General features: G+C 35.4%; 4 protein-coding genes and 1 long non-coding RNA gene across 19 annotated transcripts; 1 reads left to right on the top strand and 4 right to left on the bottom strand.

The window, feature by feature from the left end:
• Positions 1-2,152: 2,152 nt before the first annotated feature.
• On the bottom strand, positions 2,153-9,603 carry LOC112285148 (uncharacterized). 9 transcript variants are annotated; one of them, XR_016505259.1, is made up of 14 exons: positions 9,142-9,304; positions 8,628-8,842; positions 8,306-8,349; positions 7,782-8,073; positions 7,515-7,613; positions 7,071-7,174; positions 6,133-6,908; positions 5,747-5,869; positions 5,251-5,339; positions 4,782-4,982; positions 4,283-4,400; positions 3,972-4,121; positions 3,644-3,727; positions 2,855-3,416 (listed from the first exon to the last, which is right to left on the bottom strand). XR_016505259.1 is itself a non-coding variant. In XM_090253789.1 (13 exons), the coding sequence occupies exons 4-13, from the start codon at positions 7,947-7,949 to the stop codon at positions 3,339-3,341; spliced, it is 2,151 nt and encodes a 716-aa protein (XP_090109915.1). In that variant the 5' UTR covers positions 7,950-8,073; positions 8,306-8,349; positions 8,628-8,842; positions 9,142-9,508; the 3' UTR covers positions 2,855-3,338. The 9 variants fall into 9 exon arrangements, 7 of the variants coding, with proteins under 7 accessions (XP_090109976.1, XP_090109915.1, XP_090109932.1 ...); XR_016505250.1 differs by lacking the exon at positions 8,306-8,349 and having other exon boundaries at positions 9,142-9,283; XM_090253789.1 differs by having other exon boundaries at positions 3,972-4,400; positions 9,142-9,508.
• Positions 9,604-30,800: 21,197 nt separating this feature from the next.
• LOC112282934 (putative UDP-N-acetylglucosamine--peptide N-acetylglucosaminyltransferase SPINDLY) lies at positions 30,801-39,155 on the bottom strand. Of its 5 annotated transcripts, none has more exons than XM_024521156.3 (20): positions 39,081-39,155; positions 38,572-38,636; positions 37,376-37,683; positions 36,984-37,198; positions 36,608-36,769; positions 36,061-36,236; positions 35,794-35,869; positions 35,478-35,606; positions 35,079-35,198; positions 34,900-34,968; positions 34,604-34,685; positions 34,185-34,279; positions 34,006-34,070; positions 33,585-33,783; positions 33,223-33,417; positions 32,962-33,056; positions 32,712-32,847; positions 32,009-32,226; positions 31,685-31,812; positions 30,801-31,522 (listed from the first exon to the last, which is right to left on the bottom strand). In XM_024521156.3, the coding sequence occupies exons 3-20, from the start codon at positions 37,647-37,649 to the stop codon at positions 31,104-31,106; spliced, it is 2,853 nt and encodes a 950-aa protein (XP_024376924.1). In that variant the 5' UTR covers positions 37,650-37,683; positions 38,572-38,636; positions 39,081-39,155; the 3' UTR covers positions 30,801-31,103. The 5 variants fall into 5 exon arrangements, 4 of the variants coding, with proteins under 4 accessions (XP_024376924.1, XP_024376914.1, XP_024376906.1 ...); XM_024521146.3 differs by having other exon boundaries at positions 39,048-39,109; XM_024521138.3 differs by lacking the exon at positions 39,081-39,155 and adding an exon at positions 39,042-39,060.
• A 781-nt stretch (positions 39,156-39,936) lies between these two features.
• On the bottom strand, positions 39,937-42,129 carry LOC112282952 (xyloglucan endotransglucosylase/hydrolase protein 9). Its single transcript, XM_024521183.3, has 4 exons — positions 41,900-42,129; positions 41,233-41,759; positions 40,776-40,978; positions 39,937-40,671 (listed from the first exon to the last, which is right to left on the bottom strand). The coding sequence occupies exons 2-4, from the start codon at positions 41,716-41,718 to the stop codon at positions 40,257-40,259; spliced, it is 1,104 nt and encodes a 367-aa protein (XP_024376951.1). The 5' UTR covers positions 41,719-41,759; positions 41,900-42,129; the 3' UTR covers positions 39,937-40,256.
• A 2,465-nt stretch (positions 42,130-44,594) lies between these two features.
• On the top strand, positions 44,595-47,040 carry LOC112285195 (uncharacterized). 2 transcript variants are annotated; one of them, XR_012218406.2, is made up of 2 exons: positions 44,595-46,633; positions 46,765-47,040. It is a non-coding gene; the product is annotated as an uncharacterized LOC112285195 (long non-coding RNA). The 2 variants fall into 2 exon arrangements; XR_016504924.1 differs by having other exon boundaries at positions 46,734-47,040.
• A 116-nt stretch (positions 47,041-47,156) lies between these two features.
• On the bottom strand, positions 47,157-53,025 carry LOC112285180 (ATP-dependent zinc metalloprotease FTSH 8, mitochondrial). 2 transcript variants are annotated; one of them, XM_024525812.3, is made up of 9 exons: positions 52,414-53,025; positions 51,660-51,978; positions 51,269-51,346; positions 50,930-51,066; positions 50,538-50,637; positions 49,891-50,306; positions 48,835-49,602; positions 48,425-48,652; positions 47,157-48,227 (listed from the first exon to the last, which is right to left on the bottom strand). In XM_024525812.3, the coding sequence occupies exons 1-9, from the start codon at positions 52,462-52,464 to the stop codon at positions 47,706-47,708; spliced, it is 2,619 nt and encodes an 872-aa protein (XP_024381580.1). In that variant the 5' UTR covers positions 52,465-53,025; the 3' UTR covers positions 47,157-47,705. The 2 variants fall into 2 exon arrangements, with proteins under 2 accessions (XP_024381580.1, XP_024381588.1); XM_024525820.3 differs by having other exon boundaries at positions 51,660-51,975.
• Positions 53,026-71,610: the final 18,585 nt, after the last annotated feature.

Genomic DNA, 71,610 nt, shown 5'->3' with positions numbered 1-71,610 from the left:
AATAGCCATTCTAGTTTCCTTTTTAATATACCTACTTGTTTATATTTTGACTTATTATATCGAGATAGCCTTTTTGTGTATATTTTCCCTCATCGAGTATTTGTCCTTGACAGAATCATATATTAGAACCCTCGGAATTCAAAACAAGGGTTCACCATCTACCCGGGGGGGGGGGGATGGAAAGAAAAAAAGGAAAAAAGAAACTCTAGAATGAGACCCAGCAACGAAGGAATTCAGTGAGTGATCTGGAAAGTCAATAGCAAAATGCCCCCTCAGCTGTCCACCACAAACACACACTCACTGGCACTTGCATTCCAGTTGTGGTTGAACCTTCCGGAGCCTATCCTTCTTATTGAATTCAATGAAGAAACACTGCATCATGGTTGTCAATTCTCTTCCCGGTACAGTGCGTGTGGGATCTGATTGTCTAGATGAAGAAGAATGGTGATGTCCAGCTGACGCATGGTAGACTGCAAAAGCAAGCAAGCTGTGGGGACACAAGCAGCAACTTGTCTGGTATTTCAGGAATCTAGCAGTAGGCTCCTGTCTGTGAGTAGACCAGATACAATAGAAAAATGGGGGCGCTGGAATGGATCTGTTGTTCTCTCTTGTGTGGGTACAACCACTGTGCGGGTTCCAGAACACTTGACAGCTACGTACTAGATAGATGTAAAGATTGATCGTACTGGTCAAACCTGCACGTTTTCGCTGCTGCTGGGTCCTCCTGTGAACCGGTGCACTGTTTTCTTAATTAGTTTCAGGTTTCTAGACAGATCATCATGGAACTTTTCTGGCCAGCTTCGACGCGGCTCCCCTTACTTTGTCATTATTTCACTCGGTTGTTGCAGGGTGTTAACACATGAGGGCCTCCATTCGTGGCTGGAACTCATTCCAGGTTTTTGTCTGTCGTTGATTCTGTGAAGGTGGGTTGTCAGTCACTAATTCTAGGCTTCCTGTGATGAAGCTTGTTTTGCACGCCTATCGCTTGCTCAGTACAGGTTAAGCTAGGAGTCAGACTCTGCTGGTGTTGCGATTCAGCTGTTTGGATTAAGCTCGGAGTTGAGTATAGGGTGTGATTTGAAGTATTGGGGTGAGCTGGAGAATCAGTCGTGCTTGTCGCTGTGACGTCGCGGCAATTTTGAACTGGACTTGCAGAATTGAGTAAGAGACGTGCATTTGGAAGACCTGCCGATCGCATTTCCGAAACTGCCGTTGCATTTGCAATGAAAACAGTTCTAATTTCTCCATTGGAAAAGTTTCCTTGAGCTGTGGTCATTTGAAGGCTGTTCACGTGTGGAGGATTCTGCTAGGGCAAACCTGCTACAAGTTGAAATTACACCACGAAGAACTCGCAGTGCAGGAAACCATACAGTCGGCGTTAGTTATGGAGATCATTGGAGTACGAAACTGGTTCATGGAAACAGCCCCACCTCAGATCATATCAGTTGGGAAATTATCCAGAGAAAGTAAGTATGAGACGATTCTCGAGGACAGCATTGTCCTAGCGTCGGAGTACTTGGGAAACGCTGCGAGTCTTGGAACATTAAGCGCCATGGCGCCAGCACCAGTAATCTCAGTGAAGAAGAAAGCATATGCGATCGGCTTAGACACTATCTGGGAGGAAACCATGCAATACGCCGAATACTTCGTGTTTGAGGCTGCCGATGTGATTCTAAGACCAGTGTTGGGAATACAACCCTGGGAGAGCATCTCCAAGCAATTTTTTGCATCTCCTCCAAGCAGCACCATCAGCTAGAACCTGTCCCTTAATACGAATTGTCAACAATTTGTGAACATTCCCAGTATAGCTTGAATCGATTTAACATCAGACGCAGTTAGCCCTAATTTTTGGACAGCTGAGAGAACATACTTGAATTCGAGTGTTGAACAAGAGCTTTCAGAACTGACAATGACAAGAAAATCATCAAAGTGCCGTGCATTCTGAGGTGAACGAGAATCAGATCATTTGAAGCATTTGTTGTTGGCATTTGTGAAGGGTACTTCATGTTTGGGGTTGCATTCAACATTCTGCGAGATGGGAGATTTATAGTTTGTTAGAACTGCTTCGCTAATTGAGCTGTAAATCGTCAGCTGTTGGGAGTACCTCTGGATAGAAATTTTTTGGATATTCTGGATCAAGCTTGAGAGGAGCAGCTTTCCCAAGCTCGTCCGTCGTCTCAAGAAATGTTCGATTGATCTCCTACAATATGCAGCACAGTGCCTTTTTGAATCCTGCAAGTGCTTTGGACCTTCTCATCTGCATCCAGTTCATCAAAACATTAGCATATAGTGATTGTAAAGAGGACTCTGTAACCCTGACTGTTGCATTTGAAAGCACTTGGTTGTCTCCTCTGGTTGACTCCAATGCTCATGGAGGTCAAATTTGAAAAGAGCCAGAATTTGTTGAAATCCGTTGATGCTAACAAGGTTCTAACAAGAGGATGGTTCTAAAAAACACGTATTCAGAAATCCTCAAAGAAAAAAACAATCTACATGTAAAAATATATATTGTTTCAACTCACTAAAAATTGTCATTGGCTGAAAATTTTGGGCATAGTTGTTTTTATCCACAAGTAATTCGGCTAATAAGTTTGCGAAACAAATTGGAACTGAAAGGTGGCTCCTGAAAGTAGACATCATTTTCAGTTGTGGATAAACAGTTAATGAATAGTGGGTGTTAATACTTTTTCGTTACTTTCTGGTAAAGTGTAATTTTTTTAATATTATTTCTGCCTCCATTGTGTTGACAAAGTTGTCTGTGTAACATCCACACAAAAAATTCAATCCAAGATGATTCACACACACACAATGGGTGTGTGTAGTTCTTAATTCATTCATATATTCCCTCTATTGCTTCTGTATGAATCATTCTGAAAAGACAAGATGTGTTAAATACTTTGTCACACTCCTTGTCAAAACAAGTTTCATTTTTTGTGAAACGTTCACAACTCTTATCAACTCTAGAATTCTTCTCCTCCCTCAATTTCAGTCCCGATTGAAGTGCTACGTTCACATCGGTTCTAGTCTTGTATAGTAATGTAGATTTGACATTTTCTCAATTCCAAATCTACAATTTTCCCATTAAGGACCATCCATAATACACGATTCTATTTTGTTATATACCCAATTAAAGTATGAAAGTTTTAAATGGACTCTCCTCATCTAAATGTGCGACAAAAATCAAATGGCTAAACACACTTTCTACCAATAGGGTAATTACCCTTCAAGCCAGCTCTTTTGGTACATTGTGTCTGAAGCATGAAGCTCTACAAGGAAGAATCAAGGTTTTAAAAAATCCTAAATCAATGGGAGGACCTCCAAAGCCCTAAGGGCTTCTGTCAGCCACGAGCTGAAACCTTAACGGACCTTGGTTGCCTGGAAATCGATCTCCTCTCCCAAGTGACACGTTTGGAGGACTGAAACAAGTGGCGGGGATTACTGTTAGCACCTAAATCCCATTAGTTTGTAGTGTTTTGAGCACCAGGTATGAAACGCTGGTGTAAGATTGCTACCCTTCACATTTATACATCACCATGTATTCGTACAAGCGATTCTAGTTTGCTACTCCCAGGACGAACACAACACACAAATCTGGGAAGCAAATAGTTTCGAAAAGCAGATTACACAGTCGTGTTCTCTTTACCTGGTCCCGGTACCGTTTCCGCAATTTGACAGCTGTATTCACACAGCTGTGCACTTTGAACTCCATGTCCATGTTATTAAAGATCTGCATCAAGAGTCGCATGACACAAAAATATCGCGAAAAGACAAGGAACCTCGATTTGTTACGACAAGAACAAGTATTGTATTAACTAAATGACTAAGACTGCTCCACTGGAGAGCCCGCCTCGACGCAGTTCAGCTTCCAATAAGAATAGTGTTACTAAAACATGACAGCTTACTATTACCTTACAGTGAATTGATGGAATGTATGTAAACGTAGACTGGCTGCAAGTTTCACAAGCACTAACCTTGATGGCATCATCCATAGATTGCAGCTTCTCCATGAGCATGCCACGATTTTGCTCCATAATAGCAGCGACACAAAAAACAGAAATATCTTGGTCACCATCAGGGCCCGACAGACCTATATTGGTGGAATTCAGGCGGTTTCGATTTATCTGCCACAACCTTCCAGGTCTCAGCCCACAGAAGGATCGTCTTTTTGCAATAGTTCTCCACCTCACTGAATCTAAACAAGGTGATCCAGATGAGGCCCTGTGAAGCCTTTCTGGACTTGGAGGGGTTAAAATGTCCGGAAAGGAGTCTCTACAAGATTCACCTTCTTGCAAAGGATAGATTTTTGTAGGAGAATTAAAATTAGGGAGGCGCAGCGCTTCTAAAGAATGATACTCAAATGCCCATGCTGTCGCTTGATGGAAATCAGCTGCCCACATCATCTATTATACACACACCAAATCAATGTAGATCTGTCAGTCCAAAGCCTTAATAAATCTGGACAAAACAAAGTACTGAATCCGTCGCTACGTGTCGCCAGAGATTTTGTAAAATTAATCATAGCTTAGGATTGTAATAGTACGACACACTAGCTTCTTCCAAAAAACAGACTTTATCGTCACGATAGAACAGAGCCAGTTAGGTGCTAAGAAACGACCCAGGACCCTTGGGTTGGTCGCCAAGGTACTGGGATAGCTAACATACATCCCCCACTGTTTCACGCCCAAATGTGGTTTCAGATATCGTAAAAGAATACCAACGTAACGAAGGTCCTGGATTAACAATCGTGAAATAAAGTGGCGAAGAAGGTGAGTAGTCCGAACCTCCCACATGTAGAGAGCTTCAGCAATTGAGAGCTCTCGGCGAAAGAGAACAAGTAACATGCGAAAGGCGAAGAGGAAATTGTCAGCTCCCACTAAAACAAGATGTTTTAGCATGTCTGCGTCCGTCACCTCTAAAATACTGGACATAGCTTCCAACTGCTTCATCACCCTTACTGGCCCCTCCATTTGAAAATTATCTCTCTGCAAGTTTACCCCAAGCACTAAGAACAAAGGTTTCTTTTACAATGAAACCAAGAGAAGCTATGATGAATCAACACAAAGTGTACCCACATTGAACACCTACTTAAGTAGCTAACGAATCACTTCTGTCTATTTTAAAGATCCAATCAATCACTATATTATCACTGCTTCACATCTATGACTACTTTCTCATGCACATCTTGTGTTCATCACCAAAATATACAGAAGATTCCCACCAAAGCTTAGAGAAGGCAGGTTAGTCTCGTACCATTCTTTTAAGGAGGCTTTCAAAGCACCAGAACGCATCGGCGTCAATGTCAAACAACACAATGAACGGTGACAGTAAATCACTCATGCCTACAATCAATCCCCAACCAGGTCCTGTCAGGTGAGGCCCTCAACAGTCCCATGGCTTCACTAAAAACCTATTACTAATAGTACTGCCCGCACTGCATATTAATTCCCAGGCAACTTGGTGAATCACAACAGCACATGTAAAAGCTACAAGAGCTGGAAGCTATATACGTCTCCTCGTTAGCAGTAGACTCGATGAAACGATGTTTCTAACGGACTTGAGGAGCAAGAAATGTAATCAGGATAAGCGTCTTACATTTTTTTGTCATGAAATAAGCAAGCTTAGCTTCACACTATCTAGCTCAGAAAATTTGTAGCTGGAGATTATATTAAAGTGCATCCTCAATAAGACTATTTGAATAGAGTTCTTCTAGAAAGGGTAAGACAGATGCCAAGAGTTCGAACAATACCTTGACAGTATCCAGTGTCAGGATCGACCCAGGCATAGACAGCCAAAATGTCTGACATGCGAGCTGAATTTTTGCCCTCATTGTAAAACTCTAAATGCCTATCTGTTCGTACCACGTCCACAACTGAAACAACAATGATGATAAACACATCAGCTAGGAAGCAGAAACGATGAAAATCCATCATTCACTACATTCCAGAAAAGATTTTTATTTCTTCTGGTTTCGGTCAGGTAACAAGTATAATGATTTTCTCCATTTCCAAGTGAACATACTTGTGGCTTGATGGAACAACAGAATAGATTACAAGAACAATCGTCGTTACTTTGAGAACTGGAGACATCTACTCACGCCGTAGGTGCCGAAAGTTTAAATAGGAAAGCACTTACCAATTCTGTGGAGAGTCCATAGCCAGTTGGTAACCTTCTCCGATCCTCCAGACAATCGAGGGCCTGGCACAGTGTCAAGATCTACGGACTTCAAGAAAGTTGAATTCCTTTCGTCCTGTTCCGATGACAAATCAGTCATCCCTCCTCTCTGCCCTTCTACTTCCATTCTCCTCAAGGTGGACTCCACATCACTAGCAATAGGAGTAGAAAATATGCTAGGGACAGGGACAGTGTTTTGAGATCTCTCTAGTTCGTCTTTGGCAATGTCACCGTTTTCTTGTCTAAAGCCTACGCTCTCAATTGATTTCTGATCGACTTCTGTTGGAGTTAGCATTTTGACAAGTCCTGCTCCAGGCCTCTGCTCAGAAGCAACCACTTCACCTGGTAAAGGCTCTTGGAGCCTGAGATCATCGGAAGTAAAAACTCCTTGCTGTTCCATTTGGACAGGTAAACCATCTCCAGTCCTCTCATCTCTGTAAGATTCTTGGACTATCGAGTTCAGATTTTCAGTCCCAGCCCCTGGTGCACAACTCTCATTAGAGGCTTCTAAATTAGACCTGCGATTTTTAACGGAAGTCTGATGCCGAGCTTTGGAGTGGTTTTTGAAATCGTCAACAGGGATTGACTCCACTAATGGAACATCTTCGTCGTCCCCATTGCCGTTGGATGTAACACGGACATCCATTAGCTTAGAACCAACTGTGTACGCCAGAGACCCTGTTCCAACGCTTGAGTGCATCGTTCGACATTGTTCAAGTAGTTCATTGTACCTCTCCCTGATAACGCAGAGCATTTCCAAGTGTGATGTTTAGCGACATTCATAGCCGTATTCGTCCACATGCACAATAACCAAATGCACAACCTTATCTGCTTGTTCTTTCAAGAATAAAAACATTTGAAACTCCAAAAAGTAGATCAGGAGATTCAGAATCATAAACCTGCGAGCCTGACGAACTCGCTCACGGTAAGCCAAAGTGGTTCCCAGTTCATAACAGCCAAGCAAGAACTCCCAAACTTCGGCTCTAATGGAATGATCCACACCCTAATGCACGTCACCAGCATGTCAGATTCAGCGTATTACCAGAGAGGACTCCAAAACTCCTTATTTTTAGGTCAACAACTTGAGTCGCGAGTACTTTGTTGCTATAATAAACAATGTTATCTTAAATAGAAGCCATTTCAAGTGTATCGCAATGCCAAACCCCGGCAGGAAGTTTCAGAAGCAGGAACTACTCCAGAAAGTATCCGTTTTGAAGTTAACTGGGGTGCTCTCGCAAGCAAATTTACTGAAACATGTTTCAAATCTTGTGAACATTATTTACCTAAGGGTTACCATCTCCCACGTCAGAGTTGGCAGGAATCAAAAACATAAAAAGACTTACCCCTTTCCTAATTATCTTCAGGAGCTTATGGAATCCAACTGGCCTGCCTTCGAGGTCAAATGCCGCCCTCCACTTCTCTGGCCTCAACTTTTGAGTTGGCTGTGCAATAAGCCATCATCCGATCAGACATGCTCGCGGCCGAGGCAACACATTTAGCGGTATCAAAGCGGTGCATTAGCTCAAGAGTCGACAGCAACATTTACTAAATTTAATATTGGTGATATATCAATCCTGCCACGCACAAAGGATGCAGGGGAAGGCAAGCACCTTAGGACGGCGGCTTGGCGGGATAAAAAGCATTGATTTAGGAATACTAGGAGAGGGACGTTCATTCTCCTGCTTTTCAAGGCTAAAATCACCCTTTTTAAGCTTCTTACTTGTGGTCACAGCCTCGCAACAGCTGAATCCACCTTTGTTATCCCAATCTAAAGACATCACACCGTCCTCTAGCACACCTCCTTCAAAGCTTAATCACAAGCCCACTGTTTTGTGCGCGAGCTAGCTTCCCATAAACTAACAATTATTGACTTTCCATTTCTTCACTGATGCCATCCGGACTCTGCAATGAGTACAAATATATTTCTTTGAAATGTTCAAAATTTAGCTTATTCTTTCAGAGGTGATGGGATTAAGTTATGCTTTCCGTCAATGGGCCCGAACGGTTAAGAATAAAAAAATCTGAACACTGCCAATCTAAATACCGTCAATTCCATTGCATCCTCCAACCATATCTCGCAACTTTTTACAAGCAAGTTCACCTGACCAACTCAAATACACTAAATAGAATTCACCTTTACAACAAGCTGGTGGGTTAAGCAACACAGGCCATCTCTCCCTGTATGATTGAAGAGGAACTATTTCAGTCATGAAATCAAATCGGCTGTCAAAGTATCAAATTTGACACAACAGAGAGAAGGGATAGAAGAAGAGGAATGATCCATCCTACTTGTACAGCACACTACGAATTTGGTCTCTAACATTGCAAAGCATTGAAGAAGGACGACCTCGAAGCTTCGGTTCTGCCAATTGGTAGGCCTCACACCTTAGGATCAGAAAAAACCAGGTTTTAGGGGAATCACAGACATCCTCTACATTCCTGAGCTCTACAAATACCATTTCGCAGTGCCGGAACTCTCTCCAAATTTTCGAATTCATTCACGCCCTCAGGTGTGCATGCAAGTCCTGCAACCAAGGCGCTCCCAAAGCAACCAACCCTAATTTCCTCCCTCCCTCTCTTCTTCTACACATCCTTCCCTTCGCACGTGGGCTCCGTCACCATCTCTGATTGCCAATGCCACGCATCCGGAAGAGCACGAGGTTCAACGCTGCTGCAGGCGAAACAGGACACCAAAAGTATGGTGAGCATTGGCGGGGTAGTGTGGCCAGAAAGCAACATCAGCAAAATGGTAGGGTACCCCCCCCTCCCTCCCCCCCCGCCAGGACACAGATGCAAAAAAACGCACAGGAAAGGTACAACAACACTATTCTACATCACATCGAATCAGCATCAATTTACCCTCCAGCAGACGGAAATCAGCAATGACAAAGGCCAACCCCCATGAATGCCCTGCCATCACTGTTGCAATCTCTACGCCACAAGGAACCATCAGCTTTATGATTCACTCACATCGGCGTCACCCCCCGAGCCAGCCCGGGTCTTCCCGTCTCCTTCTACTCCTCCTCCCCTCCCTTCCCTTCCCTCAAGTCATAGATTCACAATCCCCCAATATCTCATACCACCATCACATTATACTTCTTCACACAGTGCTGGCAGCAAAAACATCCAGAAATCCCTCGTTGAAACTCGTGCAGTTCTGCCATGGCTGCAGAGGTCATTGCAACAAGTACCCTGCACAAGATTCCCTCCTCTTTGTAAGTTGGTGACTGTCGAAGCTTAAGCTAACCGACCCACTTCCTCTAGTGCTTTTTTCCCATGCCCAACATCTGCTTCAGAAGCAACTCTCAAAAACCACTTTCAATCTTTTTCACTACCCATCGCAATCCTGTTCCACCATTTCCTCTCCCACCCTCCACATCTTTAGTCTTCGAGCCCTCCTCCCTTGGCTTTCCCTCAGTCAGTCAAGTGCAGTGTTGGAAAAGCAACTAAAAAGCGCAAGAAATTCAGGGTCAAGGACATGAAATCCAATTGCATTCTCTGTGTTGACATTCAGACAAGAATATTAGCTATTAATGAGCATGTCCCATAATAGCTGGCCTGGCTTGAGGTGGGTGGACCTTTCCATAGCCCTGAAATGCATGAAAACATTTGCTATTCTTAAAGCCCAAGCAGAACAACACCATCCTCTCCCTCCCTTGTATCTATCTGTCCCCCCCCCTTTCCATGTCTCATTTTTGCAATTGCATTTTGTTTCATGTGATGTGGGTTTATTCTTACTAAATATGTCGAAAACCAAAATTTAAAAAATAGACTAATATGTATATTTAAAGAATGTCCACTGCATACATATTGGATAAATAGTACAAACTCTTACGTAAAAAGTTATGATACTTGATATTACATTCTTGTGGCTGATTATTGTAGTTGCATTTTTTAACTAACAGCACTTATTGAATAAATCTGCATAACTTTATCAACTATAAATAATTCAGAACTTAATATTATAAAAATAATAAATGGTGGGTCAAATTTCAAATTGCTTATGTCAATTGTTGTACTTATGTAAATAAGTGATTTTATGCTTTGTCAAAGGAACAAAGTGCATATTTTGACAGTTATCATGCTGGATTGTAAATTCATGCATATATGATTATGACTAATATGTATAACCTGCAAAAATTATATAAAAAAACCTCACTACAAATTCGACACTAATCGTAAGATTATTCAATGATTTAATTATGTCATTGGCAAGAAGTAAAGTCTAATTATTTAATTTTATAGCCTTTTCATATTCATGAGTTATTTCTATGCCAAAGTGATACAATCCATAAAATATATGAGTTCAAGTTTTTTTTTTCTTTTTTTTCTTATACAACATCACATGTGATAGAAATTACTTAAATATGTGTATTTTTTGTTGTACTTATTTGTGAAAAGTAATAACCTTTTTTAATTTTTAGTATGGCTAAATATACTTTAAAGTCTAAAATGTTTTAATTTTTTTTTTATGCAACAAGCACATCTTTTCAAGCTAAACACCTTAAAATACCAAAAAATAAGTTAGTAATTTCGAAAAGATCAACTTTAACCATAAGATTTGGTTGGTGATTTTTTAATCTTTTTATAATTACATTTTGGGTTACTCAAGTATTTTGGAAAAAAAAAGAAAAAAAAGAAAAAAAAAAAAGAAAAAAAAGAAAAAAAAGAAGGTAGTTTGAACAACACAACCTAAATAAGAGGTGAAGGTTTAAAATGTGCAAAGCCATAATCAAATTAGATAAGAAATTGAATTTGTCTCTTATACTATGAAATCATTGCAGAAAAGTTCAATGTTGATATTATATGTGCATTCCGTATATAACATGGTGCTTGGTGACTGTTAACAAGATATTAAAGATGCCAAGTTAATAGTAACAAAAATAGAGTTTTACTTAAACGAATTTATAGAATTCTATTATGTTAATATTATTCATACTAATTAAAATATTTTAAATGCTGTGTCCAATAATTTTCTGGATAAAAATATTAGTATGCACTTTGAAATTTTATTTCTTGTAAAAATAATAATAAGTTGAGTAGTTGCCTAATTGACGCCCTAAGGTGGTAATTGGCACTCAAATTGTAATTATTGACAGGCTAGGACTATTTTTCTAAGGTCCCAATATACTTAAAAGTCTTTGACAAAAATAACATTGTACAAGTTATTGTTAGCATACTTTTCATAAGCATATTTTTATTAATTGATAAAAATAACTATATATACTAAAATTTTATAATAGTTTTATAAAAAAATAATAATGATGTTTTATTTAATCAAATTAGATATGTCATCTTCCAAATTAGTCACATACAAGAGTTTGGAATGTTTTGATCTTTCAACATTATTTGAAACTTATCAACATTGATTGTGCATAATTTTCTTTAGTTTGTATATATATATATATATATATATATACATACATACATATATAGGCACATATATGGTGGATCTCTATTTGTGACCTATATTTTTTAAAGATATATACACAATTATATTATTTTTCCATCTAAAAATACTTTGAATGTATTGAGAGAGAATGCCAAAAAACAATTCTTTGATCTTCTTCTATAAATGAACTGTTTGCATTTATACAAAATTATTTCTTATAATTTATCAGTAAATCATACTTCTACATAATTTTCACTAGATGTTATTATTACTATTTTCCTACCTTCAAAACCATTTTTTTGTTTTTTATAATCTTTAGTTCAAAATAACATACTTTCAAAAATAATCTTGATTTTGTTTGTTTCAATCAAAATGATTTAAAATTCATATTGTTAGATGACAACAAAATTCATCTAACAATATGAAATTTTAATACAAAATCAAGAAGGATTTCTTCTAAACCTACTAATTAGTAATAATAATTTAGTGCATATATATATATATATATATATATAAAGAGTTGTTAAAGCTATACTTCTATGTTGTTAATACAACACCCTTCTTAGATTCTCATGGTTAATGTGGTCTATTCTTAGACAACATCACTCTACCTCATATATTATACTCATGAATATAGCTCAATGCGCCATAGTTTGATCATCATATTCCAAAATGCTATGAATTTGACCTTCTAGGAGTGGCCACAACCTACATCATCATTGCAATATAGAATTGTCATTGTCATTACCTTGTTGCAAAATCCTTCTTGATTTTGTTGCCTTCTCTTTCTTTAACAATACTGATGTTATTTTTTTTATATCCATAATTCTCTATTTGGTTTATGTATTCAATTCTCTATTAAGATTCTTCTTCTAATTTAGGTATTCAACTTCATATGTAGTTGATGGTGATGGCATCTTGGTCCAAGCAAAATATCCTTGTATAATACAAAGTAACGTCATAGTATTTATTGTAGATGATTTTAAGCATCATTGGATACATGTGTAATTGAGTAATTACAATTGGGCATGTGGTCTTTTTGATATAAGGTTTACAAGAATAGTTTAATTTTTTTATCCATGTAATAGGATTTATAGTACAAGTATTTATTTCAAGTATAAATTAGAGACATTATAAGACCACTCATACCATATTTTGCAAAGATTTGGATAATATTTGAGGCATGTAAGTCACAAATTTAAAAAATAAAACAAAATAGCAAGTTATTATTTATTGATTTAGTTTATACTAAAAAAGTTTAGTAAATTAAGTCCTTGTAATGCATTGTTGCATCAATACCTAAATTACAAAACTATGTCGAAATTCTATTTACTATTGTTCAATGGTCTCTTATTAATTATCTTGTAAAGCATTATAAACTTATCTAATATCAAAATAATCTAATCTCTCTTTAAAAAGATGTTTGATATTCTTCAGAGCTTAGACTAAAACTTCTTTGTATTATATATCTCAATCTTGTATGAAACTTGAGCACCTCAATTTTTATTCTAAAAGATGACAAATTTCTTTAAGAAAAATTGCCAAATATTGCCTATAATTTTTGGCAATCATAGCTTGTATACCAATAGTGAAAGTAAATCTAATTAAAAGAAATTCTTAGAATTAATTCATATTGATTAATAATGTTAAAAAAATGATTCATTATCTTTTAATCATTAAATTAAATAAAATCAAAAGAATTTATTTTATATCATGTGGATAAAAAAAAAAACTCAAATATCTTTTTATTATTTTTAAAAATTATATGACCATCTTAAAATACACATATTAGCAACTCTACCTTCTCTTGTAAAGTCTTGCTAAGATTCATATATATTGCTCTATATCATATAAGTTGGTTTTCTTTTCTAAGTACTTAAATCAAATATGGTAATGTAAAATATGTCTTAATGTTATGTCCAACTTAGTCACATGCCTTATATCACCTTTGTTGCCTCCTCCAAAACCTCAAATAAAGAAGAATTTTTTTATATAAAAGATTGCAATTAATTATAATTCAATGAATCATGAGATCATTTCCTAGAACATTAGTTATTATGCTTATTTAGAATATAATATTACTAGGTATCACAGACATATATATATTTATCACAATAATTACTTATATGATTAGGTAGAACTAAGTAAATATAGATTAATTTTATAAAGTCTTCTAGAAAAGCTTTCTAGAAGCTTCATAGATGCATTTTTGATTTTAGATGTGTTTGTAGGTTAGAAACTTGGCCAACAAATTAACCACGTATTGGTAGCTTATAGAATAAGTTACCTCCTTGTAATAGCTTTTGGAACAAGCTAATTATGTTGCGCATACATAGGTAACTTGCCTTACAAGTTAAGACATATTGCTAGTAAAGTCAATACATATTGGGGATCCTATAGAATATCGCCATATAGCTCCTAGTTAGAAAGTATATATAGAGGCAAGAGTGAAGCCTTCTTCACTCTTATCAATGCCTTTCTAGTCTTTAGTCTTGTTTTAAGACTTTTTAGTCTTCTTATTTTTGGTAATAGCCATTCTAATTCAATATTATATCATTGTTGAATGACTTTCTAGTTCTTTTTAATGGTACAAGAGTGTATTAAGGATTTTCTTCCCTCAAGATTCATATCCTTGATGGTTTGAGAAGAGTGCTAACTTATTGTTTTTGTCTTATTTTAGAAGTGAGTAGATTATTCCACTTCTATTGTTGTATTTTGAATGTGGTAGACTATCCATCTTTAAAGAAAAAATCTTATTTTTAAACATTGATTTTTTCCTTAAAAGAGGATAAATTATCTCTCTTCATAGAAATTTTGATTTAAGATTAGAATTTGTAGATTATCCTCCTCTAGTTTAACTTTTTGAATTTTTTTTTAATTATCTATAGAAGAAAAGATTATGGATGCTACTCTCAATGGAAGTGAGAATAGACTTACAACTATTGTATATCTTTATGAACTTATCAATATTCTAAGAGTAGAGATTTCATATATTTCTAACGTAAATCATGGAGGTATTATTCCTATACCTATGGAAGGAGTTCAAAGTTTATATCAAAAAGTTGTTTAGTTGAAGGAAGCAAGTAGATCAACTTCACAACCAAATCTAAAAAGTTTTATTTCTACAAATATGACAAAAACTAGGATTAGTATGCCCAAAAAGTTTGATGGAACAAGATTAAAATTTTGAGGATTTTTGCAACAAGTCAAGCCCTATCTAAAGTTGTATTCCTTCCAATACCTTGATGGATTTACTCAAGTTGGATTTATAGGCACACTTCTATCTGGAAGTACTTTCTTTTGGTTTACACCTTTAATGAAAAAAGATTTGTGACTTCTTTATGATTTGAATTCATTTCTAAAAGTATTTATGGCCTTATTTGGAGAAAGTGATCGAGAAAGAATAGCAGAGACCAAGCTCTTATCTTTATGACAAGGATCATAGTCAGCCACCATATATGTTACTAAATTCTAAAACCTCACTTGCGACATGGACTAGAATGATAAAGCCTTCATTAATCAATTTTGATATGGATTGAAGGACAACGTCAAAGATTTGTTATTGAAAATGCCAAAAGCAAAATCTTTGGAACAAATTATTGCTCAAGCCATTACATGCAATAATAGATTATTTGAAAGACGTCAAGAATAAAGTCTCAGTTGGAGAGAAATAAATCAAGTAATGATAGCAGCTTATAAGTTTTTTGAAACTTATTCATCAAGGCTAGAACTAATGCAAATTGATAAGGTATATTTTAAATTTCTTATAAGGTAAAAAAAAACTTGATGTTGTCAAGAAGATCTCTACTTATATTATAGAGAAGCTAGGCACATTGTTCAACATTATCCAAAGAAACAATATAATTACAAAATAAAAAGCATGATTGCCAAAGATGACAATGTATCAAAAAATAAGTTGCTCCAACTATAATAGGGATCGTGCGGCTAGAATCATGTACAACATCTAATAAATGTCATATTTTTTCTTTACATCTCTCACCTTTTTTTACAATAGAAGTCTATTTAGGACAAAAAAATTATAAAGTCTTAGCTTTGTTGGATTCAGGAACCTCCGCCTGTTTTATAGATAAAGATTTTGTCAAAAAACAATATATATTCTTAATTAAGAAAATCAAACTTGTGCATGTAGAAATAATAGATGGATATTCATTGTCTTCTCGGAATGCTATACAAGAAATTATTCTTGTAGAAGTAGCAATTAGTAGTCACAATAATTTAATAATATTTAATGTGATTAAATCTCCTTTTAATCCAATTATTTTAGGATTATCGTGGTTACAAAGATATAATCCTTAGATAGATTAGATTTCTCACAATCTTAATTCTTTCCATAATTTAGCAGAAGGTCTTGCTAGGTAAGTAAAAATTCATAAGTGTAATATATTCAAAGCCTTATTGATAGGTGCGAGAGCTTTCATGCATGCTACAAATGAAGGGCCATCTTTTGCTATATATACCATGCCCGTTGCTGATGGTGAGAAGATATCAAGTGATGTTTATAGCCAATATCAAGATTTTCAAGTCATTTTTGAAAAGAAGAATGTAAGTATTCTTCCAAAGTATCATCTTTATGATTGTTCTATTGATCTTTAAGAAGAAATTCAACTACCATTTGGACCAATCTATAGCCTATCAAAAAATGAGTTTGCTTCATTTAAAGAATACATTTATGAAAACTTGGCTAAGAACTTTATATGCCATTTTAAATCTCTAGCTGGGACTTCTATCTTATTTGTGAAGAAAAAGCTGGATCTCTGTGGATGTGTGTGGACTATTGAGGACTTAATAAGATCACCATTAGAATAGGTATCTTCTACTTTTCATTTCAAGACTTTTTAATCAACTAAATTAAGTAAAGATCTATATAAAAATAGATCTATGAGGAGCATATAACTTGGTCCATATCAAAGCAAGAGATGAACAAAAGATTGCTTTTCGAACAAGGTGTGGATATTTTGAATATAATGCCATGCCTTTTAGACTCACGAATACACGAATTGCTTTTCAACATCTAATTAATGATATCTTTTGTGAGTTTCTTTATGATTTTATTATCTATTGTTTAGACGACATTTTAATCTATTGTAAGAATATAGAAGAGTATGAAGTTCATGTTCGTTGTGTATTACAAAAACTAAAAGGTATAAGATTATATACAAAGATGGAAAGGTGTGTATTCCACACTACTCAAGTTGACTTTTTGGATACATCATTTCCAATGAAGGCCTTATGATGGATGCAAAGAAGGTCCAAACTATTATAGATTAGAAGATTCTAAGAATAGTAAAAAAATATGCAACATTTTTTGGGCCTTGCCAATTATCACCAAATCTTTATCAAGAACATTTTTCAAGTTGCAGGTCCACTTACACATTTGACTTGTAAAGACAAATTTAAGTGGAATAAAGAAGCTGAAGCATCATTTATTGCTTTGAAGAAAGAATTTACTTTGCACCAACTTTATATCATGTTGTCTTTTTTAAGGCATTGTCATGATATAAAATGGCTAACAAGTACAAGAATGAAGAAAATATCATATTTTTGAAGATCTTATTTTAAATACATTGTAACAAATTATCTTGAAAAAATAGATAATAGTCAAAGAGTATAAAAATTAAAGGTGTTAATGTTGCCTTTTTGCAAAATAGGCTTCTACTCACTTTGTAAGACCACAAATAGAGAAAAATAAAATAGATTAGAAAAATAAATAATATAGGCACCTTTAAAAAGAAGTTAAGAGTAGTTTGTGGTAAAAACTACCTTAGAAATCCAAGAGTTGATACCCGGAGAGGACTGATTACCAACTAGGATAAAAATCAGAATCCAAGGTACAAAACCAAGCCTCGATAATAATTTTGGGGTTCTTTTGGAGATTGAAGAGTAAGATCTCGGATTTGATTTAATGGAGTTTCTTTGAGCATTAATTTGGAGTGATTTGAGTATGTATTGACTTTGTAAGAGCTTTACAAAGTCAGGGTTTGTTTTAGATGACTCTAGATTTGTAAAATAAAATAGGTGATACTTTTTGGAGGATTTTGTAAGTTTGGCAATAGATCTATATGTGAATTTTTTTGGATTTGTGGATGTACTTGTGCTTGATGTGTGTTGTGAATTTAGATTTGATCAAATTGTTAGATTAAAAAGTACGAAGGTTTTTGTGGGTTGTGGTCTCAAAATTTAGGATTTTGAAGACCGGTGAGGTTTTCTTAAATATCTGTCAATCGACTAGTTAGATTGAGGCAAAAAAATTTCATAGAAGTAGTTAGCTTGATTTCTAACAAATGTATAAAGTTTAAAAGGAAAGTAATGATTTGATCAGGAGTAATTGGCTCTAAGAGATTGGCATCAAGGTTGGAGAAGGAGGCTGGCCAACACCCGAGCACATTTTTGAGAATATCTTCTATTTAGTAATTCCAATCTTTTCCAATTTTTTTTTATACTTGTTGTCAACTTAATTGTTAAGAGGTGTGCAAAAATTGAATTAAAATCAATGGTTCATTCATTAGTTATTGAGGTTTAAACTGTTGAAGGAATTACTTAGAATTGATTAGGGTTCGGTTTAGGATTAGGATTAGGATTTTGGATTGATTTAAGATTTGGTTAGGATTAGGATTTTTTTAGGATTAGAATTTGATTTAGATTAGGATTTGATTAGGATTTGAGTAGGATTTGTTTAGGATTTGGTTAGAGCTTATTTAGGATTTGTCTAAGATTTGATTAAGATTTTATCAAGATTTATTTAGGATTTGTCTAGAATTTGGTAAGAACTTATTTAAGATTTGGCTAGGATTTGTTTAGGATTTTTCTAGGATTTGATTAGAACTTATTTAAGATTTGGCTAGGATTTGACTAGGATTTTCTTAGGATTTGTTTAGGATTTGATTAAGATTTTATTAAGATTTGATTAGAATTTGACTATAATTTATTTAGGATTTGATTAGGATATATTTAGGATTTATCTAAGATTTAGTTAGGACTTATTTAGGATTTGATTAGGATTTTTTTAAGATTTGATTAAGATTTGATTAAGATTTGTTTAGGATTTGATTAGGATTTGATTAGGATTTGATTAAGATTTGACTAGGATTTATCTAAGTTTTTGTTAGGGCTTATTTAGGGATTAACTAAGCAATTTTTTATTTATCTTCTAAAGCCAAGTGCTCAATACATTCTCAAGCCGAATGCCATGTAATATGATAGCATTCTTTATAGAAATAGATGTATCAAAATTTGCTTTAGGTGTAGTACTATCACAAATAGGAACAAATGATAAATTCCATGCAATAGCTTTTCATTCTAAGAAATTTTCAGCAGCCAAGATTAACTATGAGATCTATGACAAAGAACTTCTTGCAATTGTGGATTCATTTTAAGAATGGTTTCATTATCTAGAAGGTGTTTTAAATCCAGTCACAATATACACCCGATTTACTAGTAGTTGTGTCTTGAGCTATATCTTAAGCAATTTGACAAGGTTTTGGCTCAAAATTTCAAGAAATTTGTATATTCATGTTAATAAACTTTGTACATAAGTTTGATGATATTTGAGTATTGGATTCTTGAGATACTAAGAAAATAGTGCTTAGGTGCTTATAAATTGGGATTTAGAGCATTTGCTAGGATTTCTTAGATACCAAAAGATTGGAAGTGAATTTATAGTTGGTTTCTTTTGTGATAAAATTTAAGGGTAAATACTACCTATCTTATAAATATGAGACAAGAATGTTTACATCAAGATTTATGAATTTCTAAAGTTTAGAAAGAGAAAATCCTTTGTCTGAAAAATATGTTTTGAAGGGATTTTGCTATATTTTGAATTTTATGAAAAATAAAGGAGTTTTGGAAGCTAAGACAAGATACATATAAAAGTTTAAGCTAAACTCTCTACAGCTAAATATCCAATGTATTCCTAGATAACAAATCATACAATACGACAATGTTTACATGTTCAAGCATGTCACAATTTTCCAACAGTGAGACATTTTGGATGCAACAAGACTTTAGAGCTAATATCTAGAGATTTTTGATAGGTGCAAATGTAGAAGGTAGTAAAAGACTTTGTCCAGTCATGTAATATTTGTTCAAGATCAAAAATTCCTTATCATTGATTCTAAGGACTTCTACAATTATTACCTATTTATAAATAATGATGGTCTTCTATTTTTATGGATTTTATTATAGGTCTTCCAAGTTCAAGTTCATATGATTCTATATTTATAATTATAGATTACTTCACCAAAATGGCATATTTTGTACCATGTACAAAATCTATTTTAGATGAAAAAATAGCTAAGTTTTGCATTAACAATATCTAATGCTATTATAGATTGCAAAATATGGACTATTGTAGACTAGGACCTTTTCCTATTTGTGAACAAGTTAATCCTATTGCTTATCGATTACATCTACCAAAGTTTATGAAGATCCACCTTGTATTTCACGTATCTCTTCTTGAGCCATATAAGATAGTGAATATTTTGGAAAGAAGAAAAATGCCACCTCCTCCTATAAAAGTAGATAATAATCAAGAATTTGAGGTGAAAAAAAACTTAGATTTAAGGTGGTATTGAAATATATTAGAATATCTTGTTCATTGGTGCAGATATGATATTAGTGAACGCACATGGGAGCTAGCAAAGAATCTTGCAAATGCAACAAAGAAGGTTGAGGCCTTTCATGGACGACATCCATCAAAACTAAGTTGAAGAATTATAAGATCTATGAAAGATGATGATTTCTCTTTGTAGAACTCGTCCCTAGAAGAGGAGGATAATGTCACAGACATATACATTTATTCCAATAGTTACTTATAAGATTAGGTAGAAGTAGATAAATATAGATTAATTTCATAAAGTCTTTTAGAATAGCTTCTTAAAAGCTTTATAGACGCGATTTTGACTTTAGATGTGTTTATAGGTTAAAAACTTGGTCAACAAGTTAACTATGTGTAGTAGCTTGTGGAATAAGTTAATTCCGTATAATATCCAAAGATAGATTTGTTATACTTAACCTTCAAAATAAAAATCATATACTTAATAAAATTAAAAAAATACACTTTATGAAACAAAGACAAGCAAAGAAAACCACCACCACCAAACTTCTATCTATTTCAATATACATACATTACGTCTTTTATATTGACTAAAACATCTACCTCTAAAAGCTATATCCAAACCTCATACATTGCCTCCCTTATCTCTACTTCTATTTAATCTTGCCATCTCTCAACAAAAATGACATCTACTATTCTATCCATACTTATTGGACTTATGCTTACATTAAAATATGCAATTTTTTCATCTATTCCTAACCAACATTTTATCTTTGAATCCATCTTCTTTTTCTTTTTACGCTTTATAAACCTATAAAATTGATATTTGCAATCCATCCCTTTTATCAACTACACTCATATCTATTTAATGCCATCTTCAACATTAATATGCTCAAATTCATCTCATAATCCAACTACAAATTGTATTCATTCAAAACATGTATTGTTTTTTTTTCTTATCTTTTCTTTTGTTTTAAGTCCAATCTTTCACCAATTAGTGTACACACACACATTCACACACTATTAGCACTTCTTTCTTATTTTCTATTTCAACTACAAATACTTCATTTACAATCAGTCTCATGCATCACCTTGAAGCCTACTTCTACAACTATAGCTGTTGCAATCCATGCCTACTTTGCTACTTCAATCACTTTCATTTCTTTCTTAGACCATAACTTCTTAGCATTTTTCAATTCCACATCTCTCTATATCCTTTCAATGTTTAGACTATTCATTATATTGCTTTTTTTTCTTTCTCAACTCTTCTCTATTCAATACCTAAAAGATGACAACATTAGACTTGTATTCCAAATCCATAACTAAATAGATTAAAATACATCAGATCCAATATTGCAACTTCAACCACCAACCATCCACCATTCTAGATCTTTCCTATTGATTGAATGCAAAAACTTGTACCAGATGTTTATAAACCGCATTCTTTTTAACAATTCATTACATGATAAAATCCCTATTCTTTTAATCATACAAACCTCTTGAGACCCTAATAAATGTAAAAAAAATTATATATTTAAAATATATATATATAAATTAAAAAATTATCTAAACATTATAAATTAATTATCTTAGAGAGATTGTAAAAAAAAAAAAATCCTTATTTTTTTAAATTTTTCCAAAATCCAAAATTTTAAAATTATCTTTTTTGAGATAATAGTAGAATAGAAGATGACAATAAATTTACTTATAATTATTTTTAAAAAAATAGATTAAATTCTTATTTTTTACCTTATAAATGATTAATATGTCAATCTAATTTATTAATATATTGATTTATTTATATATATAAGGAGAGAGAGAGAGAGAGAGAAAAAAAAAAAAAAAAATTGCACTATAGAAAGTCTCTCTAGCTCTTTAAAACAAATTATACTATCTTCTTTACACTCTAAGATTGTTTTGCTTACTTGAGCTTCTTCACATATTTTGTTAAGTTGTAAATATGATCTTTAAGGGACACAACCTCCATTTTGAATTATGATCCATTTTTACAATGTACAATGTATAATGGAAGTTAAATAAAGATCTTTGTTACACATTCCATCTTCTAGTCCAAAGCAACATCTTGTTGTTGACCCATCCTCATCAACTTATTGATAGCATTTGAGCCTTTCTTATAAGGAATTAAAGTGATCTATAATTGTTGTTGTTGTTATTGTTGTCATTTTTTTTCTTTTTAAATACTAACTCATAATTGATCATCCTATATAGCAAGACTACCTTGTGTAAACCATCACTTTGTTTGGATATTATTTCTTTGGTGATGGAAGCAAAGTAAAGTCCAATGGTTTTTTCTTCTCGCAGCACAAGCATTTAGGATTTCATTTGTTGAGCATCACATATGTAAGGCACTATGTGTAGGCACCCATTACTAGTGTGTTTTTTTTAATTTTTGTCTCATATATTTTATAAAGTTTGAGGAAGTATATGTTTATTTACTTATCTAAATCTCAATTGACTTTCAAACTTCCAACAAAGTAATAAACAAATAAAAGAAATGTCTAATTAAATGTAGGAGGATAATTCTACCTTAGATTGGAGGATCTCAAACTAAAAGGAATATCTATAGAAGATATTGTATTGCACGTGCCTTGGAATCTACACAATGTTGAGCTTACATTGCTTGTTGAAGGAGACGAGTGTCACGGCCATAATCATGTAAGCTAATAATTACATATAGAAATAGGTAGAAGTAAGTAAAAGTAGATAAAAGTAAGTTAATTCTATAATATTTAATATAGAAGCTTCCTAGAAACTTCCTAGACGCTGCTTTGACTTCATAGGTGTCTTTAATTGACTTTTTGGATTAGAAACGTGGTCAACAAGTTGGCCATGTGCCACACATGTTGTTAGCTTGAAGATCAAGCTAATTATGTGGCCCACACGTAGAAAAACTTGCCTTGTAAGTCAAGGCATGTGTCCTACAAAGTCAATACATATTGGAGGTCCTATAGAACGTCGCCACGTAGCCCCTAGTTAGATAGTATATATAGAGACAAGAGTGAAGGCTTCTTCATTCTTGTCAACTCCTTTCTTGCTTCTAGTCCAGGTTCAAGAGTCTTTAGTTTCTTGTCTTGTGGCAATAGCCATTCTAGTTTCCTTTTAATATACCTACTTGTTTATATTTTGACTTATTATATCGAGATAGCCTTTTGGTGTATATTTTCCCTCATCGAGTCTTTGTCCTTGACAGATTGACAAGAGTACACTTACAATATCAGAGCTTTGTTTTTTCTTGAGTAAGAGTGGATTACCCCTTTCTCTTGACAAGACATAAGCGTATTAGAAGTTTGCGGATTACCCACTTCTAAACTGATATTGTTCTTAGTATCTTCTTTGTTATCAAGTCTTTCTTTTCTTTTGTCTTGAGTAATATCAAACAAATTTTTCTTCTTAGTGTCATTATGGCAGAGCTTGTTGAAATGAAGAGTGCAATGGCACAAATGCAAGAGCAAATGAGGGAGTTAATGCTTGCGATGCATCAACTCAATTCACCAACACAGGAAAGAACAAGAATAGCAGAAAGTGGGGATATAGAGATGATCGGAGCTGCTTCAATATCTACAACAAATCACATTCCTTCTCCAATTGTACAACACCCTATAAGCACTAGAGAACCAAGAATTACCTTACCTGAGAAATTTGATGGTACGAGATCAAAGTTTCGAGGGTTCATCAATCAAGTACAATTGGCAATTGAACTTCAACCGCAAAGCTATCCAACTCCAGGATCACAAGTCAGGTTTATTGGCACTCTACTTTCTGGTTCTGCATTATCGTGGTTTTCGTCTTTTCTTGAACAACGAAATCCAATATTGGATAATTTGGAAGCTTTTTTGGTGGAGTTTTGATCTATGTATGGTAAACACGATGCAACTCGTGTAACAACAAATAAGATCCGAATTCTGCGACAAGGAAATCGCTCAGTAACAATATATGCTTCACAATTTTGACAACTTGCAATTGACATCAAGTGGGATGATGCTGCACTCATCAGTCAATTTCTTTATGGATTGCAATACGAAGTAAAGAAATTGATGCTCAACTTACCTGATCCTCAAACTTTGAGTCAAGCAATCGATTTTGCGGTAAAATGTGATAATCGACTTTTCGAATTTCGATCCGAGAATCATTCACGGGAACCTCAACTTTATTACTCAATGGCAACATCAACATCTTTGTCAAACGTACATTCAGAAGTAGAAGACATGCAAATTGACGCGGTACGTTTTAAACCCCTAACTGAGCAAGAAAAGATTCGTCGTCGTCAAGAAGGATTATGTTTATATTGCGGAGAACCTAAGCACACTGCTCAACATTGTCCAAAGAAACGACGCAACTATAAAATGAGGGGTACGACGGTCAAAGAAGACAACATGTTGGAAAACGGATTCGTCCAGCTACAATAGGGACCGTGCAGCTGGAACCTTGTACAATTCCTAATGAAGGTCCTATCCTCTCCTCAAAACCCTCTCTTAGTTTTATAATAGACTTATATTTAGGACCTTAGAATTACAAAGCCTCTACTTTATTAGATTCGGGAGCCTCAGCATGTTTTTTAGATGAACAATTTGTTAAAAGTCGTAAAATACCCTTTGTACAGAAACCTAAACCAGTACATGTAGAAGTCATAGATAGTCGTCCCTTGTCTTCCAGAGATGTCACTCATGAAACTCATCCTATAAAAGTAACAATAGACGGTCATGATAGCTACATAGCTTTTAACATAATTAAATCCCCATCCAATCCAGTTATTTTAGGTTTATCCTGGCTAGAAAAATATAACCCTCGAATAGATTGGAATTCGCGTAAACTTGACTTTTCTCAGAGCGTTATTAATAGTTCTACCAACCAAGTAAAAAATTATAAGTCTAGTATAGTAAAACCCGTACTGATAGGTGCAAAAGCATTTATACAAGCAGCAAAAGAAGGATCAACTTTTGCTATTTATGCTGCACCTATTTGTGAATACTGAAAGACTTCAATTGACATTCCAAGTCAATATCAGGAGTATCAAGACGTTTTTGAGAAAAAGAATGCAGATATTCTTCCTGAGCATCGTCCATATGATTGTTCAATCGACCTCAAGGAAGGAACTCAGCCACCATTTGGACCAATTTACAGTTTATCGCAAGATGAGATGGCTGAACTCAAGACATATATTGACGAGAATTTAGCGAAGAATTTCATACGCCATTCAAAATCTCCAACATGAGCTCCAATTCTATTCGTAAAGAAAAAAGATGGATCTTTACGAATGTGTGTTGATTATCAAAGACTCAACAAGATCACAATCAAGAACAGGTATCCATTACCTTTGATATCAGGACTCCTTGACCACTTGAATCAAGCTAAGATCTATACAAAAATAGATCTAAGAGGAGCATATAATCTAGTACGGATCAAAGAAGGAGATGAATGGAAGACTGCGTTTCAAACCAGGTATGGACATTTTGAATATAATGTCATGCCCTTTGGACTCACGAATGCACCAGCTGCTTTTCAACATCTCATGAATGATGTATTTCGTGAATTCTTAGACAATTTTGTCGTCTGCTATCTAGACGATATCTTGATCTATTCTAAGAACGTCGAAGAACATGAAATACATGTTCGTCAAGTATTACAAAAACTTAGAGATGCAGGATTGTACGCCAAGTTGGAAAAGTGTGTATTTCACACTACTCAAGTTGACTTTTTAGGATACATCATTTCAAATGATGGTCTCATGATGGATTCTAAGAAAGTCCAAACAATCATGGATCAGAAGATTCCAAGGACAGTAAGAGATGTCCAATGTTTCTTGGGATTTGCCAATTACTATCGGATCTTCATCAAAGATTTCTCACGAGTTGCAGCTCCACTTACACGCTTGACTAGTAAAGATAAATTCCAATGGAATCAAGAAGCGGAAGCAGCATTTGAAGCCTTAAAGACATCGTTTGTCTCTACACCAGTCTTATATCGTGTTGATTTTTCCAAGGCATTTTTTATGGAAACAGATGCATCAGATTTTGCCTTGGGTGCGGTTTTATGACAAATGGGAACAGATGACAAACTTCATCCGATAGCTTTTCATTCAAGAAAATTCTCAGCAGCCGAGATCAATTATGAGATCCACGATAAAGAACTTCTTGCGATCGTGGATTCCTTTCAAGAATGGCATCATTATCTAGAAGGCGCTTTTAGTCCAGTCACTGTACATACAGATCACAAGAACCTCGAGTATTTCATGTCAGCACGCGTGTTGAATCGTCGTCAAGCTCATTGGAGTATGTCTTTATCAAGATTCGAGTTCATTATCACTTATCGACCAGAAAAACAACAAGGTTTGTTTGATGCCCTATCTAGACGTTCTTATTTTGCACCAAAAGAAGGAGATGCAGCTTTTGAGCAACAAAGAATGGTACTCTTGAAACCGGAGCAATTTCATCTCCGAGCAATGAAATCAACATTGACTGTTGATTCAACTTTTCTCAAGCAAATCCAGTCTAATATGTCCTCAGACGCTCTTGTTTATGATATCGAGAATAATTCTTCCAAGTCTCATGATCCTTCTAAGTTTGAGTTCAAGAATAATCTATTATATTTTGAAGGACGCCTATATGTTCCAAAAGGAGAAGCACGTTTACGTGTTCTTCAAGCACGTCATGACTTTCCAGCAGCAGGGCACTTTGGATATAATAAGACTTTGGAACTCATATCAAGAGATTTTTGGTGGCCACAAATGTGGAAGTCAGTCAAAGACTTTGTACAATCATGTGATATTTTTTCAAGATCAAAAATTCCTCGTCATCGACCTTACGAACTTCTTCACCCATTACCTATACCAGAACAACCATGGTCTTCTATTTCTATGGATTTCATCACAGATCTTCCAAGCTCAAGATCTTATGATTCTATATTTGTGATAGTAGATCGTTTCACCAAGATGGCACATTTTGTGCCATGTACAAAATCTATCACAGGTGAAGAAACAGCTAAGCTTTTCATTGATAATATCTATCGCTATCATGGATTTTCTAAAGATATCATATCAGATAGGGGAACTCAATTTGTGTCAAGATTTTGGAGGACCCTTTTCAAGATTTTAAAAGTGGACATAAAGCTATCTTCGGCTTTCCATCTTCAAACTAATGGACAAACAGAGCACGTAAACCAAGTCTTGGAGCAATATTTAAGTTGTACTATCAACTACCAACAAGATGATTGGATAACCCTTCTGCCATTGGCAGAGTTTGCTTACAATAATACGGTACATTCTTCCATGCAACAAACACCTTTCTTTGCCAATTATTGCTATCATCCACGACTTGATACTTTTGATTTTTCAAAAGTTGATAATCCTACAGCACAAGATATGGCAAATCGGTTGTCAGAGTTACATGCAATAATGAAGACGCAATTGAAGGAAGCTCAAGAACGACAAAAGATAAACGCAGATCTATATCGTAAGGAGCAACTACAACTCAACGTGGGTGATAAGGTATGGCTACTTCGTCGCAATATCAAGACTACTCGACCTTGTGACAAGTTGGACTATCGTAGGCTTGGCCCCTTTTCTGTTTCTGAACAGATCAACCCAGTTGCATATCGGTTACATCTACCGGAGTCAATGAAGATCCATCTTGTATTCCACGTGTCTCTTCTTGAACCATATAAGACAATAGATATACAAAGAAGAAGACAAATGCCACCGCCTCCTATAGAAGTAGATAATAATGAAGAATTTGAGGTGGAAGAGATATTAGACTCAAGGCGACACCGAAATAAGCTGGAATATCTTGTTCATTGGCACGGATATGATATTAGTGAACGCACATGGGAGCCATCTAGGAATCTAGGAAATGCATCAGCTAAAGTCAAAGTTTTTCATCAACGACATTCATCAAAACCAAGATGAAAATCTCTCTTATAAAAGAGACAAGATTGAGGCAAGATAACATTCAATTTCTTATCCTTGTTTGTAACTTCTTTGCATTTGTGACACTAATTAGATGGAGAGCCAACAACCAGCGGATTCAACTCAAGAACCTTCGTTTACTGACCTGCCGGACGAGACATTACGATTGTCACAACCTTCAAGACGACGCAATCGAGATGAAGATCTTCAAGAACGACATGTTCTTCCTCGAACAGATGGTGAGATACAATGCGTTTGGTATCACGATTTGGGAAGGGACTCCCGATGTTTGGTGATTTTGCTAGAGGTAGGAATAACTCCTGATGGTGTTTCGAATATTCTATTCGAAGGAAGTTACGAAGGCCTCAACAATGATCAAATAATTGGGTGGTCTTCCCGCCCTAGTATGGGACACTACCAATGGTTGAGAGGCCCTATCAATCATCTTCGAAGAGAACAGAGATGAGAGTATGTGGCGAATACAATTCGTCGCATCATAGATTTCCTCAACATATGATGACCGCTCCTCGTGGAACTCGTCTCTAGAAGGGGGGGTAATGTCACGGCCATAATCATGTAAGCTAATAATTACATATAGAAATAGGTAGAAGTAAGTAAAAGTAGATAAAAGTAAGTTAATTCTATAATATTTAATATAGAAGCTTCCTAGAAACTTCCTAGACGCTGCTTTGACTTCATAGGTGTCTTTAATTGACTTTTTGGATTAGAAACGTGGTCAACAAGTTGGCCATGTGCCACACATGTTGTTAGCTTGAAGATCAAGCTAACTATGTGGCCCACACGTAGAAAAACTTGCCTTGTAAGTCAAGGCATGTGTCCTACAAAGTCAACACATATTGGAGGTCCTATAGAACGTCGCCACGTAGCCCCTAGTTAGATAGTATATATAGAGACAAGAGTGAAGGCTTCTTCACTCTTGTCAACTCCTTTCTTGCTTCTAGTCCAGGTTCAAGAGTCTTTAGTTTCTTGTCTTGTGGCAATAGCCATTCTAGTTTCCTTTTAATATACCTACTTGTTTATATTTTGACTTATTATATCGAGATAGCCTTTTGGTGTATATTTTCCCTCATCGAGTCTTTGTCCTTGACAAGGAGTTAGATTAAGAGGATTGAAAATTAATTAAGGTAAAAGAAGAAGAAGGTATAGAGGAATTGGAATAGGATGAATTGAAAGAGAGAGAGATGAAGGTTCAAACCAGAGGAAGTTGGAGCTAAGAATGAGGAGGTGGGAATGATGGCCATGATTGTAGTGATGGTTTCAAGAGATAATCCATTTTCTTAATGATAATTAAAATACGATAGATCAATTTAGTAAATGGATGAATCACTTTAATATATATATATATATATATATATATATATATATATAATTTTGGATTAATATAAACACTATTTCTCAAATATCTTTGAATACTTTTAATTTAAATTGTATCTATTTAAATATTTTCTATTCTATAAATTAATGTACATCATCTATATACTTCATTTTTTTTTTTTTTTAATCTTATTTATGAACATTTCTTTCTTCTATCTTATTTATACATTTTTAATATACTTCTAGCATGTTCTATGTTTGTAAACTATTTATAAATGTTAGAGAAACTTTATACTTAGAGGACAAGGTAAGAAGTCCTAAGTTTTAAATCCTATAATTGTTTGAAACAAATAAGTCATATTGAGTTAGCTCTATACTTACAAATATTAGTCCAAAGGCCTTGAGAAGAAAAGACAAGATAGAAAGTACTTTATTTTACTTGATATGAACTTTATGTCCCTTAAAACTTTTATTGGGTCTTTTTCAAGAATTAGTTTTTACAAAAATTTAAAAAACTATGTCAAAGTTTCCAGTCAAAAAATAAAATAGTTATATTTTATTTTGTGTTTTTGATAATTTTTAAAATCAAGATACAAAGTTGGATATTTGAATTAAGAATAAGAAAATAAGTTGCCCATTTTGTGCTCTTTTTTCACTTTATACTATATCCAAAGGCCAAGACCACAAAAAAAAAAAAAAAAAAAAAAAAAAAAATCACCAAACTAAGAATCTTTGTATTTTTTGCACCATAGTCATTTAAAGTGGGCTTATAAGTGTAAAGACCTCCTTAGATCATATCCATACTCATCTCCAAACCAAAATATATATTGACTATTTTGTTGTAGTTGATTAGTAATATACATCCAACTCCATAAATTTTAAATTTTGTTTTCTATTTTACATATACATTCTTGATTTTAATTTTAAATATATATATTAAAACACAAGTTTTACTCATATCACAAACAAAGTATTATTATTAGAAATAATGATTAATATTTTTATATAAAAAAATAATAAATTAATTAATGTAATTTTTATAAATTCTATGACTATTAATTGATGATAGGTAAAATTCAATTAGTTCCTTTTATGATTAAGAAATATTTTATATATGTTTAAAAACTACACTACATTATATATATATATATATATATATATACATATAACACAATGAAATGTACATATGTGGTCTACAATGTAGCTTAATTTTTATATCAAATTAACACATTTTACTATTTTCTTTTCACAAAGTTTAAATAAAGTTAACAGTGTTGCAAAGCTCATTTAGAGTTAATCATTTCCCATGGCACCAAGAATATATGGATATTGCAAAAAAGGTGCAATGGGATAAAGACAAGCATCTTCCTTCAAAGACTAACATCACAATCAACATTTAGAGATAAAGATGAGACACAAGTATTAAGGCGTTAGATCTGATGAATGCCTACAAATACTCATGGGAGCCATGGCTGTCTGCTTCAATGTACTGGTTTCAGTAGGCACGCACTAGTTTAAATAATTCAATAGTGGCAGACCACCTCATCAAAATGAATCCATACGACTCACTCCTAGACACGAGAGGAGTCTGCGTGGAAGTGTCCACAGGTAAGAAATCGCTCTGTTAAGAGCAAAATGCAATGGATCTGAAAGAATCCAGCACCTGACTACCGCTACTCTCCCCTGAGTGTGGGAGATACACGATGTTCGAGTCAGCTAGATGGACTTAGCTTCTGGCACTTAGCACGGGTCTCGCTCGAAGTATTACCATCTGTCATGGATAATGTTGAAGTGGGCGAGGGAGTGGGGGTCACAATGGCTGAGTTTAACTGAGGTGGGGTAGAGACAGCCTCCATTGACAAATCGGCGCTCGCTGAGAGACTTACGAGAGCATTATTCTCTGCCTTCTTCCTTGTCTCATATGGAACATCCCCATCGCAGTAACGATGCCACAATTGCCGATACGTATCCTCAAGCCCCCTGACAAATTTGGGGCCGTCACAAAGATACGACTTCAGCATCTTTTCACGGAGTCCGTTTCGTAGAGCTGCAAGCGAAGAGGTGTTTGATGCTAGCTGTACTGCCTTGTCTACGTAATCGTCTTCTGTCCTTACTACAAGATTCTCCAAACCTGAAAATAGAAAAAATATTACAAAAATTAAAGAGTATTACTTGGAAAATAAATGAAAGTAAAAACCTATACTAAACTTGAGGGCCCACATTGCTGACAATCATTTAGTGCACTGATGGTACGACATTCGGGAAAAGAAGCTTATAACATTAGTTTACTTACCAACTTGATGCAGGAGTGTGACGCCCACATTGTGGGCATGGACCTTCCCAGCCATTGTTACACAGGGCACACCCATATAGAGCGACTCACACGTAGTGGTTGTGCCTGCATATGGAAACGTATCTAAACTGCACACGAAATTGACTGATGATCAGAAATTTATAAAGATGACCTTCAACGTTAATCGATAAATGTGTGGAAAACCTGCTCATGCCTTGTGTACCCAGGTCTGTCAAGGGGACTGCTGTTCAGAAATTAGACACTATCCAATAAACCCATACTCAGGTTGTCTAATGCACCATTAATGTTGAGGAATAAAGTCACCTTATATCCATTAGAGAATAGGCTTGCATGTGATCATGGTTGAGAAGAATCAATGGTAGCAAATCTACTCGAAGCGATTTTACACCTAGTTCTTCAAGCTTCGACAGAAAGGTATCTCTAACGCTGTCGCAGCAAAATGGCTTGCACTTTACCACAAGTCGGGCAGTGGGCACCTTAATGAGTATCCTTGCCCACACTCGTAGTACACGTGGCGTTATCTGCAAAACATAATCCAATTGGGCGTCATTCGCTGTCAGCATAATAGATCATAAACAATGCGAAACATTGGTGAACAAGGAGAAAAGACATGTACACTATCAGAGTTAGAATAATTCACCCACAAAGGGTACATAATGTGTCCTATAAATGTGTTATTTTAGTTACCACCAATCCCTTGTAGCGCTTCTCGTGCTTTTAGCATTATGAATAATGTTATATCTAAAAATTTGGCCTCGGAGTTAACTGCGCACAAGCCACGCTACAATGATGGGTTCCAAAGACCTATATGATTCAAAGCGTGGTCAGCTACGGAGACCTAAAGTTAGATAAAATCAGAAAAATTGGATAATTGGTGATTATACTTATGATTGCACATATTGCGTCAATGCAAGCCTCCCACAAATGATGTGTTATGGTATTTCCATGAAAAGAGGAATAAACAGAACCTGGGACTTCAAACAAAAGTATCAAGTAAGCAAGTTACCTTAGCGAGATTATTGAAGCTACCAAATGTGACAAAACCGTTACTGAGAGCAGGTGATGGAACAATAGGTCCAGTCTCTGGGGATGGGGTGTAGCACAAGAAACACTCTGGTAGCCGTACAAGCTCCTCAACATGCCTTCAAGACCCAAAACATCTGTAAGCCATATACGAAAAGATACTTTGAAGATTATGGAAGAACAGAGAATTTCCAAAACAAATTCACCGCACTTTACAGACAGCGGTCACTTACTTTTGTGTAGTGTTTGGTGGATCTGCCAACGCGTCTGTAAAACGGTAGTCGATTGTTGATAAGCCAGTCGTGTTGGGATATCCGATCCAAGTTATCTGGATCAAGAGACAGAAAGACAAAAGGATCGTTACAGAGTTCAGACAAGAAAAAGGAACAGAGAAATTGCACCATGATATCTCAAATAAATGGAAGATAAAGCTTATACTCTGCATAGACACATTAAAGTGGATCAGAAGTGTGATATTAAGAAGCAAAGAGTACCTGAATAGGAGCAGGTCGGCGTGCCATAACTCCAAGACGATTATTAGCAGTATGTCCAGTAAGTTCTACGAGAATATCTACCTTATCCTCTTTAACCATATTAGCCACTTTTTTCTCATCAATACCATAGACTTCTCTCCAAACACCACCTTTCTTTAGAACAGTGTCTTTAAATCGCTGCGTTTTTGCATCCGTCTGAGACAAACCAAAATCTCGCGTGAGAATAACAAGGACATCTCGATCTTGCCATTTACACTACAGATGTGCAATGCTATTTAAGAGATCCGCTTGGCGACAAAAATTGAACTTAAATGAAAACCATACCAAGGCCATTTTCGTTGAGCATGAAAAATAGGATATACCTTGACAACTGCAGAATATACCACTAGGTGAAAATTCGTGAAATCGTAGTGTAGCAGAGGAGCTTCAATAAAGTAAGACACAGAGTGAGTAAAGTAATCAGGAGATATATAGCCAATCGTCAGAACACGGTCTCGGTCTTTTGAATTGCTCCAAGTCGTAAATTCAGGATAAAGTCGACTGAAACGCTTTCCCCAATCACTGTGTATACATGAAGTTCATCAGATGCAAGAGCAAAACCTCAACTTTAGGCGTGTCTTACAATTTAGGAATAGGTAAGATTCCAGTACCAATAGAAGACAATATTTGTGAAAGCAACTGTTGATCATCACTGCACTAAATGCTTCCATTGAAATGTAACTTATCGAAGACTTGATATAAGCTCATAGAACGGCAATTATTCAAGATAAGACCTAATTATACCTGTGAACATTGTAGAGTTTGTCATCATCACCCTCGTAGATGTAATTCATAGCCAGCAGACGATTCTGAAACTCCAGAATTGACCAGCATTAGAGTATTTACCGATTGACAGTGACAGTATATTTCAAAATTACAACAATTTGACTTTCACGAACAAGGAACAGAAAAAGCATTTGCACCTGGCCCGCATTCCGAGAATCTGGATCAATGACCAAGCAACGTTCATATGCGTCGATAGCAAGAGGAATGTTACCCGCATCCCGATGCAGTACACCTGCAAGCCATAAACTCTTGAGTTTCTACCCACTTCACGACGAAAACAGACTTCATAGTGACAAAGCTACCAGATGTGTTTAAGAACTACATGAGTGATTAACCCCACCACTAGTAACAGCTACATGTAGTAACTGAACCCAGATTAATCATTGTCACAAAGAAAAAGCAGTGGATATGCTACGTTCTACGAGCCTGAAATAGAATAATTTGAAATAAGCAAGTTCCATTCTTATAAATGCAAGTACCGCAAGTTATACCGACATTGTCGAAAACCAGGCAAAGATGGGCTGAAGAGTTTAGACAAGAAAACCAGGCAACGTACCTAGGTTATTGTAGGCTTCGGCATAAGACGGATTAGCCAAAATGGCCTTCTCAATCATACTAGCAGCGGAATCCATCTTTCCCTGTTTAACGATTGCAACGCAAATGAACCCAATACTTCTCTACAACTTCCAACTACTTCCACCAACTCCAGCTCACTAACTCAGTCTAAAAATACCAGCAAACAGAATTTCACAAGAGAACGAAGATACCATGAAAGAGTACAAAACAAACATGGTGAAACGAGGGCTTACAACTATTAAACGTTAATGGGATTTTTGACATAGTAAAACCTACCTGGACAGTGTAGACAACCCCAAGATTGTTGAGCGACTGAGAAAAGTTCGGTTTAATTTGCAGAGCCATCTGTACAGTTGACAACCAAGTAAATGGTTTAAGACACACACATTTTAAAAAATTGCCTAAGAAACCGACTTGGCAAACAAAGCGGCAATAGTAATGTTTAACAGACGCACCTGATAACATTCAACAGCTTTATCTAGATTGTCACGGTCCTTGTAAATAACACCCAGGTTGTTGCAAGCTTCTGCGCAGTGAGGATTGAAATGCAGAGCCAACTCGTACATCACTACAGCCTGTGAAGAAATGATCGTTATTGAAAACGCTACCTCCGTCGTCATACACGAGACAGGAACACATAACCCTGATCTACAAACATGAATTGAAAATAGAGCAGCATAGAGAAACTCCCAAGGCAATTAGAATTCTTTATCAAATTCCATTGCAGCTCATTTCACAAACTAGGAGATCGATTCATACTGCTGCCAAAGTTACCATACAGATGATTGTACGCTGGTATGCAGATCAGCAAAAACAACAGTATTAAAAGAAATCCGGTGAAAGATGCAAATCACCATATCAAATTTGAGCAGTTCACCATATGCAACCCCTAAGTTATACATAGCATCCGCATAGTGCCAGTTATAAAGAAGGGCTTTCTTGTAGCATGCTACTCCTTGATGGATGTCTCCTTCTATCTTGACCTGCATCATGATGATCCATTTAACATTTCGCTACATGCTGCCTGTTCATATTAAGTCAGAGAAATCCTGTAAGCCACTGGTAAGTAGTAGAGCCGCAGGAAACCAGGATATTCAATTTTACATCCTTTATACAGTCTGCATTGTAAACAATGTTGAAATAAACGCCAGAAAAATGGAAGTAGAGTACCTTGGTCCCCAGGTCTGTTAAAGCAATGGCCATGTTGTTCTTCGCAATCTCAAAATTAGGAGACACTGCCAAGCACCTGCTCGAAAAAGAAGCAAAGCAGCATTCAAAATACATACTCTAATCCCAGGAGTTCAAATTTTCCAACTGGATAACAGTGCATCACAACTTGTGAACTTGTCTCACAGAATTTCAACAACTTAAACAGTGAATAACTCCAAGCATCGAACAGTGTAAAACAGAAAAACTAATCTAAGCTTTCCTACGCACCTTTCGTAACAAGAAATAGCCGCATCTAAATCACCACGATTCTTGTAGATAACTCCCATATTGCAGTAAGCCTCTGCATACATGGGCCTATTTGCAGCTGCCTTTTCATAACAACTCAAAGCCATGTCATATTGCATCATTTCCGAATAGACAACTCCCAAATTGTAATATGCTGGCTGCAAACATGTCACCAAACAGGCTATGAATTAATTTTCAATATGTATTCTCTACTAAAGGGTGGTAAACGAGCCACCTCAATTTAACTAATCCGTATATGTATCAGCAAGCCAGCAACAATCCTCTGTAAAATTGGGGCATGAGAATTGACCCCAAAAACCCCTAAAAAATACGACTAGTACAAAAGAGAAAAGCACATAAGCATTCCAAGATAGATCCTTTTCAGAACAAGCAAGTACAAAACAGGCATCAATAGTAATAACTAGGATGATCTGCATTTAAAAAATAAAAAAAATAAAAAAATAAAAATAAAATCCAATGGAATCTCATTCAAAAGAAAATTAGCATGGCAGAGCCGACGTCAACTTACGGCATAGCGACTGTCTGCCTTCAAGGCATCATAGTACTTTGCCAGACCCTCTTGAACATGACCAGATAGCTTAAGACTAGTGCCTAAATCAGTGAGCACTACAGCTAGGTTTTCTGAAGCTGCTTTGTAAGTAGGATCTGCCATTAGGGCTTTGCGATATGCCTGAGAAATTCCAATGTACAGCACAATTAGTACGATTCGTTGTGTTGAAACTAACTATACTCTTCGACAACTGCAATTCAATTTAGTGAAAACAATGTGATGATACTCCACTTAAACATGATAATTAATCCTACTGATTAGGAAGACGAGGGAAAACACAAGTATCATCTCACATGGGCTAGCCAAGTGAGTCAAGTCCGTGTATAGCAATTACCTCCGCTGCTTCAAGCAAGTGACCTTCCTCTTTATAAAGAATTCCACAATGAGTCAGAGCACAAGCGTTCTGAGCGTCAAGCTGTAAAGCCTTTCGGAAGCTTTCAAATGCAGGCCGAGGAAGATTCTGGACTTGTAAGCAAATTCCTTTTCCAACATGAGCTTCCACATTTTGAGGCTCCACCTCCAAAATACTCTCATATATTGCCAACGCATCTGTAGAATTAAGTGAAAAAATCAGTAGGCTAGAACCAAGCAGACTGGTGGAATGTAAAAGTATGAGAAATATAACGTGCCAACACAGGACAAGATAAGGAAAACAGCAGCAGACCAAGAAAAGGAAAAGGAAAAAACAGAAAACAAAAGTGATGGGGAATTAAATGATGTACAAACCAACGATTTTGTTGCGAGATCTAAGAATAGATGCAAATGAAAGTGACTCCTTCCAAGGAGCATGATGAACCCCCAAACTGGTGGGTAAAAATGAATTCTGAACCGCGAGTGGTCCCATATTCCCGTCATTCGTTAAAAACCCAGAAGAAGACCGCCTTTTCAGCCGTTGATTATCAGTAGTTGGTTCTCTTTCCCGTACCCCATTCGCTTGTTGCGGCTGTGCAACTTGTGACTCCGGCCAAGCCATTCCAAGTCCTATGCCATTAGGCTTCATTGCATTCTGATTCTCATCTCCCAGCTACTAAACCCTGATTGAAATATCTCATATCAGATTTATTTTCGAAATAGCTAGAGGCATTGTTAAAAATATTGCATTGCATTCCAAAAACACTTTGCTACATTACCAGATGATACCTAACAACATAAACCTCAATTCGAAGTTTGATAATCACATATACCAAGCAAATAAAAGCCTAACGAGTTTTTCTTCTTGGAATTCATATAGCGCTACGACAACCATCCTCGAAACAAAGCTGAACGAGATCTTAAAATTTGAACTTGTGCAGAGCAACTTCTCGGTAATCGGACTTGTTATCGCAGTCAGATTTATGAAATGACAAAGGTTTTGAAGAATACACCCAAACTGGATAAAAAAGAAAAGGAGAATAAGAAGAGAACTAGAAAAATGTTTTAGGTGAGAGAAATTGGGTATTAGCTACAAGATTTCATTAGCTTGAGACGTTATTTCAACATGTTCAGGAGGTAATTTCTTTGCATAAAAAATATACACTGAAGTACAATTATAAATTAAATAAAAAAGAACGCATCAAAGGCAGGTAAGTCCCTCAAAAGTAAAACCTCTCGGCCCATGAGATATTCTGAGGACTGGAACAGCTGTTGTATGAAAATGCAACAAACAAACAGATACTCAAATAAACAAAGAAAGACAAGCCGAGGTAGCGCCCGAAAAAGAAAAAAAAAATTGAGCGCACGCCTCAAATTTAAAATTAACTAACAAATAGATACGTAATCTTGAATACTTCACCGTCGAAACAAAAAAGAGAAGAGCCAGGTCCCTCAAGTATCTGAACGGGTTTCAAGAAGCGCCAAAGAAGCGCAGCAACGAAAAACAACGCAGTTCTGATCAGCAGCTGACTACTCTGAAAACCCTAAATATGGGCATTGCGAAGACGTACCTAAATCAAATGCGAGTAATCTCATTCCGCATTTGCGTCCTCCAACTTCGCAAGTTATGAATACTCTGCAAGTAGCGTAATCCGATCCCACATTTTACATCACAAGACGAGAGCCCCGAACCCAGGTTGTAATAGACTAGCACCTCTTAACAGTTGATACGGGAAGATCATGATTGATTACTTCATGAACAGTTACCGATCAAGCAACACACGAACCGACCAAAACTCCCCTTTACTCCACTTCCACCCCAACTTCACATCCACCTCCAACTACTCAACACACAAGATTCAGGTTCCGATTCTCCGAATCAAGAGCGACCCATTACGAGCAAAGTAAGAAGAATCTAGGGACCGACCGATGCATCGAATGACTAGCGGACTAAAAAATTGTCAGATGGAAGTAAAGAGACAACAGCAACAACAAACGTATTACACCAGGTGTGAACGAAGAGGCTGGTGCAACGCCAAACCCTAACCGAGGCCTTCAACCGTGGTTCGAACCCGCTTACTCTGCCTCCTCGAGGTAAACACAGCATGTTACTGTGGCGTTTCTCCGCCTTAAGTGATTGTAACCAGGAGCTCTTTGGATGTGCATGATCAGGGACTTCTAGATACAGGAGGGGAAAAAGATATTGTCTGCAGTACTAGTTAATGCCACGTCGAATTCGCTCTTAACGAATGGCACATTTTCCGCAGCTGCATATACTTTTGCAAACATTTTTCTGGGTTTATCCCGAAATGACAGTTTCATTATATTCAAATCTTGGTTGTTGAATTTCTAGGTGGCACAGTGGTAATACCGTTGGTACAATAGACCTTCAGTATGAGATTACAGTATTTTAGTCTTTCATTTGCTACAATTGTAAGTGTGCTCATCTCATTTCTCCGAACTTCTTACTGCTGTGGTTGAGTGACATTTGTACTGAGTGCCGTAAAGCATATGGTGTTATTGCAAATGTTCACAAGCATAGAAAAGAATTTGCCCACTTGTAACGCACCATTAACAATTTTTACTCTACAATGTTGGACAACAGCAATTGTGCTAAATTCCGCAATTTGATAGAAAAAACGCGTTGCTATGTGCAAGAGAAGGTTCTACTCCTATGTCCAATCAATGCGTTTGCGCTGAGAAAAACAAACAAACAAACCAACAAATTAGAACAGACTTGTATAGGTTATAGTAAAAAATGATGAACTGGGTTGAGCGGGAGAATGAAAGCACACATTTGTAACACGACGGTAATTAGCTGTCACAACGCAATTGAAATTAACGAGAAATCAACAACAAGCAGACTTGTCCAAATTAGCTGCATGAAGAAGATCACGGAGTATCAACCATAAAATAGAAGAAGGCCCGGAAAAGAGTGAAGAATAAGTCATCCCGAGTATTAAAAACTGGGAGAAAGGAATTGTTAAGCACTCTAGTACAAATATGTTTCAGTTCGCTGAACGCCGCTAGACATCTAATGCAATGGGAGGCGGCAGTGCGACCACTCCAGCACCCTTTCCCAACGAGTTCCCCGAGCATCGTGACTCGATCAATAACCCCCCATCTTGCAATGCTGGACCACTGCAGGGGGACAGCAACACCAATGAATTAAATTAGCGATGTCTAAGTGGGATGCTACTTATTTAGAATGAATGCCACTGGGGCCCAGACAGATGCTCGAAGAAGAGTATGAGATCTAATAGAGTGGGATGTTGCATTCTGCTGGTTTTCCCGTCGAGGCAAATCGCTGGTCGTCCTTGCAGTAGTCGTAGATACAGAAGTTGTTGTTCGCCCACTCGAAATCGGTCTTCTGCTTCGCGGTAAGGTAATGATCAGATGGCCTGTCCCAGCATGGAGCCACAGCAGGGTATTTGCAACTTCCGAGGTCCCTCTCACTCGGAACCTGGCAAGCCGACATGTGATGGAACCCGTTCAAATTAGCAATAAACGGCGCGTTCATCGCGTAGTCGATTTTGATGCGACCACCTTGAGTAGCCCAGCTGCTTCCGTCCCAGTATGACACGTACAATCCCTGTCCCTTGTTAAAATATGGGAGACCGTTCTTCTCATTGTTCATGTGAACGCGGAGAGGGATATCATCAACTCCAACTCTGCGATTCCACGTACAGACAGTGTCAGCGGGAATGATAGGGTGTAGTGGGTCAAATCGCGCACCAGATAACTACACGATGCTCACAAGATCGTAAGTACTTACACGACAATGTTGGAATTCCACTTGATGAAGTAGTCATGATGGCTGGTGCATGGGTCAAACCAGTCAAGGTTGTGGCGCATTTCCCTATCACCGACACCGTTGATGAAGATATTGGTCTGCATAGTGATGTGCTTGGAGGTTTCGTTACCAAGCAATTCAATATCAATTTCGTCATGGTCATCCATTTTCCCATCCGAAGAGGTCTGCATAGGAAGGGAAGGTCAAAAATTAGTCTAGTCATTCATTCGTAAGCACATTACTGCTTGCATTCCCTTTCGGAGTACCCACTGAATGAGACGAGACTACAAGCTTCATCTTAGTCTAACTAAACAACTTTTGCGCCTTTCCCACTGCGATGTAGATCTCTCACAACAATTAGGAGCACACTGGCTGCGATCACGGTGGAGAAATCTAATTGTACGGATTCAGGGCTTAGGATAGAACACACGGGACTTACGTAGAATGCGAACACAGTTCCAGATGAGTTGCCGCATGGAAGCTGAAGCTTAGCACTAAAATACCCAGTGAAGTACTGATATTTAGATCCAAACACCGCAGAACAATCTGCATCTAGCTGCATGTCACAGGCGTCTCCGTCGGCACTGACGCGTACGTGTGTACCATTGGTGACGATGTTGAAGTTATCCCAGAAAGTTGAATCCCATGGTTCTTGGTATCCAGGATCTCCGGGACAAGCTCCAGTCGACGCAGGTGGTGAACCTGCTGATGGTGAGGGAGTTGCGGGCGTTGTGGGTGGTGTGGGTGTTACTGGCGCAGGTGGTGACGGATTTCCATCATTTCCAGAATTATCTGGCATCCAAGCAGTGTTATCTGGCTCCACGTCATTCAGAAACGAAGGAATATTGGACTGAGCGAAGACATTCACTGATGCTATCAAGCACGTAACAGCCAGCAATGCGACCGCATACGAAGCTCTCTCCATGACGACGAGATCTACCCGGAAGAAGATCAAAATCGACTGTCCTGCATAGAGAAAAACAATGCGCCCGGCAAGTAGCGTTAGAAAGTATAAATCCCAATGTTATCGCGATCTGTCACCTTGCAATACAATCGACAAGAGAAAATCCATAGAGTACAGTGTTAGACGTTGCGATAATACTCACTCGACGAAAGACCACGGATTTAATTCCAATGAAGGCTGAACCCTAGTCGATCAGCACCGAAAGTCTAACACGATTGCGCTGTACCAGATCCCTGCGTTGATGATCGTGAAGTTCGCAGCCCAGACTAGCAAGTCTCGAGGAGCAATACTCGTTGATAAAAGATGAGTAGGTCTTCAAGCTCCTGTGATCCCAAAGTCTGAACCTTCGTGATGAATGCACAAGGGACTCTGGCTAAGCTGCAATATCGGATGCAACGCAGTTGGAGGTGATATACTGGCGCAGGACTTGGCGGGTGAGGTCTTGGCGGCCAGCTGAATATAACGACAATGGGGACGGGTTTCGGAAATCGCCACCCAGTCTGACAGCAACATGACCATTGAATTATGAATTGATTTGGGAGTATGCTATCTTCCCGGGTTTTTCCACAATGAGCATCTTCTCAGCCTAGAAAGATGGCCCTCGGTTGCTGTTCTAGGAGTATTCTTCAACTACCAACCCTCTGATTCTTATTTCAGCTTGTTACGCTGATTCCCTTATTCAAGCCAGGCGATTTCGCAGAACATGTAAACCATCCAAGCACAAGCAATAGCCCTACATTATCGGAAATGAATTTGAATATTGAAAGATGGTACAGATGGATGGCGAGATTAGTGGTTGATTGTACAACATCTGTTCAACTTTTCCTGTCTGTTCTGCATTGCATCTCCACGTCGTATGCGAAAAGATAGCGACTAAATGAGCGTCCTCGACCCCGGTTTGATGGGGCTGCGTACTGAATATAGTTGACAATTTTCCAATTATAAATATTTAGTCTCGTTACTTTGAACACGAACTACTCCAATCTTCAGATGAGGAAAAGTCACGATTTTTGTTCCGAAGACGTCGGATCAATGTCATGATAGCATGGTCTCCCAAGCAGTCCATAATGAGTTGTACAGGCTACTGTAAACTCAATCGAAAGATACAAAAATATATTCGACCGAATACTACGCCACACGTAGAAGTTCCCGCTTCGGAATTTGTCGCCTTGTTATCCAACTTGATTTGGACATCAACTCTCATCACAACATGAAACAAAACATCTCGCTATTCATCACCAATGCTAATACGCGCCCGACGTATCTGAAACCAACTGTTCTGTCCGACGAAGAGTTTGCCACATCTAGTTTCCTGAGTTGAGCTCACACAAACTTCCGCAAGGATCGTGATTTAAGTTCAAACTTGGGCATCGTCGTGAGCAAGCAAAATACAGTCTTCGGCAAGGGTCCCACTACAGGCTGCAGTGAAATCTCTCCAGTGTTTTCACCCTGGATTTCCCCCTGAAACTGTACATTCTGAGGAAACCAAACGCACGTTTCAGACAACTCAGCAGCCTCGCTGAGAATCGGGTTACCTGGCATGTGATAGGAGAACATTCTGATTTTAGAACCTCCCAACAAGTTCAAAACCATGGAGCAGTCTAAATGCAGCTTCTAGTCCACGCCAGCATTACATCCACTGTTGTCAGCAATGACACACTCTATGTCTAAAACAAGCAACAGCTATGTAAATGTATATTATATGTCATATGTATATGCAATTGGGGAAGAAGATTATTGTGGACAACTGGAAAAGCACCTGGGGTTGTTTAAACGGAGAGGTCGAAACGCTCTTCTGACAGACTACTGCACATCTGCTTTGGAGAGGCTTCTTGACAGTTATTTATAACTAATGGCCTTTTTTAAGATGCCACTGTTTCCAACAAACGTAGCTCAGGTAGAAAGGAGAATTACAGGCTGCTGTGTTGGAATGTATAGCTTGAATTTGTTTGAATTCATTCGGCAATGACAAGTATTTTTGTAAAATTAGTATCCACCTGTAACTGATGTAAATAACATGGATTTGAAATATTAGGATTGTAAAAAGATTATATAATACATTCTTAGGATATCTCAACAAAGTTGTTAGGTTATGGTCCATTTTTTCCAAATATTTTTTCAGATGTAAAATAGTAATAGTGATAATAATTGCAATAATTATACCAACCCCGTTATCAATACCTACAGAATATTATGTTGTATGTTAACCGTGTGAACCCATTCTCAACTTTACAAAAAATATCCACTGAAATAACATTGAATTCCATCAATTCCATCAAATGCTTGAACATATGTTTAAAAATTGAAAATACAATGAAAACAATAAATTACATCAACATCCTCATTAGTGAGCAAGTAATTGGAAAAGAAAACATACCTACTTTTATTTCAAAAAAATTACTACTGTTATATTTTTATATTGGTTTTGTAATACTAATATATCAAAATCTCACATTTAAAAGAGATGTTCAAATAACGTAAGTTGACAAAGTGTAAGTTGACAAAAATATAGAATATATGTTTATGAATATGTGAGAATATATATACATATATATACTAGAAATCCATGCCATTGGCCACAAGAAAGATGGCCAATAGCAAATATTTGTTAGTTTATTTATTTGTTGGGAGCTTCCAAGTTCTACACCTTGTGAGCTTGCAATGCTACTCTTCGCAATCTACAGCAATAACATATAGATTTTGTATCATGTATAAAATCTCCTTGACAATTAGCTTAAAGAATAATAACATTGATTCTTTTATCATTTTATTACCATCTCTTTTGATTAAATTAACTTCATACTTTTTGCAATTTTTGTGCTTTAGACATATATTTACATTGTTCAATAAATAATATTAGAAATAATCGTCTCTAAAGTACACACATAATAAGATTTGTAGCTCATTCTTAGTTTTCTCAATTTCGATTGTATAATTTACTTATTCAATGGCTTGTGATAAGTCATGGTGGAATGAAATTGCTATGGTATAATTTATTTATTTGTCTATGAAAATAATCTATTATTAACCAATTATTTACTTTAATTGGAATCATAAAATATTTGTTAAAGATTCAAGTTACATATCTAAATGTAATATATATAGGAAGAGAGAGAAAGAAAAAAAAATGTCACATTGATTTGTGTATTTACTAAATTAACCCACCATCATCATTGGTTGAGGATCCAACCATTTTTTCATTAGTTTTTGACAAATGTAAATCTATTAGTAGATTTTTTTTTGATGATGGTTAAGATGGGTGGATCAATTTTGTTAATACTTTAGTTAATTGAACAATTCCGTATATATATATACATAATATTGTATCTACAATCTCAATCACTCAAAAATCATCCAATTGTTTTTGGTTTGCATCTATCTATCTACAAACATACACATACTTGTATCATCAACAAACCACAAATTCCTTCTGTAACAAAGCCAATTGTTTGTTTTTTTTGTTTTGCTTCTTCTTCTTTTTTTTTTTTTTTTTTTTTTAATCCTTATTTTGCTACAGAATAACCAAAAACAAAATCAAAACAAGAAACAAAAAAGTCAGAGAAGCTTTCCTCACCCAATCCTAGCTATTCCAACAACTCCTGGTCCCTCATCTTACTAATCATGAATAATGAAAATCATTAAAATATACACACTTATATATATACACATGCAAAACACAATCTTGAGAACGAAACAAAAATAAATCCATATGATGAATGTTTCACTAGGGATCCCATAAATTGCAACCATACGGTGCCACATTGTGCTGATTTGGTGGAAGCCCATCTTTATGATTTAGGATTAGGTTTAGGGCTTGGACTGCAGCCCAGGCCTTCTCGGGTTTCGCAGCCTGTCATAACCACAACCGCACCATCACCGTCACCGAACTGGCGGAGGCACATCTTCCACCACGTGAACTACGCCTTCGGGTTCCACAACTTGCCGGACACGAAGCGCTAGTTTCGATGCGCAGCAAGTGTGAGAGAGGATTCCGCGAGAACCCTAGCTGCCCAAAAGATCCGGAAATGGCTTTGCAGGCCAGTTGATTTGTGGCCCCTCTGCCTTTTAAATGCTGCTATTGCCTCTGTTCCTACTTTTCCCTCGCAGGGCGACGAGGAATAGCGGGAGGGTGGGGCACGGCGAAGCTTATTCTTTACGTTGTTCCTAGTGTGTCCTTTCCACAGGGATGTCTGGCCGAATCGACAGTATTCGAGAAAACCGCAGCGCCACTCTTCTCAGCTATGGCCTCCCTCTCTTCCCCCCTCCTCCTCAGGCCTTGATGATTGCATGTGTGCTTCTGATCGATTTCAAAGAAGGTCACTTTTTGTCTGCGGTGAGAGGAACGGGCTTCGTCGCTTCTGGTTTTAGTATCGAGCGCATGGGGTTTGGCCAGTTGTAAAATGCGGTATTACGTTTAGGGTATTTTGTTTCTTCCTCCCTTGACTCACAAGACGTGGATCTTATCGACTTTGATTTTATGGATACTATTTGTCTGGGTGTTTGAGGGAACGTATCATGTCGTAAATTCAAGTAGATCTCTTCCCCTAATGGAATAGAGTAGAAAGCCTTAAGCTTTACTCTTTAGAAAGATACTATGGATTCTATGCGTTCTTGGTATACATTTCGTGACAGTTTATACGATAGAAATGTGTGGAACATAAAGCTGAACAGAATTGTTCGTGATACGTTTTGAAATTTCATGTAATTTGGTGTTTGTTTCAGATTTTGAATGTGGTGCGATCCTACCTAACAGAAATAAGTCTTCACCTGGGCGTATATTATATTATCTTTTAAAGTAAAGAGTAAAATGAAATAATTTAATCTTCTGAGGGATTGAATGTCATATCGTGTCACAATGGTTGAAATGTGTCACAAGGTACTGAAGGAATCTTTGTAAATTTTCATAAATTTAAGTAAATTGAAGTTATATATCATTAAGAAAATCCGTAATTCTAAATGAAAAGATAATGCACTAGGTGTTGAAAACCTATACGATGTGTCTTTTAGGAAGAAGATATGGTCTTCAAAACAGAAACTATGACCATGAAGTGGACTTATATAATTGGCTCGGCTGCCTCCAGATACACTTTCCGCTTGTTGCTGTCCCAACAGGAGTCACACACAAGCACAAGTTCAGCATAATTCTACTATTTGTTGTGGATATCACAGGCTTCAACTTTTTTATGTAGTAACGACTCTTCGCAGCCTATGTACACCGGACTATACAGTTCAAGTGGCCAACATTCCCCGTAACTCAGTAAAATTATCGAAGGTTTTAGCAGAGATTAATCACTTTCAGGTCTCAATGTGAGTCAAGTTTTAAAATCACCTTTTCCACTTTGAAAGTTGAGTGGCTTTCATTGTGACAATTTATCAATCTTCAAAATTACGATCAAGGATAGAGAAAGCTGTTAAATTGACCAATCCTCGAAGTAGACTTTAAAAAGAGCCCTTTTGAAGGAACACTTGTACAAACATCAGCTAGAGTCTTCTGGTCCGATAGCCAGTTTCAGCTTCAAATTCATCTGCACTATATTTTCTGTTATGTATATTAACATGGCGAAACATCACTAGCATATGCTGTTAGGGAAAACAATCGCACAAGTGGCAAGAAGAATGGCCCTTTGCGATTGCTTAACATTTGGAAGTACCAATCGCAATCATCAACCACTAAGACACAAAGTTAATTACATTATTTGCTCCCATACTAAAAATGTAAGGCTCAGAAGCCGCCGTATCTTGCGAGTGTTGCTAGAACAAGCACTCCAGATGCCTTGTAGCCTCAAAGAGGAGAGCGCTGGTGCAATCTGCGTAACGCATATTGATGCATACTACCTTCAACGTTGAGAAACAAGTATCGAACTTGAACTCTCTCAGCCCTGCAGTTGCTGACCGGACGGGTAGCATTATGACATTTCTATGAGCTGCAACACCACTGAAGCATTGCTTCACAATATAGCCGGTACAGGCTGAGACCCATCCAAACCTGGAGGAGTTGGAGGAGGGGATGACGGGTGTTCAGGAGGAATGCCATTCTCAGACGGCTGCGCTGATCCTAGTTTAACCTGGTCATCCCGAGAAGAGGGAAAACCAAGTTTGAACTTATCGTAATTTGAAAGTTCTGCATGCTTGAAGGGCCTTTCACCCAAAATGGCTACCAAATCTTCCTGATGCAAGACTTCCTTCTCCAAAAGCTTAAGTGCAAGGGCTTCCACACCTTCTTTGTGCCTTGTAATTAAAGCGAGTGTTCTTTCGTATGCCAAGGCCACCCAATCTCGAGCCTCCTTATCGATGATTTCACCTGTCTCATTGCTATAAGGCTTTGACATTTCAAGGCCGTCATCCTTCGGTGGAAACGAGAGAAGACCAACTTTTTCACTAAACCCATATACTGCAACTTGTGCATAAGTCATTTTCGTAACTTTCTCCAAGTCATTCTGTGCACCTGTTGATATTTTACCTAACAGTACCTGTGTAAAGCAACGAACCAACAGTAAAAAAATCAACATTAACTAAAACTGCTTCTCTAACGATCAGCAAGACTTCCATTTTCTCATGATTGCAAGTATATTGCAAGTATACTGACAGTCTAAACAATTCTGCATCTTGTTAAGCATCTTTTCAAGAGGGCGTACCCAAGACAAAGACAAAAAAACACGTGCTATACCTGCTCAGCGGCACGACCTCCAAGTGTCATACATGTCATGTCCAAAAGCTGCTCCTTTGTCATAAGCAGATTCTCATTTGGTAAATACTGAGCAAAACCTAAAGCAGCAGTACCACGTGGTACGATTGACACTTTGAGCAATGGTTCAGCATATTCTAAGAACCAGCCCGTGACTGCATGCCCAGCTTCGTGATACGCCACTGTCCTCCTTTCTTCCTTGCTGATTACCTGGTGCATCAACAGCATTTCATCTTAGCTCCTCTACGTATATAACCATCTTCGTAACAAGAAGCAAAACCCTCTAGACTATACAATCAGGATGGCAACAAGGCTGTATAAAACTAGAAGGTCAGCACAAAGCCTCAGAATTCAAAACCAAACCTTAAATGCAATTTCAAGCCCACACGTACCCGATTCTTCTTTTCCAGGCCACCAATGATTCGATCAATAGCAGCTTCAAAATGCTCCATGGTGATCACTGTTTTCTCGTTTCTGGCACAAATTAGAGCAGCCTCGTTGCACACATTTGCAATATCAGCACCAGCAAACCCAGGAGTTAAAGCTGCCATTCGTTGAGAATAATAAACAGGATCTTGATCCAGCTTTAGCTTCTGAAGATATATCCTGAAAATCTGCTCCCTTCCGTTAATATCAGGTCGATCGATCGCAATCTGCCGATCGAATCGTCCAGGACGCAACAAAGCCTTATCTAAAATGTCAGGTCTGTTAGTTCCCGCAAGAACTACGACGCCAGTAGTTGTGCCAAACCCATCCATTTCAACTAGAAGCTGGTTAAGAGTACTTTCACGCTCATCATTAGCTCCTGCAAATCCCCCTCGTCCTCTAGCGCGTCCAATTGCGTCAATCTCATCTATGAAAATAATACTAGGGCTAGCCTGCCTTGCTTGGGCAAACAAATCTCTGACTCGAGAAGGACCAACCCCTACAAACATTTCCATAAAATCTGATCCACTGATAGAAAGAAATGGTACTCCTGCTTCTCCGGCCGTTGCCTTCGCCAACAAGGTCTTTCCCGTACCAGGTGGACCAACCAAAAGAGCTCCCTTTGGAATTTTAGCACCAAGTTCCTGATACTTCTTGGGGTTTTTCAAAAAGTGAACGAACTCCATAATCTCTTGTTTTGCCTCGTCACAACCAGCAACATCTTTGAACATTACCTGTGAGGATCAAATAAAATACACCTCTTTTCAAAAAGACAAATGCAACTACTGTACCAAATGTACATGGCCATACGCGACATGTTCCCACTTATAACTTACACTATCGACACGTCTTGATCATACACAACAAGCTCAAGAGAACAAAACAGAACCTTTTACCCCATCTCTCAACGAAACTAAAGCCTATGGTAACTACCAAGCGAGTGTTGGCAATCTCACGCTGAAATCCTCTCGAAACGTAGAGAAGTTCGAACAAACTTGAGATGAGTTCTGAAGAACACAAACCTTGTCCTTCTGTTTCTTGCTAAGCTTAGTAACTTGAGCTTTTCCCACGTTGAATATTCCACGCCCACCCATACCACCACCACCTCCGCCCACCCCAAAACCACCTTGCATACGCCTAGTGAAGTAGATGTATCCAGCTATTAACAATATAGTAGGAGCCAAACGCAAAAGCTCCTGTTGCCAGCTCATCTCCGACACATATGTAACAGGAATGTAATCATGGGGATCTGCATTTAATGCATCCTGTGCATCTTCCAACTTACGCTCAAACGAATCGATACTTCCAATGTTGAAGTAATACTTATACACAGAATTCGAGCGCCCAGCTTGTGGCCGTGAATCAGTCTGCACGTCATCCATTCCTCCATCAATACTACCACCTTCACTTCCTCTTGCTTGAGCACCCTGTTGTGAACCTGCACACAAGGAAATTTGTCAGATATTGTGACATACGATCGAAATTGATTCCTGGCGCGTTACTCTGTTCAGTCTTGGCTAAAAGAAAGCACATTCCCACGCCAAGAGGGCAAAGAAAAACAAGCACAACCGGTGAACATGTTCGAAGATCGTTGAAAAACAATTCATTAATACCAAATAAAATGGGAAATCCCCCCCCCCCCGATTCAGGAAAGGACTGTCAGTATCACCTCTATAAACATATACTTTGGCTAGGCTTTTGTTAGTGATTTCGATTCTGTCGACTAGACCCGATTCCAGCAACTTGTTCTTGAACTCCTGAAAACTGATCTGCTTCAAATTTACCATCAGAGAGAACTTAGACTAATTCATACTGCCAAAGCAGAAAAACAATAACCACGTGCTTCGCAAATAACAACATATTTTACAAGAACAAGTAGTTTTCAATAAATATCAAATTAGGAAATCGAACATGATTTATAGAAACAATAACATGTGGCGTGAATGCCTCAACGAGTGGCTTTTACAGCATCACGGCTGATTCTGTAACACAGTCGTTACTATTTCATAGCACGTGGCTCAGTGGCATGATAAAAGTTGATAATAAACAATTAGGGGATACCTGCTGAGCATCACTACGGCCCATGGAAAGAGAGGTAAGAATGGCCACTGTTGCAGCACCAGTGGCGATTAGAGACTGTATTTGTGACTTAGACGTCTCTGTAGACATCTTGTCGCCCTCTTGCTTGGATTCTTGCTCTGAAATATTGAGTAAAGCATGAGACAACAGAAAAACATTTCCAACTTTTGTATGCAGTATTAGGCACAGCCATGCTTTTGAACACACACGTGTATATATATATATATATATATAAACAGAAAAACATACACAACAACAATTTCGAGAGACAAGGTTTTAACTGTAATAGACATTCGGAAGTCTTTGATATTAAAAATTCACCTCCTTTCTGCTCCGATTTCGGCTCGTTCCGACCTTCGGGAATTTCCTTCCGGTTCTTCGGATAATAATTCTCAAACCCTGCACAGTCAATCTTTTCATGTTCAAAATACTAATCGAACATAAAAATACCAGAATCTCTTGAGAGTAATTAAACCTCTTAAGCTTGCAAATCTTTCAAAGGACGCATCGAATTCTTCGAGGTCACCAACACTTCCTCAAAATTTAAAACCAAGAATGGCGTATTAACCCTCAATTGCAATTTAGTCCCACAACATAACCGAGAAAATTCTCCAAAAATCCAGCATTGCACACAAAGATGTGGACTTTCAAGCGAGTAATCAAACCGAAGATCGTCGAGCATTACAAACAAGTTGAATTTACAATTCTTCACCTTTCTTCTTAGGGATTTCAGAACATAACGATCTCTTGCTTCCAAGATTCTGAAGAACAGCCCTTCCAGCAGTGCCGCTCCCATTCCTTCTTGCAATTTCATGAATACATCGCCTAGAAGTGCCAAACCTGTCAAGCGCTGTTTTTGTTACTACATAGTCGGCAATTCCTGATTTCAACAATCCAATGCGGTGTGCCCATCTCCTAGATATATTTTGCCCCTGAATGCTTGATGCTGAGAATGCCTTGCTGTGCCCTAAAATACTATCACTCTTGCGTCCCTGAGCGCTAGAAGTAACCTGATCTGTCAAAACTTCCTGCTGCACGTCACAACCATTGCGACGTCAGATGCTGTGTCAGAACTCGTCCCTGAGGAGAGCAGGGATAAAACAGCTCTGGTTACAGACCACATTTGAAACACAAATTAAGTAATCTTCATTTTGCAGGGAATCACTTCCACCAAGTTTGCAGAGTCCCACAAGACCAGTCGGGAAACTGTAACAAGGGCATTCAAGGATAATAAAGAGTTTTCATTAGCTTGACACTACAGTGAAAGATCTACAAGGTAAATTCTCATGAAAATGCCATTAAAAAGAAGGAAAAGAAATAAATACGGGTTATAATTGACCGAAAAAAGAATAAGAGATGGTCTAACAGACACAAGAATCCTCAAACAAAACCCAAATCGTGATAATGAGACCACACGTCGCGTTCAATACGATGAACAAAAGTATTCCAGTAGCACCAAAACTTACGAAATTGCGACGCAGCCGACGTGCCAGCGCTGCCGACCTTTGCGATGACATCTTATCAGAATTTACCCGTAATTACTTGTCCTGCAAATGCGCCCCTGGCGCGCGCTTTAACTTCGACCAAACCTGCAATTTTCCTCCAGTTCCACGACTTTCACAAACTAAAGAGAATCCACAGCCCTCTGATATTCCAATTCTGACAAGCCTTAAAATCGTGTCCACGACTTTCAAATCAAGCTCTCTCTCTCTCTCTCTCTCTCTCTCTCTCTCTCGCTGTAGGGCCAATAGCACACCCACCCTAGCCCGTAAAAATGAAATTCGCCAAGTAGAGGAACATATATGCAACCTAAAGAATCCTTCGCCTCATTGAAGCTCCCACAACACCGCCTCAATCTTCCTGCACTTTCTGCCACAATTCCTCCTCAAAACTGAACCGCTTCTGTTCCCTGTTCGGCGAATTTTGGCTTGCTAGATTTCCATCCACTAGGACATTGAAACAGGAGTCACGACCGAGTACGAAGAAGCGAAAGAGGAAATTCTGCACAATCTACAGCGGGTCTAATTCAGAGACCTCTTGATGCAACCTCGACGCAAATGGGGCCTCGACCAGGCTTCGAGCATTTTAGGGTTTAAGAAACTCCATGGCTGTGCCGACCTTTGGTCAGAGAAGGTTCTCGATAAAATTGTGGACGGCGTCCGTGGGTCGCAGGATCAAGTCACGTGGCCTTCTACGAGACATGTTCTTAGATACGCATGTGTGTGAGAATCTGCATATTCTAGAATTGAGGAATTTTTCTTTTTGGTATTTTTTTTTATTCAATGAATCAAATTTACACACTTCAAAATATGTTTTGATTTTATTCTAATAATCCAAGCTTTAAAGTAATCAAATTTATAAACAAAACAAAATTTTAAGTAATTAAATTAAATTAAATTAAGTATATAATAAATTATTTGAGAATTTGTTTTTATTTTCATAAAACATGTTCGTAATTAAATATTAAAAATTTAGTTCAGATACTGAATAATATGTTAAAAAAAATCCAAAATCTAAAATCATGTGATTGAAAAATGTACAAAGAAATGATACTTTTTTAATATGTGGATTGATTGAATATTCTTTAACAATTACAACTCAATCTATCTATTTCAATTAATGAATAATTAAAATAGCATAACATAAAATAAACTTTTAATTGGCATAATATCCATAAAACTTCTTCAAAAAATGTTGCTTTGCCAGCCATGCTTCCTGTTTTAATTATTGACGTTGATATAAAAAATCAATAAAAATCTATTAATTATTAGAAATTAGAGTTCATTAATTATTCACCATAGAACAGGATAAGTTCCTAAAATTTTGATTAATTATTCGAGATTATTAGTATTTAGAGGATTAATTAAGAAGGAGAATACTATATATTGCTAAAATTATAAATGAAGTAACTACAATAACATCAATGTAATTTCAAAGTAGATAAAAAAAATAGCATTAAGTTCAATACAATATTAAGTTGGTAATGATCATGAAATAGGTCTCTTTGACCAAACTTTATAAAAATATATATATATATATATATATATATATATATATATATAATATTAATATTACTTATATAATATTAAATTTCATTTATGTATATATATATATATATATATGTATATGTATATGGTTTCATTTCAATTTTTCGTTTATCTTTTCTGCTTATAATGTAATATTTACAAATTTTTATCCATTTAAATAACAATTAATTTTAAAAATCTGCCTTTAAGAATGATTGACAGTTGTTTTTAGATCTTCCATCAGACTTGCATATATATTTTTTTAATGTATCAAAACACAAAACTAAAATGTGAGTATTATTTCATTTATTTATAATCAAAGTATTATAAATGCATAATAAAAACTAAACTCTTTTAAGGCAACAGTAAAGACATAGTTAAATTACTTATACAATGCTTGATAAACATATAATAAATTATCTAATTACTACTTCATACATGATTTTCATAAATGCCAATATATTTTATTTGCATACAAGAAATTAATAATTACTTATATATTTGAAAAATAAAAGTTAGAAAAGGGAACAAGGAAAATACTACAAAATGTGTTGTTTTAAAATTATTAGGTAGACATCTCCTTTTTATTAGGTGACATCCCTTCCATGCCATATGCCCTTGCATACACACAGCAACATTATTGTTATACCCTCATTTATTTATTTATTTTTATTATGTATTTGTTTACAAGTTTTGGATTTGTAGTTTTTTACTTTCAATTTATAAATATATAAATTTAAAAATATATATTTTAAGCTTCAAATCTAAAACTTATAAAGACATGTAGAATAATAATAATAAAAAGGAAATGTGAAAATAATGATATGACAATGATATTATTAAGTACATGCAGGGGTGTGTGGCAAGGAAGGGAGGGGGTTTCTACACAATAAAATGGAAGTGTCCACCTAACAATTTTCTTATTTTATTAGTATTTAGAATGTATTTATATAAATCTAATTAAAAAATAAAATCATTTGTAATTTGATTAAAAATATTTTTTAAGCTCTTAGGTTTATTTAAAATTTTAAAAACAATATAATATTTTAAAAAATTATAATTTAATATTTTCAATATAACTTTTTAAAAATCTTCTTAAATTATTTATAAAATTAATTTTATAATTATATACTATTTTTATATACTAATTTATAAAAACCCTTAATTGATATAAACATAATCAATTTGAATAAGTTTTGTATATCATTACTGAAATTATTTATAATACATACATGAATTTTACAATTACAACTTATAATAGTATATGTATTTATTTTTTCAAATTAATAATCAACATAAATATATATATATATATATATATATATATATAAGTGTCTATATTGAAATTTTATTATATTTTTATTAAAAAGAAATCTAAAAAAAATCTTTATAACTTATTATCAATGACAAGAACTTAATGAAGGTTAATAAACAAGTGAGACTTTTTTCAAAAGAAGATGATAAAATTGAAATAAAAAAGTATGTATATTCAAAAGATACTAAAATAGCTATTACCAAAAGATAAGAAAACTAAAGATCATTGAAACTAAATTAGAAGCAAGAAAAGAATTGACAAGAGTAAAGAAGGCTTCACTCTTATTCCTATATATATTATCTTGCCAAGAGCTATGTGGTGATGTTCTACAAGACATCCAATACGTATCCAATTTATGAGATATGTGTCTTAACTTGCAAGATAAGTTTCTTATATATTTACCATATTATTAGCTTATACCATAAGCTACAAATACGCATGACATGTGATTAATTTGTTAGCCAAGTGTTTAATCTATCAACCACCTTTAGATATATATAAAGGTAAAATTATATCTATAAAGCTTTTAAGAAGCTTTTCTCTAAGATATTATCAAATTAATATATTTTTATCTATTTTTATCTATTTATATTATCTAAATAACTATTCACATAAATGAGTATATCTATGATATTACCTCCCTTCTAGAAATGAGTTTCTTGAGAAGTGATGATCATATATTGATGAAATCCAAGATACAATAAATTTTATTTGCCACATATTTTGATCTTTATTTCATTTCAAGATAGTTGATAAGTCCTATCAACGGTCAATAATTTTTTATTCTAGAGCAAAAAGACCACTCTATAATTTGATCATTACTAAAACCTTTGTAACTTCCTTCAAAAAAAATATTTGTAACACTACCATGAATTATTTTTACCTCTAATAAAATCACCAAACATCAAGAGTTTCTTCTAAGGTCATAATATCAAATGCATTATATCTTATCATCTATTTAAGAAAGAACATGTTATTCTTGAACATCTTTATTTCTATTACATCATCATAAAGGTTATAACAATTACAATATCTTATCCAGCAAGTAGACAAATGATAGCTTTTGAGTTGAATCTATTAGTTAATGGTTCTCCATCTTGTTAGCATTACTAATACAAAAAAAAATTACAATAAAGAATAAAAGATAGAGTGCAATCTTCATTAAATATCATTTCTTTTATAGCAAAGATTTGTTTAATTCTTCATCTTAGTTTGATGGATGTCATTGATGAAAAGCTTTGATCTCCTCTGTTGAATTTGCAAGATTCTTTGTTGGCTTCTATCTGCATTCATTAATATTATATATATACTAATCAGTAAGATATTTCAATCTAAATTGGCATCACCTTGGGTCTAAGACTTTTTTCACCTCAAATTCTTCATTTTCATCCATATGTATAGGAGGCAATGACATTTGTCTTCTTTTTGAGAAGTTCATTGTTTTATATGGTTTAAGAAGAAATATATGAAATATAAGATATATCTTCATAGATTCTACTAAATATAGCTAATAAGCAATTAAATTGACATGTTTATATACAAAAAATGGTCTAAGTCTACAATAATTCAATTTATCACAAAGACAAAGTATTACAATAAAATAACCATATCTTATTGCTTATATAGAATTAAGGTTGTTTTTTTATAATTAAACATTTGTATTGATTTTTTATTATTCTTATTCTTCTTTTATTTATGATTTAATTATTGTATATAGCTCAAATAAATAATTTTTTAAATCTTCTATCATAAGATTATCAACTTTTGAAAAATCCAAATCATCAAATCTTGAATGATAATCATAATTAAGAAAGAAAGATATTTATTGAGTAGAAGAATGTATTGTATTATTATAAGAAAACTCTACTAATGGCAAAAGAGTTGTCAAATTATCTTTTTGATAATTGATGGTATATTTCAAATACTACTTCAAAACTTGATTTATGCACTTTATTTGCCCATTAATTTGAAGATGAAAAATCAAAGATAGTTTTATGTCTTTTTTGAGAATCTTGAAAAAAAATTCTTCAAAATCTTGATATAAATTGAGGCTTCTTATTCAATATAATATCTTTAGGCAATCCATTATAGCAATTAATATTCTTATTGAAAAGCTTAGTTATTTCTTTACTTGTGATAGATTTTGAATGTGATACAAAATATGCCATCTTAGTGAAAGAATCTATTATCATAAATATAAAGTTGTAAGAATATGAGATTAAAAGATCTATGATAAAATCCATAGAAACAAAAGACTATAGTTATTTTAGAATAGATAATTATTGAAGAAATTTGTAACGTTGATGACAAAGAGTTTTCGATCTTGAATAAATGCCACATCATTATACAAAGTCTTTGACTTCCTTCTACATTTAAGGTCATAAAAAATCTCTAGATATTAGCTCTAAAGTCTTATTGTATCCAAAATATCTTATTATTGGAAAGTTGTGACGAGCTTGAAAGACATATAATCATGCTTAATCTTTTAGATAATATAAGCACCTTTGAAAATAAAATAGATTATTTTTGAATTCAAACTTAGAAGTATCATGAGATTTTAAAGAATTTTCTTTAATATCACAAATAAGAGGATCAAAGAACATACTTGACTGAACTTACTTAAAAAAAGTTGAATTAATAATTAATATTTTTTTTATTGCTCAAAGATGAAAATGCTTTGGCTTCCAAAAAATAATTGATCTTTGATTAAACTGTTGAACTTGCTTAAAAATTTAGATACCTCTCAACACCTTAGTTAAAAAATAATACAATAAATTTCAAGATAATCACATTTATCAAATGGAAGAAAAATCCTAAAATTTGTTTGGATATTGGTTTGCCTTCTAATTCAATCTGAATGTTGAACTTCGAGCACCAATGTCCTTTTCAAACTGTTCAATTGTTTTCAAATTTCACATATGTGTAATAAATCAAGTCTATTACTGTCACACATAAATTTCACTTTAATTCAACTAGTAGATTGCTGAAGATCATAGCAATCGTAAGTGCCTCTCAAAGTCTAATTTTTGAGACCTCAACCTATTTAAAATTTAATATCCTTCAATTCAATTATTCAATCAAGCTCAAATTTACAACATATACTCCAAATAATTGTTTTTATAAGTCTTCAAAATTTGACTATAGATCTACTACCAAACTCACAAAATCCTCTAAAATTTAATATCATTTTTATTTCACAAATTCCAAAATTACCCAAAACAACCATGACTTTGTAAAGCTCTTATAAAGTCTTTAAATACTTAAATCACTCAAAATCAATGTTCAAAGAAACTCTATTAAGTCTGCTCTCAAAGCCTACTCTTTAATCTGCAAAAAAACCCTGGAATTACTATAGGTGCTTGATTTGGTGCCTTGGGATTTGATTTTGATCTAGGTTGATAACTGGTCTTCTCTGGGTATCAAATTTTGCACTATTGAGTTAATTTTATTAAAATCAACTCCTAACTTCTTCTTACATATGCTCAATTTTTTTATTTTTTTAAATTACTTTATTTTGCCTTATTTATAGCCTTTCAAAGTAAGTAGAAGCCTACTTTGTAAAAAGATAGGATTTACACCTTTAGTTTTACTTTCTTTTAGACTATTATCTATTTTTAAAGATAATTTGCTATAATATTTGAAATAAGATCTTTTATAATATAATAATTTCTTTGTCCTATTTACTTATTAGTCGTGTTACATCACAACACCGATATCAATTGACAAAGCAATGTCAATCACCCATTCTACTTTATGTCTAATAGAAGTTATACACTCTATTAACACTTCTACTTAATGACATATTAGACTAATTCAATTGGATTATATCCATTATCTCCTTGAATTTACAATGTTTTTCATCAGTTAGATGTTTGATCAAAACATTTGTAATTATGTCTTGAGTATCACAAAAAAGTAGGTTGATGTTGCTACTGTCAATTTTTTCATAAATAAAGTGATGCTGAATTTCAACATACTTAGTATGACTGTGGATTGTAGGATTCTTTGAAAAAAAAAAATGCAACTTTGATTATTATTAAAAATAGTCAAAGAATTATCTTGTGAAAATTTAATATCTTTAAAAAAATCTTTGAAGCCAAATTGCCTCCTTTGTAGTATGACTAGCTGCTATGTATTCTACTTCAGTAGTAAATAATGTAACTGTTAATTGCTTCTTACTATTCCAACTAATTGCACCATCAGCTAAGAAGAATATATAACTAGTGGTTGAATATTATCATATTGTGGTTTAATTAATATGTAAAAATATTATATTTATATATTTGATATACAATTTATTAAATAACATGATAAAAATTATATTAATTGATTTTAATTGATTATAGAATGTAGTTAGATTGCTACTTTAAATGGAGGTTGTTTAAAAGAACTACTATTAGAATTTATATAACTTTATTTTTTTTTATTACTAGCTTTTAAGATTAATTTTGATTTATAGTAACTTTTATATATTTAAAACCACCTTTGTTAGACATTAGTCACCCTTAAAGTCTTATTTTGTTTCATTTATTTGATATTCACGGCATATATTATATAAAACTTATTAAAAAAAGAATTGAAGTGGGATCTTGATAGCAAAAAGAAAAATTAAGGCATCCATATGGATGAATGGAGATAGATGATGAAAATCTCCATTCTTATTGGCCAAAAATCATGCCCAATGCACTCCAAGGAGGCTGCCCTAGGCCTTATTAGGTATTAGGGTTACTCTTTTAAGGCCATTTTAACTTTGATAGCTAGCATTAGTAAGTTTAAGATCTTTGCTATGATTTTGGTACAAATTTTGGGTGATTTGGAGTTTTTATGAAAAAGATGTAGGTACTCAAAGTCAAGGTATAGATTTTGTATCTATTGTCACTCTTTTAGACATAATACGTAAATTTGGATTGCAATGAAGGATGAACAACTAAGATTGAAGAAAGCATTTTTTTTTGTTACACTATTTGCATACTATTTAATTAATTCTAAGCTAAGATGAAGGAATTATAAGAAGTTGAAGTTAGCACTTGTAATCTAAGAGCAATAAGTTATTCAATTTACTAGTATTTGTGTTTTGAGCTATATCTTGAGTAATTTTACAAGATTTTGGCTAAATATTTTCAAGAATATGTATAATTATGTTAATAAACTTTGTACAAAATTTTTGTGGCATTTAAGTTTTGAATTTTTGAGATATGAAGAAAATAATGCTTAAGTACTTATAAGTTAGGATTTAGAGCACCTACTAGGATTTCTAAGATGCCAAAAGATCGATAGCAAATTTACAGTTCATATTTTTTATTGTAAAGTTTAAGTATAATAGCTATATTATATAAAAATTTGAGAGGAATTAAAAATTTGGATGAAGAGATGCAAAATTTTAAAAATCAAAGAAAAAAAATCCTTTGCAGAACAAAAAAAAATAAAAAAAAATAAAAAGATTTTATTATATTTTGAGCTTTTTTGTAAAATGATGGGATTTTTGTAAGCCAAGAATTTGTATATAAGTTAAAAGTGGAATAAATCACTTATTAGAGCTTAGCCAATAAGTTGAAACTAAGCTCTCTAGTGATAAATATCCCATGTATTTCCAGATTGCAAATCATGCCATACAACAATATTGTGTATTAATATCTCTTATATAGTTTGCATCATAATAGTCAACCACTTGTAAATTCAAAGGGCTTCTAGTATTTTATGGTATATAATCTGATGTGCCTTGAAGTTATTACAAAATGCATTTCATTGCTATCGAGGTAGAGAGAGTTTGCTTCAAAAAAGTGTTAGACTTCTGTTGCCACTAAATGCTCAATCAAGTCTAAGATATAAAAGTACCAAGTTTATATATATAATATATTCCCTTTTAGGGAAATTACATCAAAACATAAGCCCAAGTACCAAGAAAATAACCAAATGTATGATAAAGTATCTTAAAACCTTACATATCCTTATGAGGAATGTTTTCCAAACTTCAACAGCTCATATCTCATGATCAGACCGTTCAAACAACCCTAAATTTTACATGAAGTATTGATATACTTTCAAAAACTACCACAAAATAATTCAATAACAAATTCGTTATGGATCTTGAGATATCACCAAAATCCTAACAATAGCTTTAAATCCTAGCTTACATACACTCGCATGCGAATTTCTTCATATCTCACAAAATAAGTATTCAAATACCATGAAACTTTGATTTTCCAACCATTACTATCAACAAAATGACTCTCTTATTGCCTTTGAATTATATGTGCTATCTTCAATGTCCTATAACTCCTTTATCTAGACTTGGAATTTGTCAAACAATATACGTAAAGTATAGTCAAAAAAGTGTTCTCTCCAACTCCAATCGCCGATCTTTCATTGCTCTCCGTACGCATGTGTTATGCTTCAAAGAGTGACAGTAGGTACAAATTTGACACCTTAACTTTGAATGCCTATATTTCCTTCATAAAAACTTGAAATTATACAAATTCTTTACTCAAATTATACCTAAAATCTTGAACTTACTGACTTTAGCTTTGAAAGCTTGAATGACTTCGAAAGAGAAACCCTAATCCCTAATAAGGCCTCAGGCAGCCTCCTTGAGGTCCATTGGGCATGGCCTTCAATCAATAGGAATGAAGATCTCTATTCCTTGTCTTCATCCAATCATGCCTTGCTTTCATCTCCCCCCTCAATAAGCCTCTTAATAGTTTAGACTTTGATCTTTAGACTCCATCCTTCCCTTAAGTTTTATACTAAATATCTAAATCCTACATAATATAAACACTATAATCAAAATAGATAAATCTCCAAATAAATTTTCTTATATCAATTCTCTTTAAATTTATTTACTAACCACTCTAATCTACATCAAGACTTACAAACATATTATATGTGTTAATTAATTTTTACATACTATAAGCAATTATAATACAACACCGCTATTTAATATTATGGATCAAGATTTGTCATATATTGGCTAATAACTCCTACTAGATATGAAATATTGGTCCGAATTCCTATCATTGTATAGACTAAATTGTCCACTAAATTTTAGTATAGAATCTCCTTCATTACTTCAAACTCCTTAAGAATTTATGGACTCATGTCTCTTAACAATTTACTGTTAGAATCCAAAGATATAGCCAATGGTTTACAATCTTTCATGCCAAACCTTTCAAGGAAAATTTTCATATATTTTTGCCAAATGAGATAAATTTTATAAATATTTTGGTTCCTCATAATTTGAACATCCAAAATATAATAGATTTCTTCTAAATCCTTCATTTCAAACCTCTCAGCTAAGTTTCTCTTTACTTCTAAGAGAAGTTCCTTGTTATTAGACACAAGCATCAAATCATCTGCATAGAGTGCAATGATGATGAAGAATCCATTAGTTTTCTACAACACATAAATATTATGATTAACTTGGCTTCTTTTCAAACTTTGTAAGGTAAAATAATCATCTATCTTTTTATACTATATCTTAGGAGATTGTTTGAGTCCATAGAGAGTTTTAGAGAATTTACACACTAATTGTTCTTCATCTTCTGATATATAGCCTTTTGGTTGGTCCATATATATCTCCTCTTTAAAATATATATTCAAGAATGATATCTTAACATCCAATTAATGAAATTTTAGATCTTCAACTATACCTACTGCAAGAAGTATACGAATTGAGGCCATTTTTGCTACTAAAGCAAAAGTCTCATTGTAATTAATACCTTCTTTTTGTGCATAATATTTTGCAACAAGTCTTGCCTTATAGCATTATACTGAATCATTTGTATTATATTTGAACTTGAAAATCCATTTGTAATCAATTATTATTTTTTTTTTGCTAATAATGGTGTTGAAGTCTAAGTCTTATTGTCAATGAAACTTTGGTACTCTAAATATATTATTTATTTTTACTTCCAAGTATCTTTTCTTCTTATAACTTTAGTGATAGTAGTAAGTTCTTCAATACTTATGTGAAAAGTATGTGCCAAAGATATGAATAACTTGAAAGAAATCCAAACCAATATTGATTTATTAGTTATTTGTTGTTGTATCAAAAATCAAGCTCTTGTATGTGTCATTACAAATGAAGTAGAGGTGGAATTGGAGGTGGATTTAAAGTTACATGTTATTATTCAAGTGCTTGAGCTTATATTCAAATATCTCAAATAGAAGATGAAGCTTCAATATTTGATTGTCCAAATATTGAGGTAAGAATTTTTCAAGGTCTTCTATTTGAAACCAACCATCTCTTTTTTTGAAAGCCTTTACTCTCTTTTCTCCTACTAGAATTCTAATGATAGCTCCATCTAACTCACAAAATATATATGTTTCACTGTGTTACATTATTACAACTATATATGACTCAAATTGTCTTTAAGAAAATTTCTTTTATTTATTATATTAGTGGTTTAAAGTACCATTAAGAACATATATTTATATATCTTTCTTATTAATTGAAACTCTCAATATCCATTTTTTGCTCATATCAATGGTCCATTTCTCCTTGTCAAAAAGTCTCCTAGAGATGATTTTTTTTTTTCAGAGTCATGAACAATCAAAGCTAAAATCATATCTTCAAACTCTCCAAACTTCATCTTTGTCCAAAATAAATGATAATAATCCATCTTCCCTTCTTTCTCACATTCAAAGTTTTAGTTATCAGCATAAATAAGTACCTTTGTATCCTTGTGAACCATCTTTTCATTTGATATTTCTTCAACCATGTATTCTTGAATTTGGATGGTTTGGACTTCTTTTGTTAAGCCTTGTACTCTTCCATATTCAAATTCACCTTGATTTTGGATACATGTTGTATCCATAATAATCCATGTATTACTCGTATTCATTCCAACAAATATTTGTAAAACCTCATTTTTCATTTCTCCATTAAAAAATTCTTCTATTTCTTCAACTTTCTCTTCTTGAGCCTCATTAGAGCTAATTTTTTGGTCTTTTTTGTAGCCATCATTAATCATAGGATTACATTTAAGAACAAATACTTGGCCAATGTCTTCTTCTTTATTCATAGTTACTTAAGTATCCAATGCTTCTACCATAATAGCTTCAACTTTGGTTTTGCTAACATCATCCATCTCCTTTACTTTGTCTTTCTTCCACCATTTATTTGGTATTGATATATCTCCAAGATGAGCAGAAGAAGGCACTTTTATTAGCTTTTGTCCTTCATAAGCTTCTTTATTACTTGGAGACCTCTTCTTGCTTCCAAGTTCAACAACATCCTCCTCATAAATAGCTCTACATCTTTTTTCCTCAACCATGGCATCATGCAGATCATCATCATGTTTGTTTCTATATAAATATGCTTTAATATTAAAAATATCAACTAGATCATTCTACCTAGTCATTTTTTTGATAGCTTTAGCTTTCTAGATCATAACTTCTGTAGTTGGTAAGGAATTAGCCTTAAATGCTTTTTGTTCAATTGTAATAGAATAAGACTCTGCTCTTTCTCTTTGTATGACATTATTCTTTGATATTTGTTCCTCCACCAATTTTTTCATGCCATCTTTTCCAAGATTAGTCTTTAAAGGCTCCTTTGACCCTGTAAGTCTTACTTTGCTATTTATGAAATATACAATACCATCCTTGATTACATCCTCAAACTGTCACACTCACTTCGCTTGTGATTTCAATTATAACACCTCATTCATCTCTCTATAAATACTTTTGAACCTTCAACTATCTTTGATGACTTTAGTATTTGAGATTTCTTCAACTTAAGTATTTTTACCTTCAAATTCCATATGCTCTTAATTAAATCTTCAAGAGTACCATTTTTGATAGTCTTCATCACCTTTTGAGGTGGTTTTTGATTCTGAGATGTAGGCAATCGTTCCAACCTTGATATTAAACTACGAGACTTAATCCTCTTGTTAGGAACATAGTCCTTAGAACCTTCTAGGGACAAGTTTCTAGAACCTTCTAGAAGCAAGTCTCTGGAACCTTTTAGAAGCTTTTTAATTGGTAGAAGATGTTAGGAACATAGTCCTTAGAACCTTCTAGAGATAAGTTTCTAGAACCTTCTAAAAACAAGTCTCTGGAACCTTCTAAAAGCTTCCTAGTTGATAGAAGTTATTTGAGAAGCTTCCTAAATAGGAATATATATTGGAATCGAGGCTAAAGAGTTCTTCAGTCTTGACAACACATCTCTTGGAGCTCTAGCTCACCTCTTTGGTGTTGTTCTTGTATTCATCTAATTAATCTAGTTCTTGCCAATTCTTCTTAAACTTCTTGTTAGATCTGAAGTCTATATTTCTGTGTCTATGACAGTTTGTCGGGACTTCACTCACCTCAGATATCAGAGCTAGTTTCTTCCTCGTTAGAGTGCGGATTATCCCTCAGCTTGGAAGTATACTAGCATTTTAGAAGTTGCGGATTACCCTCCTCTAAATTGATACTTCTTTTGTTACAATATTAGAGTCTTATTCTTCTTGGAGAGAGTGGATTACCCTTTTTCTTGAAGCTCTTAAGACATTTTAGAGGTAGCGGAGTACCCTCCTCTAAACCAATATTGTCTTCTTGTAGAGTCATTTCTATCCTTCTCTTAGAATGGGTGGAGGCCAAGACATTAGTATGATGGAAAGTTCGGAGTACAAGTTAGATGCTATCATGAATGCCCTCGCTACATTATCGCAAAGAATTGCAGAGATTGAAAGAGTCGTGGCAAGGCTTCATAATGATGGAGCATCTGGGATGGCGCAATCTAGGTTGCACCAACCTCAAACTTCTACACTTGGAGAAGCAAATTTGCCTCAAGTTTGACAAACACCGCTGGTTCTACAATACAAAGAGCCCCGAGTTAGCCTTCCAAACAAGTTCGATAGTACGCATTCCAAGTTTTGAGGATTCGTCAATCAAATCAGGTTGATAATAGTTTTACAGCCCGAACGATATCCAAAAAAGGAGTCACGTGTTGAGCTTGTTGGAACCTTACTTACAAGACAAGCTCTATCATGGTTTGCTCCTTTGTTTGAGAAACGATCGTCCATACTAAACAACTTTGAAACCTTTTTGGAGGTATTTGCGGAAGCATTTGGTAAACACGACAAGGTTTGATGGCCTACAACAAAGATCCAATCACTACGACAAGGAATGCGTTCTACATCAGTCTATGCATCGAACTTCAGGTAATTAGCATGCGACATCAATTGGGACAAAGAAGCATTGATGAGTCAATTCTATTGGAGTTTAAAGGATAATGTGAAGGATTTGTTGTTAACTCTTCCTGATCCATAAATGCTCAACAAAGCTATTAGCCAAGCTGTGAAGTGCGATAATCACTTATTCCAATATTGCCAAGACCAACGTTCAAGACAACATACGGTTTGCCACGCCCCAACTATGTTGGCAAGCAGCGTGAATTCACATTCAGAGGTAGATGACATGCAAATTGATGCAGTACGTGTCAAATCCCTTACCCTAGAAGAAAAAATGCAGCATATGGAGGAAGGTCTATGCTTGTATTGCAGTGAAGAAGGCCACAATGTTCAAAACTGCCCAAAGAAGTAAAATCGACGTATTGTCAGGACTAGGATGCTCAGCCACAATAGGAACCGTGTGGCTGGACAGTAAAATATCGCAACAACAACTAGGTTCCTTTCTTTCCGCTCAACCTGCCCTTTGTTTTACAATCCCTTTGTTTATTGGTCCTTAGAAACTGAGAACCTTAGCATTATTAGATTCAGAGGCATCTGCTTGTTTCTTAGACAAAGAATTTGCAAAGCGTCATAAGATCCCTTTAGTATAAAAATCCAAACCTGTTCACGTTGAGGTCATAGATGGACGACCTTTATTGTCTGGTAGTGTCACCTATGAATCAAAACCTATAGAAGTGACGTTTATGGGCGATAGTAGTCATATTATTTTCAATATTATTAGAACTCCATCAAATCCTGTTATTCTTGATCTTTCCTCGTTGGAAAAGCATAACCCATCCATAAATTGGAGGTTGCGGAAGATGACCTTTCCCACAAAACCACCCTAAAGCAAGCCTAGTAGAAAATCTCGAATAGAGAAATCCTTATTTATTGGAGCAAGAGCGTTTATAAGATCGTCCAAGGAAGGCACACCGTTTGTCATTTATGCAGCTCCAACTATTAGGGAGAAGATCTCCACAACAAGTATACTTGAGCAATATAAGAATTTTAAAGACGTGTTTCAAAAGAAGAATGCCGGCATACTACCGGAATATCAACCATATGATTGCACCATAGACTTGCAAGGAGCACAACCGCCTTTTGGCCCAATCTACAATCTATTGAAGACGGAGTTGGCGGAGTTGCAGAAGTACATCGACGAGAATCTAGCCAAGAACTTCATCCGTCATTTAAAATCGTCAGCTAAGGCATCCATCTTATTTGTGAAGAAGAAAGATGGCTCGTTGCGGATGTGTGTGGACTATCGAGGCTTCAACAAGGTAACAAAGAAGAATTTTTATCCATTATCATTGATTTCTGGTCTCTTAGAACAACTTGGACGTGCAAGGATCTTTACAAAAATTGATCTAAGGGGAGTTTACAACCTCGTACGAATCAAAGAAAGAGATGAGTAGAAGACGGCGTTCTGTACAAGGTATGGCCATTTTGAGTATAATGTCATGCCCTTTGATCTTACCAATGCTCCAACGGTCTTTCAACATATGATGAATGATATTTTTCGAGAGCACCTTCATGCTTTTGTTGTCATCTATTTGGATGATATTTTGATATTTTCCAAAAATGAGGAAGAGCATAAAAAGCACATTTGTTTGGTCTTGGAGAAACTACGCGAGCGAGGACTATATGCCAAGTTGGAGAAGTGTTTATTTCATCAAATAGAGATGGAGTTTCTGGGGTTCGTTGCGACTACGGAAGGCTTGAAGATGGACCCCAAGAAGGTGGAAGCAATCGTGTCCTGGGAGGTTCCGAAGACGGTTACAGACGTACAATGCTTTCTTGGTTTTGCCAACTTCTATCAGATCTTTATCAAGAATTACTCTCAAGTTGCTGCTCTACTCACTCGGTTGACATGCAAGGATAAGCTGGAATGGGGACCTCTAGCAGAGAATGCGTTTCAAAATCTGAAGACCGCATTTACTACGGCTCCAATCTTGGTACATCCAGACTTTACAAAGGCCTTTTATTTAGAAATTGATGCTTAGGATTTTGCTTTGGTAGTTGTACTTTCACAAATGGGAGAAGAGAAGTAGCTCCATTCGGTTGCATTTTATTCTCAAAAATTCTCTCCTGCTGAAATCAATTATGAGATCCACGATAAGGAACTTCTTGCTATAGTGGATTCTTTCCAAGAATGGCGTCACTTTCTTAAAGGAGCTGCACACCTAGTGACCGTTGTCGGGCTAAAGAGAGTTTGCCTCAAGAAAGCGCTGGACTTTTGGCTGTCACTAATTGCTCAATTAAGCTTAAAATAAGAAAATGCTTATTTTATATATATAAGTTCTACTTTTGGGACAATTACACCAAATACTTAAGTCTTAAATAACCAACAACACCCAATATATGGTAGAAGTACTCTAAAACCTTGTATATCCTTGTGTGGAAATTCTTTTGAATCTCAACACCTCCTAACTCTTGATCCAACTGTCTAAACAAGATCAAAATTTACTCGAAGTACTGATATGTTGTTATTAATTTGTACAACAAATTTCAACTGCAAATTCGTCGCGGATCTTGAGATATCTTCAAAACCCTAACAGTCACTTCAAACCCTAATCTTTATATATCCACGCGGAATTTTCTTCATAATTCACAAACCATAAGTCCAAATGCCACGAAACTTATATAAATAGCTTCTTAACATAAATTTTTACATTCACCCAAAGTTTGAGCCAAAATTTCGTTCGAAAACTCAAGTTATGGCTCCTAACACTACTTTGATCAAAACCGCTCACTTACTGCCTTTGATTTGAATGCGCTGTCTTTAACTCCCTATAACTCCTTCACATAAATTCCAAATGCAAAATTTCCTTCGCAAAAGATGTATTTCTTAAATTCGCCCTTCCAAGCACACCTTCCGATCTCCAAAAGCTTCCGTAAGACTCCTCTTAAACTCAAAAGAGTAACAATAGGTCTCAAATTGATACCTTAACTTCAAACGGCTATAACTTATTCACACTAACTCCAAACCCTATAAAATTTGTACAAAAATTGTATCCAGAACCCTAAAATTTACAACCCTTGCCTCTGATTTCCTAATGGCTTCTTTAAAGTCGCCGAAACCCTTATCAAGGTTACTGGCAGTCTCCAATAAGCCCATTGGGCATGGATTTCGACCAATAGGGATGAAGATCCTTATTTCTACCTTCATTCAACCATGCCTTGGTTTCATCCCTCCCAATTAACCTCCTATTAGTTTAAATCTTCATCTTTAGGCCCCTATCTCCTCTCAAGGCTTCATACTTAACATTAAGGTTCTATAACTTTTATATACTATAATCAAACTAAGTAAAGAAAACAAAATAAAGTTTTTTTTTTTTTTTTTTTTTTATTTTTTATTTTTAATACCACCTCTTTTTAATTGAATCTATTAATCACTTTCATACACATTTAGATTTATTAACATATAATATATTTTAACTAATTTTTACATACTGTAAGCATTTTCAGTCTGACACCATATACACAGATCTCAAGAATTTGGAGTATTTCATGTTGGCTCGAGTTTTGAATCGACATCAAGCTTGGTGGAGTATGTTGCTATCTAGGTTCGATTTTGTTATCACTTATCGACCTAGAAAGCAGCAAGGACTATCTGATGCCTTATCAAGGAGATTGTATCTTGTACCAAAGGTTGAAGAAGGAGCGTTTGATTAACAATGTACGACATTGTTGAAGCAAGAGCAATTTTAGCTTTAAGCTACTATTGTGCGAATTGATGCTGACTTTCTGAATCAGATACGTGCCGTGACCATTGAAGATTCAGTAGCCATTGATATTAAGCAGCGTGCCAATGACGACAAGTTTATGTGGAGGGAGATCTTTTATACTTCGAGGAGCTGTGTTAGGGACATATTCCTTAGAACTTTCTAGAAGAGAAGCCTCTGGAACCTTTTAGAGAGAAGTTTCTAGAAGCTTCTAGAAAGGAAGTCTCTGGAACCTAATAGAAGAGAAGTTTTTAGAAGCTTCTAGAAAAGAAGCCCTTGGAACTTTCTAGAAGCTTCCTAGTTAATAGAAGTAGCTCGAGAAGTTTCTAGAACCTTCTAAAAAGGAAGCCTCTAGAACCTTCTAGAAGCTTCCTAATTAATAGAAGTAGCTCGAGAAGCTTCCTAAATAGGAGTATATATAGGGATCGAGGCTAAAGAGTTCTTCAGTCTCAACAACACACCTCTTGGAGTTCTAGCTCACCTTTCTGGTGTTGTTCTTGTACTCATCTGTTTAATCTAGTTCTGCCACTTCTTCTTGAACTTCTTGTTAGATTTCAAGTCTATATTTTGTGTCCGTGACAGTTTGTCGAGACTGCACTAACTTGAGATATCAGAGCTAGTTCTTTCTTAGTAGAGTGTGAATTATCCCTCTACTTGAAGGTATACTAGCATTTTAGAGGTTGCGGATTACCCTCCTCTAAATTGATACTTCTTCTGTTACAATATTGGAGTCTTATTCTTCTTGGAGAGAGTAGATTACTCCTCTTCTTGAAATTTTTAAGGCGTTTTATAGGTTGTGGATTACCCTCCTATAAACCAATATTGCCTCTTATAGGGTCATTTTTGTCCTTCTTTTAGAATGGCCGGAGATCAAGACATTAGTATGACAGAAAGTTCAGAGTCTAAGTTAGATGCTATTATGAATGCCCTCGCTACGTTATCACAAAGAACTGCAGAGATTGAAGGAGTGGTGGCAAGGCTTCACAATGATGGAATATCTGGGATAGCACAATCTAAACTACACCAGCCTCAAACTTCTGCACTTGGAGAAACAACTTTATCTCAAGTTCGACAAGAACCACTAGTTCTACAATATACGGAGCCTCGAGTTAGCCTTTCAGATAAGTTCGATGGAACACGTTCCAAGTTTTGAGGATTTGTCAATCAAATCAGATTGATAACAGTTTTACAGCCCGAACGATATCCAAAAAAGGAGTCACGTGTTGGGCTTGTTGGAACCTTACTTACGGGACAAGCCCTATCATAGTTTGCTCCTTTGTTTGAGAAACGATCATCTATATTAAACAACTTCGAAACCTTTTTGGAAGCATTTGTGGAAGTATTTGGCAAACACGATAAGGTTCGATGGGCTACAACAAAGATCCGATCGCTACGATAAGGGATGCGTTCTATATCAGTCTATGCTTCGGATTTCAGGCAATTAGTA

This window comes from Physcomitrium patens, chromosome 1, assembly GCF_059467195.1.
Source record: "Physcomitrium patens ecotype Gransden chromosome 1, ASM5946719v1, whole genome shotgun sequence".
In the NCBI taxonomy this organism is placed as follows: Eukaryota; Viridiplantae; Streptophyta; class Bryopsida; order Funariales; family Funariaceae; genus Physcomitrium; species Physcomitrium patens.
This window is presented reverse-complemented; position numbering and strand designations above follow the sequence as displayed.

Bases quoted from the DNA above. Each gene is read 5' to 3' on its own strand.
- LOC112285148 (XM_090253806.1), bottom strand. From the start codon at position 7,949: ATGTCTTTAGATTGGGATAACAAAGGTGGATTCAGCTGTTGCGAGGCT. The intron at 5,870-6,132 runs GTAAGTGCTTTC...TTGTTGTTTCAG, and splicing joins ATGGACTCTCCACAGAATTG to TTGTGGACGTGGTACGAACA. The intron at 3,728-3,971 runs GTTAGTGCTTGT...CTCTTGATGCAG, and splicing joins CTATGGATGATGCCATCAAG to ATCTTTAATAACATGGACAT.
- LOC112282934 (XM_024521156.3), bottom strand. From the start codon at position 37,649: ATGAAGCCTAATGGCATAGGACTTGGAATGGCTTGGCCGGAGTCACAA. The intron at 37,199-37,375 runs GTTTGTACATCA...TTAATTCTACAG, and splicing joins ATCTCGCAACAAAATCGTTG to ATGCGTTGGCAATATATGAG. The intron at 35,870-36,060 runs GTGCGTAGGAAA...TTTTTCGAGCAG, and splicing joins GCTATTTCTTGTTACGAAAG to GTGCTTGGCAGTGTCTCCTA.
- LOC112282952 (XM_024521183.3), bottom strand. From the start codon at position 41,718: ATGGAGAGAGCTTCGTATGCGGTCGCATTGCTGGCTGTTACGTGCTTG. The intron at 40,979-41,232 runs GTAAGTCCCGTG...CTTCCTATGCAG, and splicing joins GAACTGTGTTCGCATTCTAC to ACCTCTTCGGATGGGAAAAT. The intron at 40,672-40,775 runs GTAAGTACTTAC...GTGGAATCGCAG, and splicing joins TGGAATTCCAACATTGTCGT to AGTTGGAGTTGATGATATCC.
- LOC112285180 (XM_024525812.3), bottom strand. From the start codon at position 52,464: ATGTCATCGCAAAGGTCGGCAGCGCTGGCACGTCGGCTGCGTCGCAAT. The intron at 51,347-51,659 runs GTGAAGAATTGT...TTGACTGTGCAG, and splicing joins TGAAATCCCTAAGAAGAAAG to GGTTTGAGAATTATTATCCG. The intron at 48,228-48,424 runs GTATAGCACGTG...TGCTTTACACAG, and splicing joins GAGGTCGTGCCGCTGAGCAG to GTACTGTTAGGTAAAATATC.